The sequence below is a fragment of the Drosophila rhopaloa genome, unplaced genomic scaffold (genome assembly GCF_018152115.1).
Source record: "Drosophila rhopaloa isolate 14029-0021.01 unplaced genomic scaffold, ASM1815211v1 contig_163, whole genome shotgun sequence".
NCBI lineage: Eukaryota > Metazoa > Arthropoda > Insecta > Diptera > Drosophilidae > Drosophila > Drosophila rhopaloa.
Window position 1 is genome coordinate 6,085,560 of NW_025335043.1, and position 72,089 is coordinate 6,157,648.

A 72,089-nucleotide genomic window follows, 5' to 3' on the forward strand; every position below is an offset into this window, starting at 1 on the left:
CTGCCTTTCTCTATTAACTTTTCGTTTTAGCTACTTTTTCTTTGTCCCTTCCGTCCGTTGGTCCTTCAGTCCGTCTATCTGTGACCTGCAGAGACTGATGACCAAAGGATCTGGGGGTTCCAGGGGATTGCGGGGGGTTGGAGGTGGTTCGGGTTGGTTAGGTTTTCCATTTGGCATGGGTTTGTCGCTAGAGTGTCGCCAGCCGGGGGGCGAAAAATGATTTGTGGATGGTTAACAAGAGGTTGAAACTATTTAGGGGATGAAACTCCAGCTGAAGAGCCACTGATGAATAATTGGACGGAGCTAATGTCGGATTCGAGGGGATGTTCATTTCCATTTATGTGTATTAATTATAATAAGTATTATTATACTTGGCTGACTATTCTCACATTTTTTAATTATACGATATGTTTTGTTGGTTTTTAATAAACACACCTTGATAGCCCATTCGATTGATATAATCATGCTAATAAGCCTTTTTTTGTAAAATGGTTTATATAGATCCTTTTAGTTTAATACACAACTATACTTAAAGGTCATTATTTTTTATACTTATTGACAAATATTTTTAATAATATAGCATTTAAATACACACATGAACTCAGTTTAAATTCCAGCTTAAAACCATATATATTCTTTTTAAGTAAAGTAGTACGGAATTAATGTCCAAACCTTCTTGAAATCTAAGCCTGTTGTCTAGGAGTCTTTTTTTAGTATCATTATAAAATTAAAAAAAAAATTAAAAACCAATTTATATTGTTCTTCTAATAATAATATATACTAAAAACCACAAATGTCTTCTTCAAAGAAATTTATGTGTCAAAAAATATTCATCGTTCATAAAACTGCCCTTAGGATTTCCTAAAAAAAAGCTTGTCCCAAAAGAGAACTATACTCCAACTCCCAACGAGCTATCTTTTTTATTTTTATTCAAATTGCTTTTCCATCCTTAGGCAATCTTAATCTATCATGTATTCCCCAAAACAGCGTATTATCATCACCATCTTATGAGGCATATCCCCCGTTCAATTCCTATCGTCCTCATTTCATCCCCCACTACGACTCGATTATATTCCAGTTGGCAGATGACAAAACATCGCACCAAAGTCGACAGTCGCCGTCACAGTACTGGCTGCCTCTTTTCCCTCCCCCACAATCCCTTCCCTAACCATCCGAAAGTCCGAGCCAAATAAATACAGCCATCTGCCCCTGTCCCTTTCCATTTCCATTTCCCTGCCCCCTTTTCCACCACCTGACGCCCGCTCCTTGGGAAAAACCATAGCAATGCCATAGTCCACGCTCCGCACGGTCCGATGTCCTTAGTCCAAAAAGGACATGCTATAATTTCCAGCAACAACAGGGGAGGCGGGGGTATGAAAGCGACCGAGAAAGAGTGAGAGGGATAGAGAAATAAAGAAAACCGACTAAAGTAACCAAAGCAGAGAAAAAAAGCAACAATCCCAACAGCAGCAACAACAGCAACAAACAACTTAGGCCAAGCCATGTCCCTGTGCGACCAAAAAGCTCGCCCATAGTTGTCCTTTGCCAGGCTGCTCCCTTCCACCACCTCTTTTGGATACAGAGAAAAAAAATATTACGAAATCGGGGCTTTATTAACTAATTTAACAACAATTACTTTAATGACAACAATATCTTTAGGTTCAAAGGAATAGCTAAAGATTCTAGTTTTTAAGAGCATAGGAAAAGACTTTTTAAATCGAAAGCGATTTAAAATTATTGTTTAATTCCAAATTTTTTAAAGATGACTATTTCATTGGTTTACAGGTTTTTCTGAAGATTTAAAATCTCTAATTTTAAAACTATAAAACTATATCGGAAAGTGGCTTTAAATTATTAAATGATTTCAAAGCATTATTAAATGAATAACCAATTTAATAGTTACTCTTATTTCAGTGCACTTATCCCTGTATTGGTATGCATGCCTTGGTATGCCATCACGCAAAATGTTTCACTGTCCGCCCCTTTTCGCAGGCGACACCCCCAATCCGCACCCACCTCTTAATGGGTGGCTTGACAGGGTTTAAGCTCTTTTACGGGGCAGATTGTGTGTCCACAACAACAACCCAAGCAACAGCTAGAGTATCAGGACGAAGGACAAGGGTTCGGGGAGGAGAAGGAGCAGCAAAGTAAACTCGAAAAAGGTTGCATTTGATGGGGAAGAAGTGGGGGCAAGGAGATATAAAGCCAAGTGAGCTAGCGATGGCCGGACCACAATTATGATTTAGGGATAACCCGGTGTTTAATCCTTTTAGGGCTTTCCCCTAAGCACATACTTTGACACTCTTATTATCTTAAAAAAAGCTGATTATTGAAAAGCGTAAGATAAAAAATTTGACATAAATTACTTTATATAAAAACATTGACCACAATTTGTACTTTATAATATTTATAGAAAATTTTAGTAAATAATAACAATATAATTACAGCTTCCCAGCCTCGAAAATAAGATTACATTGGTGGCTGTTTAGAATTATAATTGGTTCAATCGCTATATCTCCTCTTTAGATCCTTTAACTGTTGACCTTTAACCTTTTTCTAGTGCGTGTCACGACCTTTTGCCATCGCTAAATTCGCCAATGGAAAAGACGTTGGCGGAAAATAAGCTGGCAAAAAACTTGATTCTACTTTGGTGCAAAACTTTCTTAGCTTCGACTTTTGTTAGTTGTTGCCCCGACTTTCCTGCCCACTCGTCACCCCCTTTTGGTCCTTATCCTGCCTGGATTCTCCTCTTTCTTCGCCAGCTTTCTCCTTACTATTTTGCTGCTGTGTTGCTTTTGTAAATTGGTAAAAGTTTGAGTTTAATTCAATTCGGAACGGTAGCTGTGAGTGGTAGCTTCCTAAAGGATAACGAAATTGTTGGGTGGTTTGAGGGGGTGTTACGTCTGTATGTGTGCATAGGGTGTGGGTGTAAAGGATATCACGCGCAAATTGCGGTGCCTGACTGCAAAAAGGGAGAAAAGGAGTCAAAGCAATAGATGGCCCCACGTTGGGCGCCACGAAAAGTTCTAGTTGTTCTGCTCATTGTTCTTGCACCATGTAGGGTCGTGGAAAATGGGAGGGGAAATGGGGAAAAGGGGTATAGCCGGGGCCAACGTTTGGCTTGTTGCTCGGCACATGCAACTCTTGGCACGTAGTCGCCCCTAAATGTGACATGTTTATAGGGGCAGGGGCAGGGACTCAAGGGAAGTGGAAGGGATAACAGTACGAAAAACAAATGGTCGCAGCAAGAGCAATACAAAACACTTTTGGGACAAAAGTTGCCGTCCCACCAAGGCGGCTACCTCCCCCTATTTTGTTGTACCATTTTATAGATTTTAGTTGCACTACCTCTAGGTTTTCTAAGCCCCCCCTCACCACCCACAAGATTTTATTAGCAATTCCACACCCCCCCGAAAGGAAAATCCTCCCACCTCGCACTCAACAGTTGTTGGTTTTGTTGTCGCTGTGCATTAAGTGTTGCCAACTTTATTTAATGGCATAACAGTTGACTGCCAGTCATTGGCCTCGCACTCCACTCTAGTGCACTGTAAAATTATCGAATTAACTAGAGAGTCCTTTAAATGGTATTTATTTAATAGATTAGCCGGTGGAATAAACGACTGCTAATCAAAAATTAATGAACGATAAAATTTATAATGTCTAAATTTGCTTGATTTGCAAAATAGTTCTGATTTATATGAAAATATAATATTTAAAAAGGTAAAAAATATTTTGAAAAGGCAAACAAGATTATTTAATTTGAACTTAATTAGGCAAGTAGAAAACTAATTATTATATGATTAGATTGCGACATGGTTAAGTGTAGAATTTTTTTTAAAACAGATTTTTAACATAACTGAGCAATATTTTGTTTTATAATTTGGGGAGTCAAACTGTGTTTAATAGGATCCCCAAGCTTTGAAAAATGTAAAGTGCTTATAATGGAAGAATGGAAAGTGGAAACAGGGAAACGCTGAAAAAATTATTTTGTGTATCTGCCTCACAAGTTCACTAATTTGAAAATGTTTCGTGGCTTGGTGACTTTTTTGCCGTCGTAATTCTTGGCCTGTGTGGTTGGGAACAGGGCGTAAATTGTCTATTAGTCAGTGGAGAAAACGAGAGAGAAATTGCTGCACATTTTTATTATGTTTTCTTTTGCTTTTCGTTTTTGTTTTTCGGCTAGGGGATGAAATTTAATTAAGATACTTTGACGTCTCGCAGATACACAAACAGAAGGCAGCCACCCACAACAGCCCACATCCGAGGACAGAAACATTTGGTCCTTGGGATAATTCAATTTGTATGTGTATTGCTATGTGTGGGTGTGGAAAATCATCAATATACAAAGACAGCAGCCAAGACGTTGACAATGCCATGGCTCCACCACCCGGGGGCGTGGTTCGGGGGCGGCGGTTCACTCACTTTCGTTTTGTCATTTCGATAATTTTCGCCTTGTTGGATGTCTTTGGGTTTTGCTTTATTCTGTGGGGATGACTGAAGGGCAGCAGGCTACGGTTAATGTATATACCATTTTATTGGGGGAGATTTGTGTGCGGCATAGGCCACTTGTGTATTTACTTCGATAATGAAATTACTTATCCATGTCATCTATGCTGATTTGGGTGCACAAACATTTTAAAGTTAATAGAGAGCCTTCGAAGAATGTCTTTGGAAACGATAAACTCAATATTGAAAAAAAGTCGACACATGAAGGGTATGGATCTTAAAATAATACAGTGGAACTTCTATGATTTGAACCTCAAACTGAAAGGGTAAAAATTCGAGAGGTTTTTGGAGGACTTTTGGAAGAAAAGCAAACATTTGGTTCGAGTTATGAATATATTCCAGTAATAGAGAAATTCTAGTTATGGAAATTCGGTTAAAAGAGACAAGATTTTAAAAATCAAAATCAATTTGATTTGAGGTGTAGATAATTTGAGTTAGAAGATATATATTTAAAGGAAAAAATATATAAACATTTCTTGGAAATATTTTTATTTTATTTTTCAAATAAAACAAATAATTACATTTTTCTATTAGCCCCTGACAGCTTCCGAAACGATTTTCTGAAGAGGAGTTCTTTGATCTGTCCTGGTCAATTTGCCCCCAGGTCAAAAAGTCCCATGTAGAACCATTCGGTTCCGCCCAGGCCCCCAATCCCCCTGGCCGTCCCATTAAAGTTGATAGCTTTGCAAACTGCGGAGGATATGGGGTAATGGAGAAAGGAAAGTCACTCGCATGACGCAATCTGGCAATTATCTGGTTGCCATCCTCAAAGTTTCTTCCGTCTTGTTCATCGCCAAACCCACACCCAAAGCCCAAAAACTCCATCGAATCTGTTCGAGGGGCGTCGTTTGTTCTATTGGAAATTTAATTAGGTTTACATCATTTTCGTGCAGATTCTGCCAGATGGGCTGCGCCCAAAAAAGAACAAGCCCAAGATGGTCAGAAACAACAACGCCAGTTGGTCAAAAACAACTTTCACTTTGAGCATTAACTTCTTGAGGGCGGACTCAATTAGAGGCGCATCTACAAGTCAAATATTTTGACTGGGCACTGGAACAATACGAGCATCGGTCGTCGATTAATTAAACTTACCCTCGGCGGTGGGGGAAAAGATGACTTGGCTTGGCACAACAATGCATTAACGTTCCGCTGGCTGACAGACACCAACCACCACCCAATAAAATATTAATGGTTACAATTATGTGCTACGTGGCAAGGATAACAAAGTTCGCATCCTAACGCAATTACAAGACAATCAAAAAAGGCAGCAGCTGAGGCAGTTCAACCAGCATCACATACAATAATTTATGCACCATAAAAAAAATATTAATACAAGTATTTCAATTGTACGGGCTATACACATTTTCAGAACACTTAACTTTTTATTGTAAAAAATAAAAAATGGATTATCTGAATGTTAAAACAATAAAATCATTAATTAACGATACAATAAAAGGGTTTTAAATAATGAGTACTGATAAGAAATATAAGAAAATATTTCTTTAAATAAGTTAAAAAATTAGATTTGTTTATGCACATTGACCCATATTTAAACATAAAAACATTTTATGAGTCAACGTACTATATAAAGGTTTTTGTTTAGGTAGACATTTTGTAAGCTTGAATTCTAAGACTTATGTTTTTATTAGCATATTATTGGTTCCTACACATTTTAGTTTATATTTTAATAAGTATTATTTTATGTGATAAAATAGGTGTAAAACTAAATCTAATAGTTAAAGAATTAGCGATTACATATGGAAAAGAAGTTGAAATTATCGAATTATATGTATTTCCCTTCTGCCTAAAATTTTGTTTCAGTGCTTATAAATGCTCGGCATGCTTGAAATAATTCAATGAACACACACAGAGCGAACCACGACCGAACATTCGCCTGCAGCCCAAACAAGTGGGGTTGGATCGGCAGAGTGGTGATCCAATCCGGGGGAGGGGGTCTTCGGGTGGGTGGTCGAACCACCCGCTGTGCGCTGAATAATTCGTAATGTATCTAACCTCGAAAACCTAATCAAGTCCAGTTAAGCAAATGTGTGCACAACAAGGCTGGGGTCCTGCAATTACCAGCACACAGGACAGACAGGACTCACTTAGAGTGTCGGGTGATATGCCGGGTCCCGGACTCCGAGCCCTCGTTTCCAGACAAATCCCCCCTCCCCCTCCCCCGCCAGCACTTCATCGGTCCGAGGTCCGCACAGAACGTCACACACGAACGCAACACGCTGCCGATGGACCAGGCGCTCAGAATTATCAAATCGACGATTGGGAGTCCGGGCAAAAGTGCAAGACAAGACCCACAACCCCCCGCCCCCGGCGTTCCCACATGCGCAATGGCACGTGAAACTCTGGATATATGTATATATATATTCAGTAGCATTGTGTCCGTGCGAACCAAGTCGAACAATCGAACCGAGGTAAAAGCCGAGGCGAAGCGAACTGAGACGAACCCGGACGAACGACACCCAACTGCGGGGGCTCCAGGTTCGATGGCGTTTGGTTAAGGCTGGAAATCGGGGAACCCAGAGGTATGATCGAAAGCCATGTTATTTGAGTGCAATAAGATCACCCTTAACGCATTATAAAACTAAATAATATTAAGTAAATAAATAGTGTTAAGTACATTGCAAATACTAACTGATCTAATCTAGAATAACTCTTAGTTTATTAGTATTAAAATATTGGTTATGAAAATGAACTTAGGTAATTAAATTAAATAATCGGCTTATAACCATTCTCAATTTATCCTTTTGTACAAGACCAATTCATATAGGAAATACATATGGTTGTTGTATGTAAGAAGATAAATTACATTTCAATCAATACTGAAAACCAATTTAATATTTCTACAAGTATATTTAATCTTTTAATTAATATTCCAGTTTCGTTTTACTTTATTTGTTTTCCATAAATCTAAGCTGTCCAAATTGTTTAAGGAATTTAATTAAATATAATAATAATCACATATTGTATTATTTTCCAAAGAAAATGTATTGCACTTCTAAATATGTATATTGAAAATACAGGTGTCAGGAACTACAAAATCTAATTTAGTAAAAAATATTTAAGTTTTTTAAAAGTTGATACTTGCCAAATAAAAAACATAATGATTAATAGAAGGTTAAAATGCAGGGTGTATCTAATTCGAAAAAACCCTTCTTTTTGCAATGCTCGCCTTGCGTGTTCTCCCGAAAAACTCTTCTCCCGGCTGCAGTTGGCTCTGGAAATTATTCAGCTGGCAATTTTCCGGCTCACCCCGCGGCCCGCTCACCCCTGGCCCAACGAACGGCAGCCAAGCAAGCGCTGAGCGGAAAATTCACTTTTCGCCATCGCTGCGCACTTGTGCCGAAAGTCAGTCGGGCACGTCCGCCCTCCGTCAGGTCCACGGGTCAGTTGTCAGCGGTAGTTGTGTGGGTGGGTGGGTGACCTCGGGGGGGTGGGGCGGAGGTCGGGAGGCGGCAGGGAAAGCCACTCTCTCATTTGCTCGCTCAGTCGATTTAATCGTTTAGTGCGCCCTTTTGCGCCTTATCAACGTTTCATTTAATTTATCCCGAAACCTTTTTCGGCTTCGATTTGTGGGTGGGTGTGGACGGATTCGGTTACGGATTTCGATTGGAATTCCGGATTCCGTCCGGACTACGAATTCGTAATCGCTGGATGGCCCGCCGAGTTGCGGTTGATTAGGTGTTATCGTTATGATTAGTGGTCGCTCGAGTGGCAACTCCGTCCGGGAAGCTGTGGTCTCCAAAGGGTCGTGGGTTGTGGCTGAAAGAGGGGGTGTGGCCGGATGGGAGTTGCGGTATGTGGGCGGCGTGTGAAAGGGCGGACAAGCGGATAATTAGTTGAGAGCAATTGGGGGATAAACATCTCAATAAATTGATTGTAAACTACAGAGACTTAGGAGTAACCACAATTTATCAAAAATCAGGGTAATAAATATTTCCGAAATTTAATGGACCATCAAGAAATAGTTTATATAAATAAGAGCCAGCAACTGGTATAGTAACAGACGGACAGAGGGTATAAACGCTCGTAAAAAATGATTTTATTACCAAAATCCTAAATAAATGAACTTGAGCTTATTTCGTTATAAGAATTCCAATTGATTGGTAATCTCAGCTATAAATTTTTTTTTAAAATCTATTTTTGCAAATTAAAAATATGAAAAACACGAAAATCGGTCAACAAATGAACAACAGTATCTGTTTTTGGATCAAAGCCCTTAAAAATAATGGTCAAATGTTCGGATGCCAGTCTCGTTTTAAAATGTTCATTCGATTGGCATTCACAGCTCAAAAATTTAATTTATGGCCAGTTTTGTAAAAAATCTTAATGTAACCCCAAAAATTTGATTTCGGTGAAAATATAATTTTTTTCAATTCAACTTGTAATCAATTGTTTGGATCCTCAGCTGCACAAAACAGAAAACAAAAGAATGAGAATAAAAACAAGAAAGGAAAGCTAACTTCGGGCGGAGCCGAAGTTGAAATACCCTTGCAGAATATTCTGCAAATTATATTCTCCAAAATCATTCATAATGCATTCTTAATACTCATAAAAAATCCCAATTTCCTAACTTAAAAAACACTAAAGTTATGGCATTTCCAATCGTTCAGTTATATGGCAGTTATAGAATATAGTCGGCCGATCCTTATGAAATTTGATATGTCGGATTGATTAGGCAAAAATAAAACCCATAGAAAATCCCAACTTCCTAACTTAACAAACACCAAAGTTATGGCATTTCCGATCAATCAGTTATATGGCAGCTATAAGATATAGTCGGCCGATCCTTATGAAATTTGGTACGTCTGATTGATTGGCCAAATATAAAACCCATAGAAAATCCCAACTTCCTAACTTTACAAACACCAAAGTTATGGCATTTCCGATCAATCAGTTATATGGCAGCTATAAGATATAGTCGGCCGATCCTTATGAAATTTGGTACGTCGGATTGATTGGCCAAATATAAAACCCATAGAAAATCCCAACTTCCTAACTTTACAAACACCAAAGTTATGGCATTTCCGATCAATCAGTTATATGGCAGCTATAAGATATAGTCGGCCGATCCTTATGAAATTTGGTACGTCGGATTGATTGGCCAAATATAAAACCCATAGAAAATCCCAACTTCCTAACTTTACAAACACCAAAGTTATGGCATTTCCGATCAATCAGTTATATGGCAGCTATAAGATATAGTCGGCCGATCCTTATGAAATTTGGTACGTCGGATTGATTGGCCAAATATAAAACCCATAGAAAGTCCCAACTTCCTAACCTAACAAACAGCAGAGTTATGGCATTTCCGATCAATCAGTTATATGGCAGCTATAGGATATAGTCGGCCGATCCCGGCCTTTCCGACTTATATACTGCGTGCAAAGGAAAGAAGGGTGTGTGCAAAGTTTCAATTCGATATCTTTAAAACTGAGAGACTAGTTCGCGTAGAAACAGACAGACGGACAGACAGACGGACAGACGGACAGACGGACAGACGGACATGGCTATATCAACTCAGGAGGTGATCCTGATCAAGAATATATATACTTTATAGGGTCGGAGATGTCTCCTTCACTGCGTTGCACACTTTTGACCAAAATTATAATACCCTCTGCAAGGGTATAATTATATGTTTTAAAAAATAAAAGTTTCCGCTGTGCTGTTTTTTTAACTCGGTGCAGGCAGTACTGATTCTCACCATATATTGCTCATACGCCGCATGGTGAAAAGGTGAAGTTCGGGAAGGGAGGGGGAATGAGAATGTTTTCGTGTTCCTCAGTAGCGGGGATTTATTAATATTTTTGCCAGCGTTGCTGCACCTTCCCAACCCCATATTTCCCACTCTTTCATCCGTCTTTTCAACCGTCTTTTTTATTTTTTTTGTTGCATACATTTTGTAATTTCTTTGTGGAACTCTGTTCCCCTGCCTCCCATTTTCCCCCATTGAGTCCCTTTTGCCTGTATGGTATCCTCGCTATCCTTGGCGCTTTTATTCATTCATTTATTTGTGCTTTTCTACATTTCTTTTTTCGCCTTTTCCCCTCGCCATCCTCTCTCTCCAGCTCAATTTCTTTGGGAACTTTCCTTCACGACTTTTCTTACGTTTTTTGTAATAATACCCACGCTTGGTATGGGAATTTCGATCGGAAACTTAAACAGTGACGTTTTATGGTGTTTTGAATACTCTTAACTATAATTATTTTAAATGTTATTAAACTGATTTCCTTAAATATACTACACAGTATATTTTAGTTACAAACTGGTTGTAATTATTTATTGAAGTTCTTAAAGCTATTATTTTTGTTTTGTTGTGGCAGAAATAATATTATTTGTAAGGTTTCTCTTACTTTTATTTTATTTTATATATCTGAAGCTTACCTATAATAATCATTATGAAACTGAGAGGTTTTTAAATTTTACGAATAAACCATTTTCAAATATGACAGTGGATTGATATTATTAAAAAGTACAATTATGTACAAGTAATATAATAAAATAAAAAATTAATAGCAATCAAAAGACAAAGTTTGCTGGAAAATTACCAATGCTTTAGTTAAAATTCAAATATATGTTTAATAGGTTACGTAATCTTATTTCCTAGTAAAGTGTAATAGTTTCCTTATGTCTTATCCGTTTAAGTTAAATATTTGACCATTTAAAATCATTTTTTTTAAATAAAATAAAAAATCAGAATCTAAAAGTGTAAATCTAACTTCGTTATTTCCATTTTCTCACACTTCCCTCCGTTCCATTTTCCGTTTTCTTCTACGTTTTTTCTGTGTTCATTTTGCTTTCTTTTGCATTTTTTCTTGGAACAAAGTTGCCGCTTTATTGTTTCGATTTAAGTTACTTTGTATGCTGTCAACGTTGGGTAAGATGGTTATATAGCGAGTGTTGGCGCGGGCAGGGGGAGTTGAAATGGGGCGCAGGAGGTGCTGCGGGTGGGGACTCAAGGAAGGTTCTCTGGGGGTTTGGGTTTTGGGTCTGTGGGTGGCCAATTCCTTGGTCCGACCGACGAATGCCCGCATCGAAATCGCTTGGGAGCCGCTTTGGGTTTCATTGTTGCCTGGTTTTATTTCGTGCCAAGGAAATAGGGGAAAGGGGAAAACGGATGGACCTGAGGCTCTGAGGCTCGTACTTTGATTTGTCGGCCCCACAATTTCGTTTCGGCCCGGCATCGAGTTTTATGCTCGTTTAATGGCTGCGAATTTACTCGCTTTATGCGTCTTCGATAAGCATTTATTAGCGCCATGAAAATAGGGGGAAGGACATCCCACTGGGTTGGGGTAGTGTGATTTGGCAGCGTGGGTAATGGTTACGGTATTGGCTCACTTTTTACTGGGTGGCCGATGGGGCGTATGATTTATTTTTATGTTATTCATTTATTTTTTATGCCCTGTCTCTCGCCCTTTCTCTGTTTTCGTTTGGGGCTTTGTGGACTCATCTTTGGGGTATTCCGTAAATCCTACCAAACATATGCTGACAGTTTTTCCTCTGGGAACTGTTTTTGGAAATATTATAGCGAATTAGGCAAGGCATTTCGTTGCAAAAGTATTTGACAGGAAGTGGACAAAGTTATTGCTTACTTATTGTTTCTTGTACTTTCTTTCTGACAAAAAGTTTTTGTATTTTGTAATAGATTTAGATGATTAAAGCATTATCTATGTTCAATTGCATTTTTTGTTTAAGCTCAGATAAAAATGTTAACCATTACCTTTTAAGGGCAAAATTAGAAAATACTTTATATATGCAGAATTTATTTGTATAGGAAGAGAAATACAAATAATAGGGTTTTATACTCGAACAACATTTTTGCAAAAATTTTCGTAAGATATAAAAATGCAGGTCAATAGTGAGCACCTTTCTTTCCGTTACTTAACTATTTCCCAAATGCATTTTCATATCTCTTGTAGAGCAGTTTCCTCTTTAAATTGGTTTCCCATCCATTTTTCCTTTTTCAGTTCTTCATCTCTGCTCCTTTCTCATTCCATCTCTGATGTTTTATCCTTGTCACTGCCGCATCCTCTTTTCCACAGACATCAAGAGTACAGCCCCCTCTTTCTCCTTGGCTATATTGCAATTTTTGCTGCTGTTGCCCATAAAACTTTTCCACAATTTTTCCTCCTTTGGTTTTCCCTGCCCCCCCTGAAGGCGGGGGATGTGGGTGGTGTAGGGACAACAACAAGGACAACATTTACTTGTCTGCTTAACTGCAAAGACAAACCTTACCCAGTCCCCCCGAGTTTTGCCCTATCCAACAAGCTGCTTTGCCTGTCATCTAAAATTCATTTTTATACTTGTATTTTCTCTCTTGCTTTTTATTTTTTTCCTATTTTTTTCGCTGCTGCTTTTTTATTTCAGTTCGTTTTTGCCATTTTCTTTTCTTGAGCCATTTTTATTATTTTTGTCATAAGCTCGCTTTCGCTGTGTGTGTGTGTGCGGGTGTGTGTGCGGGCGGATGTGCTTGTGTGAGTGGCGGCTTCTTTATATATTTTTCATTGTGCCACCCTGCCACCCACATCCCCCTTCCCTCGCCCACATTGCTTCATCCAAAACTCACAGAAGTCAAATACGTTTTAATATCTTTTCTCTCTTGACATTTTCACTACAGTTATGTTGCCATTTTTACTCTCCGCCTGTGTGTGAGTGTGAGCAAGTGTGTGTGTGTGGGCTTGTGTGGGGGATATATGTCCTTATGCACGTATGTGTGTGTGAGTTTTTCTTCGCTTTTGGAGCTCACAGCTTCACGTAGTCGAAAGTCGCGCCAAGTTTTCCATCTTCTTCTTCTGTGCGAAAGTATGTCGTCCTGTTTGCGAGTGTGTGTGTGTGATTGTGTGGGTATTCCATGGAAAACGCATCCTTCGCCTTCTGACTATAATGTCCCTCGTTGCTTGTCTGTGTGTGAGTGTGTGTGTGTGTGGGCGCAGCTTAATGCCTTTGCCATCATTTCGCCCACTTCTCCCACCCTCCTCTGCCCACCCAACGTCCTTCGCCGGCTGTTGCAGGCTGCTGTCATTGTAGGAGCCAACATGTTCGCTTTCCCTCGGCTCCTCTTTCCCCCTTTGCCTCCTTTCGCAAAAAACCCAATCCTCAGTTTTCCTGTGCACCACCCCCCAAAACCCCCCTCTCCACATTTTCCCTCAGTTTCAATGCAAGCGTAACATTTTGCGCCACAATTTTCCTTTTTTGCTAGGTTGTCTTTTGCGTTAGTAAGGGGAGCCGTTTACTCGCTATAAAAGGAATCTTGCCAAACTCAAACATTTTGTAAAAGTAGGTTTTGTCTGAATGATCTGAAACTATGTCAATATTTAAATTTATTTCCAACTCGTTTTCATAATATACAAAATTAGAATTAAGTCTAGGAATTTTTTTTAACAATTTAAAATACAAGTTTTAAGTATATTTTTAACTCTTATAAAAAAATGTCGATCAATAAAAGTAAACAAGTTATAGTTTTAAACGGATAGAGTGTCAAAAATTCTTGAGTTATTCACCTATATTTCTAGTGTCCTTTCAGTGAACCCTCCCCTTCCACTGCTCCACATCCCCCTGCCCCTGCCCCTGCCATCTCACTTTGTCCCTGGGCGGCATGCAATTTTTTCCTTCGTCTGTATTTGCCTGCTCTGACTTGAGCTTTTAAAAATATTTTTGCTGAATTCTCCACCCGCCAAACACACGGAAAGTTAACCAAAATGTGGGATTTACTTATGTACCAGTGGGTGTACATAAAAGGTATGTATATTCAGGGGCTACTCTATGAAATGGTCAACAGAGAGTACCACCCACCCATTTGCAGAACGCAGAACGTGTAAACATTATGCAAACATTGCCGCCCACTCTCGGAGAAACAGAGAACATTCCGAATTACAATCCCCAATTACCATCACCTGACTGCATAATTAAATACAAAACGATTTTCCTTTTAATCTGCGGATGCAGAACAGAGTGGAGGACACAAAAACGATGACACGCCCCCCAAAAGGACCCCCAGCCCTAAACCGAACAACCGCACATAAATAATTAAAAAGGAAAATTCCACAATTGCAAAAAGGTCAGCGCATAAAAATTACGAAAATCGAATATTAAATTACCAACAGCAGGGAAAGCAGAAAATGTCGTTCTGCCGCAGTCGACGTTTGCTCGACTTAACCCAACTTAACTGCTTGACAGCAAATTTTGTAAAATGTAATTAACCAGCGCCGGTCCTACGGTCGAGGAAAATGGGGAAAAAGCCGAGCAAGCGAACAACAAAAATAAGGGAAATATGGGTAAGGACGAGAGGGTGGGCAGAAATAAAAGCCAAACGAAATGGGGGAAAATCAACAGAACTCGTTGACATAATTTTCAAGCATTACAAAGTGTGAGAGGGAGATAGCCGGTCGGAAAGGGGGGTGAAAATGGAAAAGCAATGTGTGTGTGTATGTTGGCGCTTTATGGGTTCCACTTGCTGCTCAATGCTGGGATCCCAGTCGAAAGAGCTGGACTAGGAGATACCCGATACCCGTTAAAGTCCACAAACCACCATGAAATTACAGAAGCCCGGGGGAAAATTATGTTAACAGAGCCGTAACAGATGGGAAAATGTTTCAATTGAATGGAGATTGGAAATTAAATGTAGCACGGAGTGACGTTTAATATTAATCACATAAACTTTAATATATGTTTATAAAATATGATCTTGAATTTTAACTTGAGTACTTGTAAGTAAATCATATTTAGTTATTTAAACAAATAGTTATTAAAAATAATTAATATTTCATTTTGCAATTACATTAACAACAAATAGAGAAACTCCTTCTAAATATACCACATAACACTAACCACTTCGCTACCCCTCTGCTGCTATATTATTACTATATAGTGTGAGGGGTGGCCTGTTATTTTTTGGGGGTTTCGGTTTTGGTTGGCAACCATTTGTTGAACCTCTTCCTTTTTATTCCTGTTCTGTTTGCTCGGCCACAAAATTTGCGCCTCATTTTCACAGTACCCCAAACAGTGGCGAGCGAGACAGAGAAGGACCTTTCTCGTTAGCTGTCCCACTCGCTGGATGTACCCGTCTCTGTCTGTATATCTCTCTCTATTTTCCTTTAGCCGCACGTGGCCTGTCAGGAAACATGCTAAGCAGCGGCTTCCACATGCTGAAAGTCATTTTGATGGCCCAACAAATTCATTCCCGCCACCTCTCGCCAGTTACAAACCACCCGAAGGGACCCCAGAGGCCTTCAACCCTATGCGCTACCCTCTACCCTCCAGGCCACACTTGGCCCACCTCAATTCAATTTAACTTTCAACTTTAGCTCTCGCTTTCTCTCCGCTGTCTCCACCCCCCCCGAGTTGATTCTCTAATGCTCTCTCTCTCTCGAGCGGGTTTTCCTTTATAGAATTTTTCCGATTGGTACACTTCCTGTGAGTTCTGAGCGCCCAGTCAACTCCCGCGTTAGTCGAACGCAACCAACGAGCGGGCGAACCGAACGGCGAACGGAACAACGAACGAACAGCTGGCGAGCGAGTGCGACGGAACAACAGCGAGTGGGTCGGAGCGCCAGACGCTCCTGGATTTCAGATTGCGGGTTTGAGCTGCCGGTTCAGTTAGTGGGGTAATACACTCGCAAAATTATGGACTACAGTTACTCGTCACTGAGTAATAAATTAATTTGCATGATTAATGTTTTATAATAAATCACTGGCAAAGAATCATTAAATAACGCAGTTTTTGAACAATACTAAGACGGTTTGTATAAACGGATAGTATAGAAAGATTATAATATATAATATTAAATATTTTAGATCAAACTATTAAAACCACTTATTATATAAACTTATACTTATAAACTTAAATATATTATAAGTCACCCTGTTTTAGAGTACTGCTTAATGTGTTTTCTAGTTATGCGATATTTTTTATCAAAAGTTGTAAGTGTAAGTCTATTTTACAAATGTGGCCTGAGTGGGTGGTATCCTCTCGCTACTGATTGTTACTGTTGTTGGCAAACGACTGCGCTTTTATCGTTTATTTGTGTCTGAGCTAGGGAGTTGGAGGGGGAATCGGTAAAAAGGGTTTCGAACTGGTTGAGTGGGTGGTGTTTGCCAGATGGTGGATGTGGGATGTGCTTGAGAGCAAGTGCCCAAGCCGAGCACCTCGGCACAAAGAGGATCCCAAGAAAATCGTTTAGCGGATAAAGTCTTAGGGGTAGAGCTGCCCCCAGGGCAAGAAACTCAAGTTACGAGAACAAGAAGGCAAAAGATGAGCTTTTCCCCCTGCAAAGTACCAGGCAATCAGATTCAGTTACTTGTTTTAAAGCCCAGAGGTTGTAAAAGATTTCAATGCATTAACATAGAGCTTACAAAAGCATGAATTCATTACCTAAACGCTTTAACTTATTAACCAATTAATTTTATGGTATTTTATTTATATACATAACCAGAAAAAATTAAGTGTAATACTTATATAGATCATGCTGATGGCAATTAAATTAAAATTAAATCTAGAACCAATACATGAAAATGCTTTAAATAAATAATAACAGTCGCAATTCATTATTCTAGCCTTGGCGATGCAAAAATGTTCTGTGATGTTTATTACAATGACAAAACAGATCAAAGTGAATGTAGAAAAAACGTTTGAAAATTGGCTTACTCTTTTTTCTGTGCCTAACCCCCAGATGAGCCCTTTCAGATTCCATTACAAAGTCCATTAATCTGCCGGCAATCACAAATCGAACTTGCTCAGTGGTTCATTTAGCTGTCAGGCCCAGTCTGGACTAAAAAAGGACCTCCCTTAAGCGGCAAACAAATATTGTCTGGGGTTTTATTTAACGGACAGTTGCCAGAATGGCAGTACCAAATTCAATTGCCACATCCGCCAGCGACTTGTCACGGGTGGTTGAAGAAAGTCGCTTCGCTTTCTGTTTTATTTCTGGGTGCCCGGGATCCTTGAGGGTTGCTCTCTCGCTGTTGTCATGGTCACTCGATTGCTGCAATTAATATTAAAAATGATTTCATTCCCGGTGGCTGGGCCTCCATCCCTCAAAGACCCGGCAAAAGTCGGTGTGATCTGTTTGTGGCATGGGCATCTGGTTGGAGAGTGTGGGTGATGGGATGCTGATTCCACATCTGATTGCGATGGTGATGGTGGTGTGTTAATGCATATTTCAGACACGTGCTGGCTACGCTTCTTTGATTTAATGCACAAGGAGCTGGGCGTCGAGTGGCAAAGTGGTTTGGGGGGAAAATGGTTTAAAAATAAAGGTTGCCATCGAGAGGAGCGACAGAAGGCAATGATGAGCGGCTTAAAATATTTGTAAAGACCATTTTATTAAAAACAAAAATCGGTTTTAAAGATTATTTGTTTGACTGGCGGCAAGAAAGACCCACTCCCTTGCCAAAAAAACCCACCTCACCGAGACCCTTTGTTTGCCTGGGCGTGATATTTTAATTACGACCTGACGATGTCTGATGTAGATATGTAAATTCGAGTGTACGTGTGATTATTGAGTGCTTTGAATGCTGACTTATGTTCTTTATAGGGGCGGTGGGCAAAAGGGGGCAGACGATTTGGGGTTGTCTTAAGGCGGTCGCATACAAAGGGGTGAAATATTCGAACTATTAATGGGCCGGTGGAAATGGTAATTCACTGCCCAAAAAGTTTCACCAAAAAACTTACCCGAAACCCTGGTGGTTTGGGCTTTCTTGTCCTTATAAAGTGGAAAACAATGAAAGGAAGCGCAAACTTTATCAGACAATTTGAAAGAAAATGACTTAATTAATAATGAGAAATGTTGGGAGTTTCATTTGGTGGAATGGTAATGAAATATTGAGGATAACCACCCTCTGAATTTGTACGTTGTGTGAAAAAAATTTAGAAATAATTAAGGGTTGCTTTTTGCATTTTTACATTGCCTTTTTTATTACCAATTTTTATACAGTATTTTGCTTAATGTCGTATTTTAGTTTATAACCATTTTTCATCGCTAACATAACTTTCTTAATATAAACCTCAGGTAAGAGTTAAAATTCATAGCTATTTCTAGGTTAAAATTCCTCTTTTGGTTGTTTGCGATGATTTTAATGGTATTTTTTATTGCCAAAAGTTGAGAAACATTATACAAATTAATTCACGATAAGGCTATAAATTTTATAAAAAAACCTAAATAGAAGTAACTTAAGTATTTCGGTCAACAGCAGTCCCTGGGGCTTAAAAATTAGATTTAACTTTAATTGCCTAAGCGATTTATGGATCCCAAAGGTGTTTGCCAGTTCTCTAAAGATTCTTAAAACGTCCTTTTATTTCTTTTTTCAGACGTGACTATACCTGGTTAAGTTATTTATTTATTTGAGGGACATATGCTCTTGTCTTCCCCCTCTGTGTGGCTCTTCCCCAGACATATGCTCTCTAGCCTCGACCATAGATGGTGTTTCCTGACCCTGCGTTTATTCCTACGCCCCACTGCCTCCCCTTTTTCACCCCACCACCATTGTGTTGGCACTTGCGAGTGCGTTTTTTATGCCATGTTAAGGCCACTTTATGCGCTTTTTATGAGTCCGCAGCATCATAAAAAAAATTCTTTTCCCACTCATACACACAAATAGTTATGCTTTTGTATGAGCTGGCAAGCGCATACACATCCATTTATGATTTTTTTCCACTCGCTTATATATTTTTATATTTATTGATTTTGTATTAAAAATGTAAGTGGGAGCTTTTAGTTTACTTGTTTTCTCCGCCCAGGATGGTGTAAAGTTTTTTATGATATTGAAATAAAGCGATACACATTCAATAAACATAAATAAATAAAGTTAAACAGAACGAAAGGTTTTCAAAAGTGCATTCTAAAAGGAAAAGGGGGAAATGTTGAATGGGGAATGCAAAGGTTAAATCAAATAATTTTGGTGCAAATAAAAGCAGGGTGAATTTTTTTTGGCTGACCCTTTTGGGATAGGAATGATCCATTATTTGATATTTAACTACTGACTAAACGGAGTTGATAGAGCTATGAAACTTGTTTATAATTATACATTTATTTATTTAAAGTATTCGTTTTATAAATTGTTATTCAAGAAATTTGTAGAAAATTTTTTATAAATTAAAAATTAGTTTGGGAATTTATAGTTGAGTGGTTTAGTTCCTGAAATGTTTTTGTTTTTCATTTTATAATCATAAAATTATGTCTAAAAATGTTAGTTTGTTATTTAATTTGTACATTTATTTTTAAAGAGTGTATCATGGTCGTTATGATCTTCTAAAATATTTTTCCTTGTTTTTCTTCCTGAGTGGAACACCGCCAAAGGGTAAAAGCAAAAATATATGCTCATATATATATTTACAAACAGGCGACGATTGCGACTCGATTATTTACAATTTGATTTTATTTTTACAGCCATTGACAAACAGGAGGGAAAAACTCGGTGATACGCTTGTGTGTTTGAGTGTGTGTGTGTGTGTATGAGTGCCCGAAAGGCATTTTCCGACAGTGAGAAAAATCAATCAAAATCGATTTAAAAGCACAACTTCCGTTGCGGATTTACCAATGTCCGTGTGTGTGCGTGTGTTTGCCATTGGGCTTGTGGGTGTGTGTATTGTGAAAATGTTACCAATTTATTTGTTTTATGCCCTCGTGTGTGTTTTATTGCCTCAGCTTTTGTTGCTGTCATTGTCGCTTTGTTGCCTTCATCCGAGTCCATTTCCCATTTTCCTTTTTCCCCACCTCCCTCCCCAAAAAAAAGGGGAAACACTTTGCATGCCATCCGTCTTCTGCTTTCACACACATATTTGGTCAATTTTCAATAACGGAATTGAGGCACAAACACACCGTCACACACGCACACACACACACACACATAAGCAGGCACTGAACGCATTTACAATTGGATTTTTGTTTTTTAAGGGTAAAGGATTTGCTTGGGGACCCGAAGGCCGAACAATAAAAGAGTGGAAATGGCATAAATACGTAATTCAGGACATTTGAATATTTCATAAGGACATGACCCACATACAAAATAAAACACACAAAAATTATTACAATTCTCTGGTGCTCACACATAAAATGCGTGTGCGTGTGTGTGATGAAAATCCTGAAGGAAATTTGCTTTTATTGCTGAGGGGGATTCGCATAGGGAAATGCTGGAAAGGAGATGCATAATCTTCTTGGGTCTTGTGAATTACTACGATATGAATGTGAGAATTTGCAGTAGTCAAATTACTTGTTGGTCAGATGAAAGTGTGACTTGAGGAAATAACTAGAGGTTTCTAACTTTTGAATGTAAAATGTTAATTAAGCTTGGCAGGGAAAAATGGATCAAAAGATAACTTTCGAAGGATTAAAAATCCCTCTCTTTTTGGGAGAATCTATAAGAAAAGATTGGAAATAAATATGATTTGTTAAGGAATATTAGGATTATTTACAAGAGATTATTATTTCCGAGATATAAAGTATAGGTTTTTAATATAAGTAAATGTTTTTTAATACAAGCCTAAGCTACTTTTTAAAAGTATCGCATTTATAAATCATGATTTGATTGCCATTTTCATTTGTGACAATCAAATCTGACACTTTAAAATACAACTCAATCTTTGAACCCTATTGACTTGAAAAATTAATAGAATGTATGTGTCGGATTGCAAAAACTTCAAAAGAAAATCTCCAAACGATAAACATCGATGATTACACACTGAAGTAAATGACAGCTTTCACTTTTCCAATATATCAAATTGCACAAACATAACCAATAAATCACAGGATGTCCATAAGTCACACCTTCCCACATACAATTCCCCTTGACTTCGATTAAATTGACACCGAACCCGATATCCCCCGACCTTCAGGTCGAGATATGTAATAGATAGGAATCGCAGTTGGCCAATTACGGCCCATCCCCACCCCTCTCACGCAATCCTGCACCACCGGCAACCACCAGCACTGCCGCACCACCCGAATTTCTGGCCGACATTTGGCATCACTTGAGTGCGCGACCACCTGACAAATACCTCGGATATCATTCACGCCGGGAATCGGAATCATTCACTCATATCGCCAGCCACTGATTGGCATTGACAGACGTCGACGCGGACGCGTCGCCGGGCAACTGCAATTTTGTATCTTGATAAATTACTTATGACTGGCCCAGACATTGATGGGTACTCGGTACTCAGTACTCGGTGGGGGAGGAGGAGGGGGAGGACTCGGGCACGCAGCACAAATCACTAAGTGCGCACCTGAAAACATTTAACCATAACCGAACATCGTGCGAAATGGGAATAGAGAGTTTGGCCCAAAGGATACCCTTTAAAAATGTTAATTTTATGAGAAATTATTTGGGCAAAAATAATAATAAGTACTGGTTAATGATTCTTAAATCCTTATGAATTACAGCAAATTAAATCAATGTATACAATAGAAGAGCCTTGAGTAAATAAATAAATGAAATATGTTTAGATAATTTAAAAAAAATCCAATGAAAGAATTAAAAATTAAAATACTTAGTTTTACGAAAAAGTAAAATATGTTAGATCACTTTGATCACAAGAAATGTATTTTTTTCTGAACAGAATCCTTTTAGATTGCACTAAATTAAGGAATTTAAGCTATATAGAATTTAGAAGTCACGCGTAGGTATGGCAAATAAAAAAAATATATTTATATAAATAAATTTAAGCACATAAAGGTGAAAACACTATGCTATCAAATAATTGTGTTATTTAATAATTTAATTTCAATAAATTTATTTTTATTAATTTCTAAACTTTCTTATTTTATAAAAAATTATAAAAAATGCTGGTATCCCTGTTGTTTTCTAATAGATATTTTATTGTTATACACTTAATAACAAATAATAACACCTGGTATTTATATAAAAGGTATAGAGGGGCCCTAAATTCGCAGATATAAATAGCTTTAGAAACAAGCAACTAATTTATAAAAGTGAAAAATAAAAAAAAAGGTTTAGAAAACAGGGTTCAAAATAGTTGAACTGTGGGCGTTGACAAAAAAAGGGTGCAACGAGGAGTGGAACCAAAATGAATTAGTAATAATATTTGTTTGTTTGCCTTTGCTTATTCTTCTGCTTGCACATTTCGCGTTCTTTATTTTTTCGCAAAACTTTTTCTCTTTTTTCGCCATACTTATAACGATTTCGTAGCTGTTTCTGTGTTTTGGCAGCCAACAAAGGCGACATCGAAATGGGTTGCCGAGCACAGCGAAGGGGGGCAGAAAAGTGGGGAAATCGATGAGACGACAACTTGTGATGTGGCGGTGATGGCGACTCGGAGGTACGGGATGTTTGGATACACGGAGGTGTGGACGTGGTGGAGGCGTCGCCGACGGCGTCGGTGGGACAGTTAATGGCGACAACGGCGGCGCACGTCTGGAAGCCCCGACTTTGGCGACGGCGATGCGATCCGTTGATGGCAATGGGTAATGGGTAATGGGTAATGGTGCCGCTGACGGTGTCGTCGACCAGACGAAATCCCGCCAGCAGGCAGGCAGTATCGCAGGAAAATAGTGGCTGGCACACAACACACACACACACAACCAGACAGACTCCTTCGGAATGACAAAAGACCGAAAAAATAAACCAGGAGGAGAGGTCCTTGGCAGAGGACGACATGCCCCACCTCCAGTTCACTTGAGTAAATCAAACCAATTTCAAAACTCAACTAAGCAAGAAGACAACAACAAATCACGTCCATCGGAAAGAGGATGTGATGGATGAACCATTTGTTAAATGTTATTAGGGCGCTACAAGAGGGGGATTTACCAATACTTTTTAGCACTTGCATATAAATTATATTTAAAAGCTAATGTTAACTGAGGAAATAAAGAAAATAAATTTATTTATGATTTAAATTTATAAATTTATTAAAGATATTGTATGTTTCAGTTCTATAAATCCAGCAAGGTAACATTGAATTTTATATTTAAATAAATATAGCAAAGTCAAATTTTTCTTAATTCTTAAAAATGTTTAAATATTTTTGGGATATCGAAAAGGATTTTTAATTATTTGTATGGAGTTTAATTCACAGTGTGGTTTATAGTTTTAGTTTGTTTCGTTTTTTGAAAGCCTTTTGAGCAAACATAAAACATACACGAGTCAAACCCTGTCAACAACCTTTGAAGTTCAACATTAATTTAAAAACTTCAGACAAAACACCACTACTCATGCCTTCTAATCAAAATACAATTACAAATAAAACCGAACAATTTTTTTACCAGTCTGTCAACCTCCTTCAAAAAGAAATTTTTCATAAATTCAATCAATGAAAATGTAACTGGCTCGTCATCCCTTCATTGCAAACATATATCAGCCAGACAAATCGAAATTACTTTTGGTTAGAGGTTTGGGCTTTTTCATCCACAATCCAGTCAAATGGAGCGGGCGAGATTCTTAATAACGACTTCCGAGGGGCGCTTAAACTGTTTGCTTTTGCCTCGCTGATTGTGTTTTCTGCATTTGTTTGTTGATGTTTCTGATTCAGAATCCGCTGCCGTCGATGCACACGCGCCCACAGTAAACACACTTGAAAAGCGATTCAGTCAACAGTTCAAGTCGGCAGACAGTTGACTCGCCGAAGATGGCCCCCCAAAAAGACAGCCAGCCAGCCAGCCACCCACTGTTGTCCTTGGGCAAACACGCAATTTTCCACTTTTTGGTCCGCTGCACGTGCTGAAAAAATGACAGGAACAATGGCAACAATCAGTCAATAAGTAAAATTAAAATAATAACAAATTTCGGATAGAAGCACCAGTCAAATATAATCAACGCAATGGGGAAAAAATAAATCTAGAACGTCAGGGGCGGGAATTCAATGGAAAACATATTTCCATTTAACTCATAAAAATTATTTCGTACACAAAATTGTTTAGAGATTCAATTCAATTTTCGGATATTAAGTAAAAGTAATGTATGTATGTTTGTTTTTGGGCAGGAATGTTCCGATTGTTTGTTTACAATGCCGGCAACAAGTTGATGGCTATTGAGTGGGAGAGAATAAATATGTTTAATGATTGTTTTTATAATTCTTCGCCAGCCGAAAAATTGCGCAATTGAGTCTATGGAAAATGCCGAAAAGAAAACAACTGGGAGTGAAAATATGCACTTCCTTTCAATAAATCAATACAGAAAATCAAACCTATCATATCGGCTTATGCCCTCCAAGCAACAAATTGCTCACTTCTCTGGGTGTGTATATAAAGTTCTATCTTTGTATTCATTGTGTAAATGTTCAAGGAAACCGAAAAAATACCCAGGCCGTCTTTTATCCTTTTCTTCGGCACTCCCTTTTTCCCCTGCTCTACATCGAAAAGGAAAAAAAAGGAAAAGAAAAGAAAAGCTGAAAATGTTTTGCCCACTCTTTGGTGGCCCTAATCAAGTAACCCGAACACGTTCTTTGTTAGATTTATATGGAAAATATATTTTTATACATGCAACCCAATGAATCCCGACCCAACCTTGCGACCCACCCACTTGCCACCACCGCCCGCTGTGAGAAAACTGGCTCCTTGGGGGTGGCTAGACTTTCCCGGCTAGTCAAAAGTGATATTTTACATATTTTCCGACAGTTTTCCCTTTATTTTCCCACTTCCCTATCCCATCTTGACTGCTCCTTTTTGTTTTTTTTGTTTTTTGCCCAGCTTTGCTTGCATTTTATTACTTAACGCTTAAGTGTGCTTCTTAGAGAGGAAAAAGGAGCTAGGAATGGTGGGTTTTTTTCCATCGCAGAGTTTTCTGTTTTAAATTGAAAAGTTGTAAAAGGATTTCTTGGGTTGCTCCTTTTTTTTTCCTTCTCCGCTAGAGGTTGGCAAATTAAACACTCCTTTTTTTTTGGGAAATGATCAAACAGAAAACTTTTATTTAACAAATATGTTGGAATGGGGGGCAATATAACAGAGAATGGGAATGAGATGAAGACAATGGGTGGCGTAATGAAAACAATGAAATCACGGGTTATCACAATTACCAGCTGCCACCGCCCTGGGGAGCCCAGCCTCCGCTGGAGGAACCACCCGAAGACCAGCCGCCACTGGAGGCGCCACCGGAAGACCAGCCACCGCTGGAAGCACCTCCATAGCCTCCGCTGGAAGCTCCACCGTATCCACCACCATAACCACCGGAATCTCCCGCTCCAGAGTCCGATTCCGAGATGATTTTAATGATCTTCACGGCAGCAGGGGCCTCTGCACCGCCTCCTCCAGAGGACCAACCACCGCTGGAAGCTCCTCCCGATGACCAGCCACCACTGGATGCTCCTCCCGAGGACCAACCTCCGCTGGGTGCTCCTCCCGACGACCAACCGCCGCTGGATGCGCCTCCATATCCGCCGGAAGATCCGCCATAGCCGCCACCGCCTCCATGACCTCCAGACGAACCCTGCTGCGAGATGATCTTAATGATCTTGATCTCCTGGGCACCACCGCCGCCATGTCCACCGCCACCACCAGCAGACCAGCCGCCGCCGCCACCACCGCCTCCTCCGGATTGCCAGCCTCCAGCACCTCCAGATGGAGCGGATTCGTGGATCACTTTGATGACTTTGACGGGCGGAGAGCCACCACCGCCATGATGATCGGAGCCGTGATCAGAGCCACCACCGCCGCCATAGCTGTAGCCACCATCTCCGCCACCATGGGAGGATCCACCACCACTGTAGCCTCCATGGGATGAGCCACCACCACTGTAGCCTCCGTGGGATGAGCCACCACCACCGCCGATTCCTCCGATGAATCCAGCTTGAGCCACAGCGGCCACAGCCAGCAAACAGACAAAGATTTTCATGTTGACCTGATGGAGATGAGCCAAAGCGTCGAACTGATGACTTTGCCAGGTCGCGGTTTCACTTTTATACAGCTGGAGCTAGTGCCAACCGCCGAGATTCGAGGCGGCCTTGTCCGGAAGCCAACGCAAGTGGTGCAGTGCACTACGGACACCCCCGAGCCAGTTAACAGTATTAACACAGGCTCAGGCTCGAGTGGCCACGGCGAAAGCCTCGGTGGGTTGATGTCGAAAGACTCTCCCCAAACCGCAATTGAAGGCTACATTTGCTGATCGAATCAGTTGGGAAATGGCTTTAATAAGTGACTGATATACGCTTTCTTTGGGCCAAGCATGTAATCAAATGATATCTCACATATCACGAAATTGGAGCTACTGGATTCAAAGTACAATGAAATTGTTTTGGTAAGGAGATAAGTTTGTTTGTTATAAGTTACCTACAAACGTTTAGATTTTTACATATTTTTTAATACAATTTTAATATTATGAAACTATAAAAAACTAACTAAATTGAAACAAAGGTTATTTGTAATATTTATTTTGTGTTAAAAGTCTGTAAAAACCAAAATAAATAGTTGATATGATTCTGTTAAATCAAGATCTACCAACAGAACGATAAAGTTAAAAACCACAATTTAACTAAATAAGTTAAGGCAATAAATAAAAAATATAATAAAAACTAAGGCAGCTACAAACAAATTATCATTTGAATTATTTCAAAAACTCTAGGATTTAAACCACAAAATGGAACAATTCAGCATTTTAATGTTAGTTTCTCATTTGCATGCTTACCCTATTTATTAGAGTATCTCATCAGCGACTTCAATCTAAATTTGTTATACTTTCTCGTGATTTGTTTGGATTATGTAATCAAACACAAAACCAACAAACAAATAAGCGAGCAAGCAGCGAACATTATTTTTGGCGCTTCAAGCGCACTTGAATGAAGTTTTTCCCCTGATCACACAACATCTGCCTTTGGCACTCTCTGCCCCTTCCGTCGATCGAAGCCGTGATTAATGAATCTGGAGTTCAAAACGCAGGTGATCGAGCCCAGGTGAGAGGACAAGTCGACGGGCAGGCGAGGTTCGTGCGCTTTCAACTGTCCCTGACATCGATTTCTGGGCTACCGCTTCGAGTTGTTACGCATGCGCCTCCACTGGGTCACTTACTAATTACACGCGGAAAAAACCATTTAAATTTGAATTAAATATGCATAAGGTTATAAGAAAGTTTTAAGTTTAAGAAAGCAAAACCCACAAAAATATATATTTTAAAAATATTTCTGGATGTCTTATAAATCGCTTGTAATATTACACATATAAAACTATCATTCTTAGGAGATTTTGCCTATGAATAAGCTTTCAATTTAATCATTAAATATAATAATGTTATAAACTTAACTACATTTTAAGAAAAATTGACTAAGTGCAAATATTTTAGTTAAGAATTGTTTATTTACTGCGATATCTTATCATAAGGGATAAATTCGGCAATTATTAGCATTTAAAAAATTTTCTTTTAAAATAGAGACGAACCATCCTTTTTTTTAATGGTCTGTATTAACAGAAATGTACCTGATTTTTTGCTTTTGTTTTTCATAGTGCACTGTCTCCTGTTTTTTTTTGGCCACCAACCCAATAACTTCCCGTTCATTCATCCGTTCCAGCACCTTTGCATCCATTCATCGATCATCTGGCTGGGGGCAACAGTTCTCAATGAGACGTCAAGTTCTCATTAAGACGAGAGCCGCATGCAAATGCCAGATCAATTAATCAATTTGTTTTGCCAATAAATACGACTAAATATGGCCAACGATCTCTGCCAATAATGATAAATGGTTTCACCAGCTTGGCTTTTCTGCTTTTGCAGTCCATTTGGCTTTATGTTATTTTATCTCTTTACATTTTCACTCGGCCAAATGAATTCAATTAAGCAAAAAAAAAAAAAAAATGCCAAAAAATTAACGTGGGAATATTTTTTGGTCTGCGCTTGGCCACGCATGACAAATATGTCAAGCAACTCCAAGTCCCGCAAATTGTTCCCCTGATCTATGGACTAAATAGACCATGCATGAAACGTATTGCCATTTTTATACTCTTTTTTGAGGCCCAAGGCGGAAAAGACAGGCTTGAATACGAGATAAATTAATAGTCATTTGTTTTCAAACAGTTATAACTCTATTGGGGGCCAGATCTTTTCGAACGACAAGTGTACAAAATGAAGAAGGTAAATCAATAGAGATTCTTTGCTGTATATTTAAAATCATTTAAAGTATTGCTAGAATGTGTAAATAACTTAAAACAAGCATAAATCACTTATAGTTAAATATATTTAAACGTAGATAAATATTTATTAATGAATACCAACTCAACTCTTAATAATAATTGTAACAAATATAGATGATAGTAAAAACTTAAACAAATTACATTTTATTTATTTACAAAATGAATTGTAATATGTTTTTATATTTATAATTAAACATAATGCCATTGATGAATTTTATTTAGTTTTATATCTGATAATTACTCAGGCATTTAGTTATTTTATGAGTAAATAGTTTATTTTTTTTTAATATGGATTTTCTTTGAGAAATTTAAAGTATATTGTATATAACGCCTGAAGCTGAACCCCTGGGAAAGTTGCTTAGGGTTAAAATGGTGAGCTTTTTTCCTCGCCCTTCTCTTATGTCACATTTAGCGAGTCTGACATTTGGTGGAAATATTGTTGGAAATATTTGCTGGTCGAAAAGTGAAATAAAGTTGCAATTCCTGCAAGAGCTGTCAAAATGTTGCTGCTGTCGCTGCCTTTTGCTGCAGTTGCTGCTGTTGCAGTTGCAGTTGCTGCGGTTGATATTGCAGTTGCTGCTGGGCTCGGCAACCTGCTGACTGTTGACTGCTGCCCGTCGTTTTCCCATGTGAATGCTTAACCGATTGCAAGTGCTTACCCTCGCGCCCCCACTAACCCCTTTCCAAGTTGCCTGATATTTTTACCAAAAAAAAAAAAAACAATTTCGACAGTCGCGCATTTTTCACGCTGCCTCATTTGCAGCGATTTTCAATGCGATATTTGTTGCTGCCGCTGCCACCGATTGTTTTTGCTTGCTGCAGTTGTTGCATTGCTTGTTGTTGCTTGTTCACATAACCATAACTCCGCATGGCACCTCAACAGATTGTGCTGAGTTTCCCAATACCCTTGAAGGGGGTATCTTAATTTTGGTTAGATATTTGATATCGTAATAAAGGAAAAGTGTCCGGGTTAAATTTGACTTGATCGGTCTTATGACTCTTGTACTTTTATTTAAAGTTCAAATATAATATCATACAAAGCCATTTACTTTTTAACAAACGTTTGACAGTTAAAACAACTTGTTGTTCATAAATTGTATCTTTGTATTAGGCAATTTGATGTGGATCATTTTTGTTTTTGTTTTTTTAATGAATCATTTTATTAACGTATTGAGCATTAATTATTTACTTGCAAATAAGGTAATTTTAAAAAATTCTCTTTATAATTCTAATTATCAAAAACACCAGTTATTGATTATAAATCCTACAAAATAGGGATTTCAGAAAAACCCCGTTTATACATAAAAAAAAATATATATTAAATATATATGTAGTTTTTATTCTAGTCCAAATACAATTCAAACCAACGATTGTATAAACTTGGAAATTAAAAGCTTTTAGAAAGCACTACTTTCTAAAAACTTTTGTATTTGTACAAAAAATGTTTAAGCCAGGATGAATGTCTATAAATATTATGATCATATATAAATATAAATTATCAACAACTTGATATAATTCAATTAAGGTGGTAAATTTTAAAGAGTATTTTACCAGCTGCAAACATTTTCTTTTTTGAGGTTCCCTCACATATGCTGAGCCCCAGTCGACTTTTATTTCGTTTGATTTCCTCGCCTTCAGGATCGTGACAGACCGCATGGATGTTGCAACTTGCAACTGTTGACTGGCGACCAGAAATACTTGCGATTAGCTTGGCCTGGCCCTAAATGAAATCAGCGGCCATTGGAGTCATAAATGGCTGGCAAAACCTTTGCTAATATGTCATGGGCCCATCGAAAAGCGAATAGCGAATGGCGACGAGCGGGTCAGCGGGAAACATTGGGCAATTGGCATTTGTCGGATTGTGTGAGTTGTGCGGGCATTCGAGTGCCATGGAGTACTATACTGGGGTGTTATGCGCTATGTCATCGAAACCAGTTTACCGTTAGCACACACATGTGTCCCAACCAGTACAGTGGTGACCCATTAAAGCAATCAGCGGCAAACACATGTAAGTCAAGTGGCAAACAGCGGGGCACTGAGTCCCAACTTCGATTCCCGCCTCGTTTTTGGTTACGGTTGCGGCTCATTACGCAGTTCGCTTTGATTTGCATAGCGATTGAATGGCTTTTGGCCGGAATGAAGTTGGCCGAAATGGAGTTGGCCCCTTGGGAGTTGGCCAGCCAGTTGGTCCGCAAAATCCCTCGATTTTCCCCCTTTGGCCAGGCCTTTGATTTGTGTGACATGTGCACAGAGAATTATTTGCTTATTGTTAAACATTTGCGTTTGAATAACTTGTAAACTGTCAGCGCAACACTGGTACCATTAACCCATTGGTGATAGTTGTTGGCCTGTGATATTAATGGGATTAGCGAAGAAGTATGAAGTTCTCTGGAGATTTTACGGTATATTGAATTAAATGGGATTACAAATTGAACCTTAATGGAATGTACCGTAAGTAAATTAAGATTTATTGAGTATAATTCATTTAAGATTTGGACTGTCCTAAGTGAAAATTATATTTCAAAGGCAATCTTGGCAGTTACGACATAATGTGTATTAATTTTTCCATTTTAAGACATTATAGTAATTATACATCTGGAAAAATTAAAAAAAAAATAAACATGAGTAAGAGAATGTAAATATAATATTAAATTACAAGCTTGGTAACTAAAATTAAAATAGTAACTAATACCATTTTTAATCACATTTTTAATCCCCTAATATACTTTTTTAATGATTTACTTGGATTTTTTATAACGACGTTGTTTATAAGCCATAAATATTTGATAGATACAAAATAGGTGTCTTCATCCTGAGTGTTAATCCTTTTATCTTTATTTTATAGGGGCTTAGTGGGTTAATCACTCAAGTTGGACATGTAGTTAGCGTTATTGGCGATTGTCATATTCGGGCGGCATTCCTGCACTGTCAATAGTCGATAGTCGATTGTTGAGGCCATGCAACCGGCTTATTACCGACTATATCAGATGGCCGGAGACTCTGAGACACACGCGGCGTATGCGCAATGTCGATCCCATTGCATTCTCGGCCGCTTTTCGATTGCTTTATTGCATTTTCCACCGCTGCTGCTGACCATGTCACATTCGCTTTTCGTCTCAATTGCAGTTGAAAGACAAATTGCGCACCTTTGGCAGCTTGGAATTTGACTTTTTGATTGACAACTGCAACGATCTGCGATCGACAACGAAATCCAAGTAAAGCCGAAAAACCAACCATCGGTTTCGCAAAACTCTAAGGTTCAGTTTATTAAACGTTTGTCTGGCTTTTAGTGACCTCGAAAACAAATTCAATTATGCAGAAAAAAAAAAGATTTTTGGCCAAATTCGCGAGGCACCTACGCTGACTCCAAAGCAATTTGCCAAAAAAAAATAGCTGCGATGAAGACAAAACCGAAAACACGGCAGCCGAAAAAAAATAGCGACAAATATCAGAGTGTGACGGAGACCCCCTTAACCCCCCACCGCCCGATTAACCCATCAATGCCAAGCAAAAAAAGTGAGCGACAGGCAAGGAAAACGGGGCAAGTCTTCCATCTCTTCTCTCTTTTCTGAGGTGATCGCCCAAATAAAAAAGAAATCCAAGTGAAAATCAATTGCAGCTGCCAGAGTGAAAAAATGTTGGAGAGCTGGCCATTCTTTCAGTTTAGTTTCTTTCAGTTAACTCGTCAACTTCTCCGCTCTAAGCCAGAAAATCACAAACAGAAACTGTGACTGAGCGGCGGACACTGAGCCAGCTGACGTTACAGGTTTTCAAATCTGGCACATTAATTTTAAAGACAAATGAAACGAAAATAATACAAGATGAAAGCCGTGTATAAGAAGCACCGAATTCAAAATGCTCTAGCAAGTACAACCAACTTTAAACATTAACTATCGTCAATTCAAATAGGATTCCCTTAAATATATATAAATTATTCATCAAGAAAGGCTTACCTTGCCAGCATTATTATAAAACACAAATTTATAGAAACCAGGCTTAGTTCCATAAATTATATGAGACCAGTTAAGTCATTATTATTTTATAACATCAAACCAATTTTTTAATAAATATTACGTAAAATACAAAATACACTAAGACTTGATCTACTTTTGCTGCTAAAAGAGGTCTGCTTTGAGGTCTGATTTTTATGTTGTCTCCTTGAACCATTTACAGCCATATTCCTCTGATTTAGAGCATTTTTCTCCTGATCGATACAGGTATAGATCCCGACCAAAAGCTAGGGTAACGATAACGGCTCACCTCGATGTGGATGGTGGACCACCTTGTGCGACCTTCTTTTCAGATGTCGACGTCGGGCAAAACAAAAATAAAACAATAAAGCACCACAGCCGAAAAGCGGCAACAATTACCAGCAACAACAGCGGCCAACAGGCCAACAGACAGAGCCAAAAGATAATAATGGCCAATAGTTTTACGAGTCGCCCGAACATCAGAGGCCCGGGCTTGGAGTCAGAAACAAATACTCGATACTCGAATTTCAAAGCTCACTGCAAAGATCGCCAATGGCCAAGTCAACTCGCCGTTTGGCTTTGCCAGAGTTTTAGTTTTGAGTTTGAGTCTTAGCCATTTGAAAGTCTTGTGCGAAATGAGCGTCAAAAAGTCAGTTGGCAGATGGGTGAGGGGATCAGAGAAGGGGCATTAAATCGGCGGAGGCCTTTCCTTTTTGTTATTTCTGTACATTTTGTGTGTCACTTGCTGCGAAAGTCGCAAAAATGTAAGTTGAAAGTTGAACGGAGCGAGATGTTCACACCAGAAAAGAGCAAAAGGGGGGTACCTATCATTAGCCCCGGTGTTGTTATCCCCCAGGAGGTCTATTTTGCTATTTTTAGGGCATGCATGGGAATGGGATTCCCAATTTGAAGACTGGCAATTGACCGTAGTTAAACATGATGAAGTGAATGGATTATGAATGGTATAGTAAAAAGACAGGAGGATAAAGACATTTTTAATGGAATGAAAACAAGCACTACAAATATCAATCTTAAGTTTGTTCAAGTCGCCAAAAATTAAAACAAAAACCACAAATACAATTTTATATGATAAACTACTTTGTTTATTTCATGATTAAAAAAGTTCTATTATTATATATAATATTATTCTGACAGTACTTAACTTTAAAAGTCTAATATTTACAATAGTTTACTGATTTACATAAAACAGAAAAAAACATCACGTTCACTAAAGCAATTAAAGTAAGCAGCAATAAATTATTGAAGCTTGGTCGCATTCTGATTTTTTGAGTCCGTTTCTTGGCTTCTAGGTCCGTGGCGATTAGTTTGAAACCTACTTCTATCACAAGATTTTATAGCAAAAAACTATGAATGTTAGAGTAATCAATAAGATACGGATAAAGAATTTGCGGAACAAATTATGTGTAAATAGTTTTTAAAATATTGGATGAAAAAAAAGAGAGACTATTCTCAGCTTAAATACAATTAAAATCTTTTTAGAATTACAATTGTTAAGAACAAAAGCCAGCTTTTTTTATTTTTTTATAAATGACGCCATGAAACGTTTTGGAAACTAAACTAATTTGTTACAGATTTAAATAAACGTGTATCAAGCTACGTAGTAAGTTGAAAGTAGAATGAAGAGAGATGTTTACATTTAGAAAATAGAAGATTTGCCTGATTTGATTATCCCCCAGGAGGCATGGAAATGGGAATCCCATTTTGGCGATTATGAATTGACAGCAATTAAACAGAGAGAAGTGAATGGATTATTAATGTAAAGACACTTCAATAAAAATAAAACAAATACGTTTCTTAAGTTTCTTGAAATCACAGAAAACTAAGAATGTTTCCCCAATAATGCACAACACAATACATTTTTTTGAATTCACTTCAAATATGATTTTGATTCAAAAATAATGGTATTTGTAACTTAAAATCATTCACATTTTTATACTTAACTTAATGGTTCTTTTGATGACAAAGTTTTATTCTTCTACACATACTAAACAAAATATGTGTTATGTTCACTAAGGCAAAAGACGTAAACAGCAGCACGTTATTGAAGAATGTTCGCATTCTGATTTTATAGATTGTTTCTCGGCTTCTAGGTCTTTAGGGAATAGTTTGAGATCTATTGTTATTACCAGACTGTATACCAAAAAATTATAAATTATATATTATAAATCAATAAGGTACGGATACAAATTTAGCGAAAAAAATTATTTATGAATATTTTTAACATTTTTTTTTACAAATGTAAAGTAAATAAAGTAAATAGCCATTGTTAAAAACAAAAGCTTTGCACGTTTTTGTAGATTTTAAAAGTAGACTTAGAATTATTATATATAAAATTGGTGACACAGTTAATCAAAATGTAATGTGGGAAAGGTAATGAGTTATGGTTGAAGAACTCAAAAGATTTTTACTTTTTAACTGATTTTAACTAAAAACCAAATCATAAAAACACAATTTACATAATTACAATTTATTTTTATTCATATTGCATTATTCGGGATGAGTATATTTAAAACTCAACCAATTGTTTACAAATTTAAATATATATGTATCAAGCTCAGTAAAGCTGCAGGCATGAACAGCAATAGGTTTAAGTAGATTGGCAGCATCGTCTCTTTATAGGGATGTTTTCAGGTTTCTATTTCTCTGGATAGTGGCCCAAATCAAATATCTTCACCAGTTTAAATAGAATACTACAGCAGTTTGTTTACTTAAGGGTTGACTAAATAGATTACATCGCAAAACTGGTTGACTAATCAACACGATATGGTTAATAAAGAATAGTAGGTGAATTTTTAAGGTTTTTACTTTAATAAAATTATTTTTTTTTTAAATAAGATTTCCAAACTCATTTCAAAGAGCATCATAAAACTATCTTTCTAAAGACTTATTTATAATATATAATTATAACAACATTACAGGTTCAGTAAATAAGTGAAGGTATTTAAGAAATATGTATTAAAAACCTTGTATGAGAAACAGATAAATTTGTGGAAATATTTCTTACCATTTGGATATGCCAAGGAACCCAGTCAAGAACTAAGCAGGATTATAAAATATTTTTATAGATTCAGAGAGGTTAAAAGAGAGCCATAGATTGATGGTCAATTATAAAGATACATAAATAAGAGGATGCATTAGAGAGATAGACAGCTGGCAAGAATAAAACTGCATTATCCATTTTCTGGAAACTCAATCATCGTCATCGTGGCCACATCCACATTCTGGCTCTGCTCCCGCGGATCGCCCAACTTTTTTAACTCTTGTTCGACTGTGGCACAGATAATTTGCCATCAGCAGCGCCAAATGTAATCCGCCATATAACCGTCTAACGGTAACTCAAAGCCAACATAAATATGCGCAAAGCCAGCAACAACAAACACAATCAGCCGTACAAACAGTTGGCCATGTGTTGTTGTTGTTGCTGGATTTCGTTAACAGCTTCTACAATTTTTCATCCAAGTGCAGCAGCAACAATAACGGTGCACTAAGAAAAATTTTTAATTATCCTTGAAATTAATGCTTATTATTTGAAATTATATACAAAACCGAAACTTAGCATTAAATTTGAACATATTTAATGCTGTTTATGGTATGAAATAAACATAAATAAAAAGTGTATTCTAAAAAATTACTTGAATATAATTTTATAATAACAGATTTGATATTATTTATTTAGCTAAGGTTAAAAAGCTACAACATTTAAAATTAAATACTTATTACCATACCAAAAACATTTGGCATTGTAAATTGTATCTTTAATACAATCAATGTGAAATAAAATAAGCAATTAACAATAAAAATTGTAAGCTTTCAATATTTTTTTTCAGCTTAAATCAACTTTTCTTAATTAAATTTATTCAGATGTTTTGATTGTATTTATATCACTCAAAGTGATTAATGATGTCTTAAATTATTTGTTTTAAATATGCAACCATAGGATTTTTCCGCAGTATAAGGGGGTACGAAATAGCGGTGGGGTAAGGGTGTTTTTTGAGGAGCCAAGCGATGCCAGGCAAACAAACAACTTCATGGGCGACGTGCAAAAATTCAATTGCTACAACGTCGTCGTTGTTGTGTGGTTGTTGCCGTGCTCGTTGCTGTTGTTGTCAGCAGCAAATCACTGGCAAAATGCTTCCAGCTTCAACTTCAACTTGAGCCCCACTGCATCTCAGTTCCCACTCTCTCGGAGATCTTCATGATCTTCCCCCATCCCGATCCCGATCCCGATCCACCGCATATAGTATAGTATGTATATATCTCGGCGAGCCTCGAGTTTTATGCATTTGCAGGCCACACTTCGGCCTGCGTCGTCATCAAAAAAATATAAGAAAAAGCGCAAAAAATGTCAGTCAGTCAACGGCATTTGCCCACTCCCCACTCACTTCCCGGGACCCCGGGAATCTCCTCTCCAAGCGCTTTCTTCCGTCACATTTGTCTGTTTTTCCATGCCCAAGACTTGGCCAGTGCCTGCTTTCTGACAAGAGCTGAAATGTATCTTTCACCAAGTCACAGGCAGCTAGAGATGACAGCGTGACTGAAGATCTATCTTAATTGATTGAGATCTCAAGTTGTTGGATATGAGTTGCCAAATAAATGAACTTGGTTTTACCATATTATTGTTATTTTTAATTATTACTAAGAATATCTTAATGAGTTTTTGTAATATAAGAAAAGAAGCAGTATTTACATTTGTGTTATCCATTTTCACATTGTTTTTCAGCTTTTTTTATAATATTGACTGATAAAATTGTTAGATGGGAAAGCCATATTCACTACATTTTGTTTTGGTTATTTTGTATTTACCAAATACCAAACACAGAAAGATAGAAATTAACATAATAATATTACATCGCTAAGCTATGTTTATTAGCTAACAAATATTAGTGAAAAGTATATAAGGATGCTATGCAAAGTTGAACTTAAGAATATCCAAACCTTTTCTTTAGAGCTTAAAAAATACATTATTTTAGTAAAGAGTTTGCCATTTTCTTTCTTTAACTAGGAAAATGGCTTTTGAATTTATTTATTATCTCCTCTCTGCAGCAATACATCGATTACGGACCATCGCCTTCACTTATTCCCTCGCCCTGTTAGTTGGCTAATATGATAATAGTCCATACATGTGTCTGAGCCAAGGTTCAGACATCTCCTGAGAAAGCTGGGCCCCGTTCTCGATGCACTGGCCAGGCCGAACTGCATAACCCCCAGATCTCCTCTATTTCAGCACCCCAACCCATCCTTGTTCTCACTGTGATGGAAAACCATTTTCTCTACAACTCCAATCGACGCTCCACTTTTTTGTGTTTTTTTTCCTACGCCGTTGTTTTTTGGTTTTCTGCTTCTTTTTTTTCGTTGTTGTGTGTAGCTAACATTTTTTATGCTCCAACTCCAACTAAACAATCAACTTTTCAAACTGTTTTTTCTTTCTTTGCCCCCCTCCTCTCGGTGCCCCTCTATTTTTCTCTGGCTATTGCTTTTCCTATTTGCTGTTGGCTGCACTTTTTGACGGCTTTTATTGTTTGCCAATTTCTGGCCCCCGAGACCAGCGAAGCATTCCATCCTCGTACACCATACTATATACCATACCACTCCGCGACGCACTCTTTGCCTCTAATCCGGCGCTCACCACTTGCTTCCCTCTTGCTCTCAATTGGTTGGGATACACTGGAAAAAAATCAATTGAAATTCAGTGCACTTCCGTAATGGTTTTTATTTATTTACTCTTATAATAAGAAGTTTAAATAATCACGTTTAAATAGGTATTTATATGAGATTATTCATAGGGTTAAATTAATATACAATAATATAGGATATAATAAGAACATTATCTTTATTAAAATTAATTTTTCTAAATTATGCCAAAAGAGATCTTAAATAATGATCCATTGAATATTAATTAACATTTAAGAACACTCTTTTTAGCAAAGAACTATAAACTTTATTTATATTAATGTCAACAATTAAAGCAAAAATTGTTTGAACCGATGATCTACTAAATTTTTTTTGGCAAAAACGAAACAATTGTAATCGGAATATTTTATTTTATGTTGAATTTCTAAAACCAAATCATATTAAGCTGAGCTGGTTTAGTTTGCCATAGAGAGTATAAAAACAGGCTAAATCAGTTTGGGTTTCTTTCAGTGCAGTACCTCCCTCTGGATCACTCCTTTCGCCTCCTCCTGGCTGCGCATCCATTGTAAATCCGCTAGGCAGTTGAGGAAGCGTTTTGTTCGGCTTGTTTGCCGATCGAAGAGGGTTTTGCTGACAGACGGAGAAAGAGCGAAATAGAGGGGATTACCAGGGGGCATGGGTATTCTTTCCAGATGGAAATGGAGGGGAGGGGAGAAAAAGGGGGTTTTCTTGGGATTCTCCTCGTTGGCTCGTTTGCCTGCACTTTCCTCCGATCCCCTTCTATTTATTACTGCCCAAGCATTTGACTTATTCTCACTGATCTCGAGCTCTGGAGCTTTGGAGCTGGGAGAAAGCACCAGAGGGGCTGGGAGAAAGAGTCTCGCTCTGCTTGCAAATCGAATTGGTTTGACTTGGTTCGGCTGGCTCGATTTAGATGGCATGTCTGGGCATTTGTTGACGTAAATTGGCATTAACCTTCCCGCTGACCTCCTTCCGAACTGCACATTTAAAAGTTTAACGGCGAGGGAAAGGCAACATTTGGTTACTGCAATTTATTGATTTTTTATGGGTTAGTTCTTCCTTTAATGAATAAATACTAAAAATATGTTATATTAGGTTAATGGAAGATTTTGCCCGTTAGTTTTTTAAGCTTTTAGGTTTTTAGTGGTTTTGAATTTACCTCTTTTTCCTTTATAAAATATTTTTTTTTTATAAGTATTAATATCTATTTCTTTTCATTTCTGGCCAATCCTAAAATTGCCGCTAGAGGTAGAAAGGCAAATAAATAGTTAACTAACATACCAAAAACTCTAGTATAATAAAGACCATGTATAAAAAAAGTATCTATATTTAAAATTACTTGTAAAATCTTTTAAAAAATCTGGCTAAACTTTAAACTCGTAAAATGTTTGCCCTAACAATCATGCGTGCAATGATTTTAAAGACTGGTTTTTGAAGTGGCAAACAAATCCCATTACGTAATAGATTTAAAAGTCTTCACAAAATCGGTTTCGGATGATCTAATTGCCTTGTCGGAAGCTTTTTGACCTTTAACATTCCGCCTGAGTGCAGAATTCGTTTGCCTTTTGCGTTCGTTTATTTTGCCCGCTAGTCGTTTATTAATTAGCGAGTGTCGAAAATATGCAAATCAAACATTTCTTGTACATTTCGAGGCGTGGAGACAATGAGACAAAGTCTCGTGAGAAATCGAGAAATAGAAAATTATAGCGCGTCTTAAACGCAAAAGAAGAGAAACAAAGAAGGAACAGCGAAAAAAAGATGAAAACAAAAAGTATTTACAGTTAGTTGATTGTGCCCATTTCATTTTGTTAGCTTTTAGATGGTTACCAGTCCAAACCAACCATCCTCCCCCTTTTTTTTGGTTTTTTTTTTGTACCACCGAAAAACAGACAAAAGAAGCCAACGAACGCAATGTCTCCAAAGGGGTGAAGAGAGGGGGGGACACAGGAGCTGAAGCTGGAAAAAAGTAGCCAAGAAGATGTAAGAAAATAACGCGGGTGGGGACCACCGAGCAAACAAACGAATTATGAACCAATTTACAAATTACCAAAGCCCCAAGAAAAAAACAAAGGCAACGGCGCGAAGGGGTAAGAAGTACAGTGAACTACAAAGAGACAGACTTTCCGTCTGGCAGACTATTTCAGTCTTTCGGATGATGATGCTGCCTGCCCCCAAGGAGAGATTAAGACCACGCCCCCTTCTTCTAGGCAAAAGCCATTGACCAAGTAACGAGTTTCGAGACCCGATTCAGAATAAGCCAATCCACTTGCCATGAATTACTGAACTTATTTCCGTTCTACTTAGAGAGCTAAGTTAATGTAGTAGTTATTCAAAATAAATTATTAATTATATCATTAAGCCATTACCATTGGACCTTATTAGTTAAATTTTTAGCGCATGAAAAAAATGGAGAAATAACTTTAAAATACATAAAAACTTCGAAATTTAAAAAAAAAAAATCATCAAAATAAAAGTACAAAAAATATAAAAAATATATACAAATTTAACATTACTACTTACGTTTTTATCATTCCTGTTTCTTTAGTATTTCTAAAAATAGGACTAATAATATTATACTTTATAGTGAATTAAAAATTTTTTTTTTTAAAAAGAAAAAAATTAATGGTACATTTCTTTTTTTCTTTTTTTTTTTCTTGTTTTCTTGTTTTTTTTTTATTTTTTTATTTTTTTATTTTTTTTAAATATATACAATGAGCCGCTAAAGAAAAGGCAAATATTGTTTATTGAGAAGGACTTTTATTTGTTCGTAATATAAACTCAACTCATTAAAGTTAACCATTAATCTTGTAACCCTTTCTCTAACTGAAAACAGAACTGTTCTTTTCGGTCGTTAACGAGACATTCCTCACCGCCTTCAGGAAACCCCTTTCGCCAGGGTATCCATTCCTTATTATTATTTTACCGATTTGCTCATTTTGCTTCCCTGCTTTTTTTTCTGCTCAAACTCACTTTATTTGCTTGTGCCTGTCGTCTCGTTTATGGTCGCCGTACACTTGGCGGATACAAAGATACATACCCATGGAATATGTCTTCCGAGCGGCGGATTCTTGGAAATTGCGGCCCGCCAGCTGCTCCCCAACCCTTTCACATCTCTCCACTCTTTCGCCGTCTGTTCACCTCGCGAATTCAATTAAAGTGCCGCTCTCCAAGTTCGCTCGAATCTTTGGTCGCGGCTTAGTGTGTTGAACCCGGGCGATGCTCCAAAAAACCAAAGTGTTATTAATTTGTGAAAGTTCTGCCTGCCACGCCCCCTACAACGCAAAAAGCTGGAAGCAAACACCTGCCGAAATATCTTGCAGACACTTTTATCCGATTCCAGTGCCACAAATCGAACAGCATGCCACATTTGAATTACAAAACGATTTGTGGCGCAAATCAAATTCGATCTTGTCGCATTAATTACATTAATTTGCTCACGCTCACGCTTCTCGTTATCCGGCAATTAGCATTTTATTGGCCATCGAATCGGTTTGGTTATCGGCCAAGGATATCTTGGAACGATTCTGGTTCGAGACACACTACACTACCATAGCCACTGACTCAGCTGAAATTACCTCATCTTATCGAGCATTTCCCGCTGATAAGATTGACCAAATGAATCAACACTTTTCGAAAGCCTCGAGCATTGCATAAATCGAAACTTGTTTCCCTTTCGCAGTTTTTCAATTTGAGATTTAATAATCTTCCTAGCGAGAGAGAGGCTGAAATCAATTTGCCAAAAAAAAAAAAAAAAAACAGAAAAAAATAGAAAAACAAATAGCCCGGCTCCAGCCAACAAAAGATACAAATAGTTGCAGCCGGAGGTACACAGATACACAATCCAAATGCGTATGTGTGGTTGTTGCTGTTGCTCATTGCGCAGTTAATTTGTTCAAGCGCTCAATGCGTCAATACCATTTGACTTTCACTTATTTGCCCCACTCGCCACTGCAGACACCCGAATCTGAACAATGGCGGAGGAGGAGGCACAGATACAGATACGGATGCAGATACAACCAGCGATAGAGGGCCAAAGCGTTGCCAGGAAGTTGATTATGTAATTTGGAGATGTCTTGGGAAATGTCAAATGGTATTCCATAAAAATGGGGGTAAGCTGGAAACTTTAAAGAATATTGCGTACGTATGAAGTTTTAATATTTTGTTTTTCAATTTAAATCTATCATAATTGTGAAATAGATCCTACTCATATTATCAAAATTAATTGAAAATATCTACAGTTAACCTTTAAATGATTTTCGTACCTTAAGTGCGTTAGCATTCAAAACTTCTTAAATTATTGTAAATTCAATTAATTTGAAATGAGTACAATGATATTTATTCTTTTATAAATATATTCCTCTTTTCTAGATCCCATTCCAACATATTTAAGATTTGATTTATAAATAAAATACTTGCTTTACATTCTTAAATAAATATTTCTTTATGATTAATTCACTTCAATTATATCCAGACCTCAACAGATCTCAAACAGAAGCAACCCAAGAAAAATGTATTTCCCAAGAGCTTCTTGGCTTTTCATGGAAAAAGAAAGTGAGTAGTGTTCTTGGCCTGGGATAATGACCTCAGATTGATACTGTCACTTTCAGATGTAGGTTTTCCACCCTCCAATTTCAGTCATAGGGAAATACATATGCTTCCAGATATTTTCTTGACTCATATGTGATTCATTCTATGCGCCCCCGACAAGGCGATACAGATACAAAAACTATCTGTGAGATACGATTTCCATTGGGTCGCAGTCGATGTTGTTGTTGTTGTTGTCTGGCGCGAGCAATTGATGTTGTAACATGGCTACCACGAGTGCAACATCCCCCTGGCCCCCTTACCCACCCTCGGCACTCCCCCAATCTGAAAATGTGTGACATAATCTGTGCAGACTTCGATGTTGTTGCTGCATTTTGGGGCTGTTGCTGCTGCTGCTGCTGCAGTCTCACTCATTCAATAAGTCAGTCAGAGTCCAAGACGCCGGCGAGTTCAACGAACCAACTACCACCACCGCTGGCTTTTGTGTAAAAACAAAAACCAAGCACCGCTGAATAACAAAAAGAAAAAAAAACTTCAATATTTTGTCTGCCTTTTTGGTCGAATATGTTACAAATTTTGTGTTTCTCTCTTTCAACTCAAAGATTGTTAGTTTTGCCCGGTCCGCTTGTCGGCAGGCGACTCTGTGAAATCACTTACTGGTTTTTATGCGACCAACAACCACAGTGACAACGACAACAACGACAACAACGACAACAACCAAAACAGGCGACAACAACACGAGCAACCGCCTTATGAACAACTGTAAATTTGTTGGCCGCACGTTACTCATTTGGCAGCTTCGCACCTTTTTTCGAATATACCTCCACTTAAGGTAACAACATCGACTTGATCAAATATTGATTACAAAAGCAGAAAATATTTTAATTTAATAAAGGTGTACATTTCAGAAGTTGTTAAGTAAATGCACTTATTTATTTAACTAGTTTTTGATCATAAATGGAGTGGAAAACAAATTTGAAGGGTTTAAACTTTTAAAATGCAATTCTTTTCTTAAGAATATTAGACAATTAGACTAATCGTTTAGGTATAAAAATAATTACGTTTTAAAATATGGTGTGTTGTATTATCGAAGGAAAATTAAAATCATTTTATTTAAATAAGAAATAAACTCGTATAATAAATGTAGAGATTTATTATGCTACTGCTGTCGAAAGTGTATTTAATTTAAATATGTTAGGAAACTGCCAAAAACTTTAAGCATGTGCAACCAAAAAGCAAAAAAAAACAAATAAGTAATAGCGTTTAATAAAGTTCGTTTGACCAGGTTAAAGTCATAGGTCAAATATTATATTAAAACCAACAAGAAAGGAAAGCTAACTTCGGGCGGAGCCGAAGTTGATATACCCTTGCAGAATACTCTGTAAATTATATTCTCCAAAATTATTCATATGATGCATTCTTAATACTCATAAAAAATCCCAACTTCCTAACTTTAAAAACACCAAAGTTATGGCATTTCCAATCGTTCAGTTATATGGCAGCTATAAGATATAGTCGGCCGATCCTTATGAAATTTGGTATGTCGGATTGATTGGCCAAAAATAAAACCCATAGAAAATCCCAACTTCTTAACTTTACAAACACCAAAGTTATGGCACTTCCGATCAATCAGTTATATGGCAGCTATAAGATATAGTCAGCCGATCCTTATGAAATTCGGTATGTCGGATTGATTGGCCAAAAATAAAACCCATAGAAAGTCCCAACTTCTTATCTTTAAAAACAACAAAGTTATGGCTTTTCCGATCGTTCAGTTATATGGCAGCTATATGATATAGTCGCCCGATCCGGCTCGTTCCGACTTATATACTACCTGCAATAGAAAGACAACTTTTGGGAAAGTTTCGAGCAGATAGCTTTAAAACTGAGGGACTAGTTTGCGTAGAAACGGACGGACAGAAGGACAGACTGACAGACGGACAGACGGACAGACGGACAGACGGACAGACGGACGGACGGACAGACGGACATGGCTAGATCGACTCTCCTGGTGATGCTGATCAAGAATATATATACTTTATAGGGTCGGAAATGTCTCCTTCACTGCGTTGCAAACTTTTGACTGAAATTATAATACCCTCTGCAAGGGTATAAAAACAGTTCTTATAAAGCAAAAAAAAGTATAGTGTTTCCGTAAATAACAAAATAACACTTCATAAAGTAAGATGCATTACCTTACTTATTTCACAGTAATTTTCCATGCAAGATTCTCGCACTACCAAAACTCAACGTACTTAAACACCTTATAGACCTTGCCTTTGTTTGCCTTATTGTTAAGTATTTTTATACCCTTGCAGAGGGTATTATAATTTTGGTCAAAAGTGTGCAACGCAGTGAAGGAGACATCTCCGACCCTATAAAGTATATATATTCTTGATCAGGATCACCTCCTGAGTTGATATAGCCATGTCCGTCTGTCCGTCTGTCCGTCTGTCCGTCTGTCCGTCTGTCCGTCTGTCTGTCCGTCTGTCTGTCCGTCTGTCTGTTTCTACGCGAACTAGTCTCTCAGTTTTAAAGATATCGAATTGAAACTTTGCACACACCCTTCTTTCCTTTGCACGCAGTATATAAGTCGGAACGGCCGGGATCGGCCGACTATATCCTATAGCTGCCATATAACTGAACGATCGGAAATGCCATAACTTTGGTGTTTGTAAAGTTAGGAAGATGGGATTTTCTATGGGTTTTGTATTTGGCTAATCAATCCGACATGCCGAATTTCATAAGGATCGGCCGACTATATCCTATAGCTTCCATATAACTGATTGATCGGAAATGCCATAACTTTGGTGTTTGTTAAGTTAGAATGTTGGGATTTTCTATGGGTTTTATATTTGGCTAATCAATCCGACATGCCGAATTTCATAAGGATCGGCCGACTATATCCTATAGCTGCCATATAACTGATTGATCGGAAATGCCATAACTTTGGTGTTTGTAAAGTTAGAATGTTGGGATTTTCTATGGGTTTTATATTTGGCTAATCAATCCGACATGCCGAATTTCATAAGGATCGGCCGATTATATCCTATAGCTGACATATAACTGAACGATTGGAAATGTCATAACTTTGGTGTTTTTAAAGTTAGGAAGTTGGGATTTTTTATGAGTATTAAGAATGCATCATATGAATAATTTTGGAGAATATAATTTACAGAGTATTCTGCAAGGGTATATCAACTTCGGCTCCGCCCGAAGTTAGCTTTCCTTTCTTGTTTCATATTTCTTTGCTATTTACCGACTCGCTGCGATTTCTGCCCAATGAAACAGCATTGAGACGTCATCCGATCACTCTCGAGTCTTTGGAGACCTTATTGACTATATAAACTATGCGCACATAGAGATATTTCTATAATTACTAAACAAATGCCAATGTCAGGCCAATGCAACACAACTGCAGCCACTGGTGGTGGCAACAATCACTTGGGGTATTACAACAGCAAACGATCATAATTATATGGCAGTCTTGGGCCGATCTCAGTTCAGCTGAATTGAGCTGAGTGGAGCCGACTTGGGTGGATTTGAGTCGGTTTAAAGCGGTTCCCGCTGCCGTTTCGCCGTTTCGCCGCTTCACACTTTTGCTTATGGAAAACCTAATGCAAGACGATCTACGGCCGCAGTCGGGAAAGATTGAAAAACATTTCGTAAAATAATTGTTGAGAAATTTGTATGGCCAAGAGAGCAATTACGAGGCGAACCAGACCAGACCAGCCCGAAAGCCCACGACTTCCCCAGGCTGGCAGCTGCCGCACCGCTTCCATTCCGCTCCCCCTTCCCCTCCCAAAGCCCCGCCCCTGCGCCCTTGTGTCGCCCCCTCTTCGCGACCGAAGCTCACACCATGGGCCGCTTAATGACCCTATTTTAATTTCAAGCATCGCTTGTCCATCGCACTTTGCGGAATTTACATTATACGCATACATATTTCTCAGTCGCTTATTTCGGTTTTCGTTTTTTTTTCCTTTCTTGTTCCTCGCTTTTTTTGTTTGTAGCTTTTGGAAAGCCGCCCTGGAAATGGAGAACAGTGGATGGGAATGCATTTTCTATATATGTTTATATAGGTATTAAATAAGTTTAAATTAAAAACAGGACTATTAAAGCAATGAACGTTTTAAAAAGTTAAAATAGGTAATATTTTATATATATTTACAGATTTTGGAATTATTAAAAATAAAAAATAATACAGTTTCTTATATGTAGTTTTTGTAAAATGTTTGAAAAGGAAAAAAGGTATAATGGTATTATGATATTAAATAGTAAATCTCACAATACTTTTTTCGTGCAATTCATTACATTTTTGACAGATTAAATATATATAAGGGTTTTTTAGATTCCAATATTCTCCCAATTTCGTATGATTATTTTACCACTATGCAATATTGTGTTGGCGCTGAAGAAGCGACGAAGCAAAGTTGACTTTTGGACGCTAATATGACGACGATCTTGGCCTTTGGGCGAGGCAGCCATCAACGGCAGTAGCAACAACAGCATTATCAAAAACGCTAAAAACAATGAGAGCAACAACAATAACAACAGTAACAAGAGCCAAGGAATCCAGAAAAAAAACATATATTTAAGACAATGGAAATTCATTTCATTCGCTGGGACTGAGACAGACTTCTTGGCCAAAGGCAAGGTCTCTCCGTTGGGATGCCCGATTTCCCCCTTTTTTTTCCCCGATTTCCAACCTTGTTTACCTCACCCTCTGAGAAATTAGCTGCTTCAGTTATTATTATCATTGTTGTTGCTTGCCAACTGGGCAGACGTTTCTATATCTATATAAGTGATCGTCGTAGCTGGCACTTCATGTTTGCCTTTCAACTTGTCTGTCTTCTGCCTTCTCCAGCTTTGTTTTTTTCTGTGTGTTTTTGCATCCGCTTCCGCAACAACAATTATTGTATTAGCAACAACAACGAAAATTTTGTTACCCAAGAGTTTTTATTATACCCTTGCAGAGGGTATTATAATTTTGGTCAAAAGTGTGCAACGCAGTGAAGGAGACATCTCCGACCCTATAAAGTATATATATTCGTGATCAGGATCACCTCCTGAGTTGATATAGCCATGTCCGTCTGTCCGTCTGTCCGTCTGTCTGTCCGTCTGTCTGTTTCTACGCGAACTAGTCTGTCAGTTTTAAAGATATCGAATTGAAACTTTGCACACACCCTTCTTTCCTTTGCACGCAGTATATAAGTCGGAACGGCCGGGATCGGCCGACTATATCCTATAGCTGCCATATAACTGATTGATCGGAAATGCCATAACTCTGCTGTTTGTTAAGTTAGGAAGTTGGGACTCTCTATGGGTATTATATTTGGCCAATTAATCCGACCTACCAAACTTCAAAAGGATCGGCCGACTATATCTTATAGCTGCCATATAACTGATTGATCGGAAATGCCATAACTCTGCTGTTTGTTAAGTTAGGAAGTTGGGATTTTCTATGGGTTTTATTTTTGCCCAATCAATCCGACATATCAAATTTCATAAGGATCGGCCGACTATATTCTATAGCTGCCATATACATAACTGAACGATTGGAAATGCCATAAATTTGGTGTTTTTAAATTTAGGAAGTTGGGATTTTTTATGAGTATTAAGAATTCATCATATGAATAATTTTGGAGAATATAATTTGCAGAATATTCTGCAAGGGTATTTCAACTTCGGCTCCGCCCGAAGTTAGCTTTCCTTTCTTGTTATACCCTTGCAGAGGGTATTATAATTTTGGTCAAAAGTGTGCAACGCAGTGAAGGAGACATCTCCGACCCTATAAAGTATATATATTCTTGATCAGGATCACCTCCTGAGTTGATATAGCCATGTCCGTCTGTCCGTCTGTCCGTCTGTCTGTCCGTCTGTCTGTCCGTCTGTCTGTCCGTCTGTCTGTTTCTACGCAAACTAGTCTCTCAGTTTTAAAGCTATCGAGTTGAAACTTTGCACACAGCCTTCTTTCCTTTGCACGCAATATATAAGTCGGAACGGCCGGGATCGGCCGACTATATCCTATAGCTGCCATATAACTGATTGATCGGAAATGCCATAACTTTGGTGTTTGTAAAGTTAGGAAGTTGGAATTTTCTATGGGCTTTATATTTGGCCAATCAATCCGACCTACTAAATTTCATAAGGATCGGCCGACTATATCTTATAGCTGCCATATAACTGATTGATCGGAAATGCCATAACTTTGGTGTTTGTAAAGTTAGGAAGTTGGGATTTTCTATCGGTTTTATATTTGGTCAATCAATCCGACCTACCAAATTTCATAAGGATCGGCCGACTATATCCTATAGCCGCCATATAACTGATTGATCTAAAATGCCATAACTTTGGTGTTTGTTAAGTTAGGAAGTTGGGATTTTCTATGGGTTTTATTTTTGGCCAATCAATCCGACCTACCAAAGTTCATAAGGATCGGCCGACTATATCTTATAGCTGCCATATAACTGAACGATTGGAAATGCTATAACTTTGGTGTTTTTAAAATTAGGATGTTGGGATTTTTTATGAGTATTAAGAATGCATCATATAAATAATTTTGGAGAATATAATTTACAGAGTATTCTGCAAGGGTATATCAACTTCGGCTCCGCCCGAAGTTAGCTTGCCTTTCTTGTTATACCCTTGCAGAGGGTATTATAATTTTGGTCAAAAGTGTGCAACGCAGTGAAGGAGGCATCTCCGACCCTATAAAGTATATATATTCTTGATCAGGATCACCTCCTGAGTTGATATAGCCATGTCCGTCTGTCCGTCTGTCCGTCTGTCCGTCTGTCCGTCTGTCCGTCTGTCTGTCCGTCTGTCTGTTTCTACGCGAACTAGTCTCTCAGTTTTAAAGCTATCGAATTGAAACTTTGCACACACCCTTCTTTCCTTTGCACGCAGTATATAAGTCGGAACGGCCGGGATCGGACGACTATATCCTATAGCTGTCATATAACTGAACGATCGGAAATGCCATAACTTTGGTGTTTGTAAAGTTAGGAAGTTGAGATTTTCTATATGTTTTATTTTTGGCCAATCAATCTGACCTACCGAATTTCATGAGAATCGGCCGACTATATCTTATAGCTGCCATATAACTGAACGATCGGAAATGCCATAACTTTGGTGTTTGTTAAGTTAGGAAGTTGGAATTTTCTATGGGTTTTATTTTTAGCCAATCAATCCGACCTATCAAATTTCATAAGGATCGGATGACTATATCCTATAGCTGCCATATAACTGATTGATCGGAAATGCCATAACTCTGCTGTTTGTTAAGTTAGGAAGTTGGGACTCTCTATGGGTATTATATTTGGCCAATCAATCCGACGTACCAAATTTCATAAGGATCGGCCGACTATATCCTATAGCTGCTATATAACTGAATGATCGGAAATGCCATATCTTTGGTGTTTGTAAAGTTAGGAAGTTGGTATTTTCTATGGGTTTTATATTTGGCCAATTAATCCGACCTACCAAATTTCATAAGAATCGGCCGACTATATCTTATAGCTGCCATATAACTGATTGATCGGAAATGCCATAACTTTAGTGATTGTTAAGTTAGGAAGTTGGGATTTTCTACGGGTTTTATTTTTGCCCAATCAATCCGAAATATCAAATTTCATAAGGATCGGCCGACTATATTCTATAGCTGCCATATACATAACTGAACGATTGGAAATGCCATAACTTTGGTGTTTTTAAAGTTAGGAAGTTGGGATTTTTTATGAGTATTAAGAATGCATAATATGAATAATTTTGGAGAATATAATTTGCAAAATATTCTGCAAGGGTATTTCAACTTCGGCTCCGCCCGAAGTTAGCTTTCCTTTCTTGTTTTTTCTTATTTTTGCTGAACACCACCCCCTTGGCAAAGTTTGACCTCAAAAATGAAAAAAGTTGAAATGAAAAATATTTAATCTAATGTGAAAATCGCTGGAGCGTCATCAGCTTTTCTTCCCGCTGTTCACCTTTTGGAACTGATAATGACGACACGACAACTTTTCGTTGAGAGTGAGAAATTGTATCATTCGCTGATTGTTCTCCACTTTAAAGGCACCTCCCCTCCACTTAGGTAATTATATGAATTCAGAACCTTGTTGGGAAGTTTTATGGTTTGGCAAAACTTTAGTTGTTTCATTTTTGTTCTCATAAATCAGGAAAATCTCATAAATGTAAACAGAATGTGACAGTTTTGTTGTTGATTTTTGATTACTCATACGCATAAATATTTATTTGCAATGATGATTATCGGATTTGAGAGACAGACAAAGACCCAAGCTAAGTCACATGATTTCGCTGCACTGAACAAAAATGTTTGAAAATGTCAGTTTGGTTCGGTTTCTATAAAATATACTTTTTCAGAAAAATAATCTTGAGTGTTTTTGAATTGAGATTAAAATCTTATCTAAATAAATATTAAAATAATTCTGAAGTTTTAAATAAGTATTTATAAGTATTAATTTGGTCTCTATACTTTGTTTTTAAATAATACGATTATTTGCGCTAAGTACTTGCCTTAATTGTAATGAAATAAAATAAATGTCATTTTTTAAAGTGTATTCGTTCATCATCTCCCTCTCTTTCAAACAGTGATCACAACACCCGCACATGCAATGAACTGAATTGTTCGCTTGTTCGTGATTATTATCATGCCATTTAAAGCTTAGCTCGATCATCATCATCCAGTGCACATTTGAGTGATTTACAAAACTGGGTGGGAAAAAAGGGGAGGCGAATTGTAATTCTGGGAGGTTGAGGTGGGGCCTTGCATCTTGCGCAATTTTAATAAATATTTACATTTGTTTCAAACCAATTTGCGCAATTTGTGCAGCTGCCTGAGAAGATCTAACTCGTAGAACAAGGGGTAGAATTGAGTTGCATAAATTAATTGGCGAGGTTCGCTTTAAAAGCTATAGCTAGTTAAGCTTAAAATAGGATTTAGACATCTAAAAGATTTTATAAAAATAAAACTTAAATTTAATTTAACCAGGGATTGGTCAAATTTATTAATATTTGAACTCAATTAATTGTTGCCAAAAGCATAACAGTTCAAAATCAGTTTACCATTCCTTATATTTTATTCCGTATTGCTTTACTAATTCAAAGAATTTACGTTTTAAAAAAATTATTTATTAAAATATTTATAGATTTAACAGAATCATTTACAACCTTTATATCGCCACCTACCAGCAAATAGCTTTTTGTCACCGCTTTTGAATTGGCGTGCGCTGCTCATTAGCCAAACAATTTATGACTAACAATTGCAATGAGTATACCAAAGAGGTGGGGACTTAATGGACTGCATGGGAGCTACAACATCTATTAAAAGTTGTTTGGCTGCTATCAGTCTGAGCTGACTGAGGCCAAACTTGGCTCAGAGACAATGCACACGTGTGTCATGAATGACTTCATGTCATCCACCACCCCAACCTTATTCATGTGACAAACAGATGTGCGATTAGCAGATAAGTTTTCATTTTCGCCTCATTTTCCCCTCGAAATAACCCCCCAAAATGGCCTTCTGATGGATATCCCCATTGATATCTCTGGTAAGAGACAGAAAGGGAGCAGTTGCAAAGGGGGCAAGTAGGGGATGATCTCCTCTATTTTTATCAATGGCTTGCCATCATTGGCCATAACCAAAATTGGAACAATCAAGGCATAGACCCAGCAACAGATGCCGGGAAGCAACGGCATCGAAAATAGTCTGGAATGCGACTAAATTTAGGCAGACACAAAGATACGTTCTGGAAAATAGGGATGGCGACACTGAAAGAAATTATTGGTAACATAAAGCCAAGCTACTTAAAAACAATGTTTTTAATAATTTTGATTTTTTTGGATATCAGAAGTTCAAAAGAATCTTAAATGAAGGTGCCAATAATCAAAAAATACTTTTAGAAAATATTTTTTTCAAGTTTAAAAATATTTTAGACATTTTAAAGAAACAAATAAAAAAAATGTAATATTAATAGATTATAGATTAATTATGTTAAACAAGCACAGAACCACTTATTCATTATGACTTTAAAAAAAGATACGAATCTATATTGTAGGACCAACATTATTTTCGGTGTAGTCTGTAAAGAGTGGGATGAGAGACATGCACTTACACATGTTGCAGACGAACTCAGAGGGCGAGTTCTCGACTTCGACTTCGCCTTGTTCCGAGTGTGCGTATTAATAAAAGAAAGTGCAATGAATTCCCAAATATGTTAAATTGTCTACCAAACAAAGAAGGCAAACGATGGCTTCGGTGGTTGGAGGGGTGATGGTGATATAGGGGGAAAATGGGTGGCAGGGCCCCAATAACATGTGTGCAACAGATACTGAATGCGATTCAGTGAGTCTCGCTCTCACTTTTCCCCACCTCCAGTGCATCTCCGATTTTCCTAGTCCCTTCCCGAAGAAGTCTGCTCTGGCGTTGGATCGTAATTAAAATTGAAGTGGAGGCACTAAATTTAACAGCCCTCAATGATGAGGAGCATCAAGAGTGGGAGGGGAATCGGAAAATCGAATAGAGGCAAGAATAGCTCACTTCTCATCATTTATACAAATTTTATAGTAAAACGTTTTTTAGTAAATAAGAACTCTATTTGCCTTTAGGAAAAGTTAATTCTTATTTGATTTTGTTAATTACAAATATCAACTAATTTTAATTTAATTTAATTTTTATAGGATAAATATATAACTCAATAAATAGAAAACATTTTTATTTGATTGGTAAAACAAACTAGATATGTACATACTGAAAGTTAGAAAATTAGAATATATAAATTAAATATTTAGATGTTGATGAAAAAGAGGTACTTGTTTTAACTATGCCTTAATAGTAATACAATTAAAAAGGCATAGCTGAATAAGTCTTGGAAAACTTCCGGATCCATATTTAATAATTGTTGAATGAGGAATAAAAGGCTTTACACCATATTAACATATCAGGGAACTAAGTAAATAATTTTAAAATATATTTTAAAGTCCTGTGGCTTAAGGCCGTCTAGTTTTGTCGCATCCCCTTATTAAATTAAACTTCCTTTCCTTTAATGCACTTCAATTTCGTCTTGTATCCATTACATATTCCTTTGTTCCCTTATTTTAATCCGTGTTTCGGACTCATTTGCCGAAAACAAACTTTTCCATTCATGTCTATCAACTGTATACACACATTATGCGATATGCCACGCCCAGCTACAGCCCATTACATGGGCCATCATGCAATTAGTGCGACCAAACCCCCTAGACAACCCGCCCCTCTTAGAAAAGCGCTTCTGATGAACTTCCTTGCGGCTGCCACATCGCATATGAGTAAATATAAGTGAATTCGAGTGCGAGTTTGTGGAAGCGGAGCACAAAACAAACTTCAAGCCAAGGATGGACATGGGATAGGAAATGGCCGAGGGAAATGGGGAATACCCTCGCCGCACCAAAAGAAAAGTAAAAACTCAAATGAAAAATCATACAAAAGGCGCATAAATTAGCAATGGTCTGTAATTCCAAAAAGGGTCGACAGTCGACCGTCTCGCGAAAGTGGCAGGGAAAATTTTCATAAATATATTTTTTCTCTACAGCGAGCATTGGTCTATGAAGCGGGGCGAGTGGTGTAAGCCAGTTGCAGTCGGCGTGCCTGCGACGCATTCATTAGTTTAATATTAAAATAGTCATCATAAACTGGTAGCTGAAAGTCCGAAACAATGAGCAGCAAAAAAAAAAAAAGGCGGAGGATCAGCGAAGAAGCCAGAAAAAGAATGTATCAGCAAGTACTAAGGGCCAAGATTTATGAACTGCAGTCAACGAGTCATAGTTGTGTACAGCAGTGGTCAAAATGGTAATTAAATGTGGTGCCAAGAAAATGTCAGATAAAAACCAAAATAAATTATGTTCCTTTTAAACCCAAAATTTGACAATTAAATAAATATTTTCAATTAAACCTTTTATGGAATATAATTATTTTCATATAAGATATTCCATTATAGCGATATTTAAACTATTGGTTCTGCCAATAAAATACTTAAGATAGAATATACAAGTTTTAAATATAAATAAAAACATTACATTTCTGCCGTAAAACAAATGTCAATAAACTGATATATAAAATACGAGAAAAATACCTATTATTTAATTTAATAATATGTGAATATAAAAGTAAATATTTAACTAACAATGTCATTATTTTGACCGCAATCGTAATTATCTGTATGAAGTATCTGCAGCTGTGTGTGTGCGTCTTGGTGTCGTCCCAAAGTAGCCTGGCATCCCCCTTTTCCTACGATTGTCTCGCCCTAAGGGGGGCAATGAACTATTTACGATTGTAGTCAGGCACTCGTCTCTGCACTCAGATTCAGATTGAGATTCAAACTCGCACTCACTATATATAAAGTGGTTATGTGTAGGTTCTAGGGCGGGTTCTGTTGAGACCGAGATAAGTATTGTAATATTGTAATATGCCGCCATATCGGACATGCATATTTATGGACTCAGCGCAGCAACGGTCGCAAATGACCTTGAGGCACTCGAGGGCTAAAGCTAAAGGCGAAAAAGTTCCCAGGCAATGATGGGATAAAAAGCAGGTAGAACTGCTAATTTAATGTAAGGCAGTTTACAAGAAAATAAATTTTAACAGATTACGTCTTTGATTAACAATTTTTAATTTTCTTTTCCTTTTTTTAAGGAGCAACTGTAATGTTGTTATCATGTTTTATATAAATATTTTAGGTTTCTTAAAAAGTAATTCAGTTTGTAAGGCTTTACTTCAGATCACAAGATAATGAAAATAAGATAATAATCAGCCACCACAAAATTATATTTAAATGTATCCTTTTTGCTTTTGTATTTCTTATCTATTGTTTTCTATTTTCGTTCAACCCACAACCCAACCAATAAAATCCCTGATTTCTTCCGCTGAATTCCCCTGGTTTTCTATTGTTAATGCCCACTCATCCTATTCCATTATCCATAGAGAAGGTCGCTACTTTAAGTCAACACAAATCAGTTGTCAGTCATCAAAACCAGTGGATTCCCCCTTCTCATAATTATTCAAAATTTGCATTTTAAGAAACAATTAAACCGAGAAAAGAAGGAAGTAAAAGAACCCCTTTGCGAGCCAAAACAAAACGAGACAAGCTCCACTCAACGCAGCAATTTCAATGTGATAGATCAATTGTCTGGGTCCCCGGGGAGGAAAGTGAAGAGGAAACTTTGCCCGAAGTTAAATCTATCCACTCTGTCTCCTCGTAACTCATTCTCTATAGGAATTACCCAGACAACGCGTCAAATCTTCGGCTTGACTCTTGGCTTTCCTGCCTTAGCCCGCAGAGAAGTCAACACTTTTCCACCGAACATTCCCTATGGGTTCCATTTTTTTTGTTTTCCCGCCCGGTTTCTTTTTCTTGCTCCAGTGAATCTTTGCCGTCTCGATTTGGTCTTGGTCTTGTACTTGGTTTTCTTTTACCTTGCTTTTCACCTGTCCGTCGTGTGGAAATCATGTGAAAACATGTGGCCGCCAGTCAAGCAGTCAGCCAGTCCAGTCCAGTCACTCACTCATCCACTCGCTCACTCATTCAGTTAGCCAAGTTTTGCCAGAGCCGCACCAACAATGGGGATCAGCAAATTAAAGTAATTTCCTACCGCAACGATTCCACCAGTTTACACTTTCCGAAAGGTTAAGTTCCAATTTTTAAACATTTTGATATGGCTTACCGAATCGCTTTTGTTTTTCTCAAAAGAGGGTATTGCAATATGTGTTATAGATTTTTATACCCTTGCAGAGGGTATTATAATTTCAGTCAAAAGTTTGCAACGCAGTGAAGGAGACATTTCCGACCCTATAAAGTATATATATTCTTGATCAGGATCACCTCCTGAGTTGATATAGCCATGTCCGTCTGTCCGTCTGTCCGTCTGTCTGTTTCTACGCAAACTAGTCTCTCAGTTTTAAAGCTATCGAGTTGAAACTTTGCACACACCCTTCTTTCCTTTGCACGCAGTATATATGTCGGAACGGCCGGGATCGGCCGACTATATCCTATAGCTGCCATATAACTGATTGATCGGAAATGCCATAACTTTGGTGTTTGTAAAGTTAGGAAGTTGAAATTTTCTATGGGTTTTATATTTGGCCAATCAATCCGACCTACCAAATTTCATAAGGATCGGACGACTATATCCTATAGCCGCCATATAACTGATTGATCGGAAATGCCATAACTTGGGTGTTTGTAAAGTTAGGAAGTTGGGATTTTCTATGGGTTTTATTTTTGGCCAATCAATCCGACCTACCAAATTTCATAAGGATCGGCCGACTATATCCTATAGCTGCCATATTACTGAACGATTGGAAATGCCATAACTTCGGAGTTTTTAAAGTTAGGAAGTTGGGACTTTTTATGAGTATTAAGAATACATCATATTAATAATTTTGAAGAATATAATTTACAGAATATTCTGCAAGGGTATATCAACTTCGGCTCCGTCCGAAGTTAGCTTTCCTTTCTTGTTTTCTTTAAAATTTCTTCAGTCGAAGTCGGTTGATTTTCCTCGGATTTTTCAATGCGTTAATTGAAGCTTTTCATATGCCAAGTGCATGGCCATCGGCTGAGCTATGCAACTACGAAATTACAAGACAAAGACAATTCATTTGAGACGTCGCTTGTTTCGATGACTCGCTTAAAATTTCACAGTTGAAATTACACAAAAAATCGTTATGGGCTTAGAGTGCAGTTTTTAAACACTTTTCCGCGAAGAACATTTCTTTTAAGTCATAATTATTTATAAGTCAAAAAGTTATGGGCTTGGTGCTCGTTTTTGGTCACTTTTCGGAAAAGCAATTTTTTGAAAATTTGGAAAGGAAAATGACGGAAAATCGACCCCAAAATACAAAACAAACTGTAAACACAGTTTTTTAGAGAATTTACCCACATTCATTTTGAGGTATGCCACTTTGAAATCGGATGTCGGTAAGAAAAGTTATGGGCTTAGAAGTGCAGGGTTTAGGCAAGTTTTCTGTAGAGCCTATTTTTCGAAAATTTGGAAAGGGGTAACACCATTAAAATGACGGAAAATCGACCCCAAAATTCAAAACAAACTGTAAACACAGTTTTTTAGAGAATTTACCCACAATCATTTTGAGGTATGCCACTTTGAAATCGGATGTCGGTAAAAAAAGTTATGGGCTAAGAAGTGCAGGTTTTAGGCCACTTTTCTGCAAAGCCTATTTTTCGAAAATTTGGAAAAGGGTTAGCTCATAAAAATGACTTAAAATCGACCCAAAAATACAAACCAAGATGAGTATACAGATTTTTAGAGAATTAAACCACAATCATTTAGAGGTATGCCACTTTGAAATCGGATGTCGGTAAGAAAAGTTATGGGCTTAGAAGTGCAGGTTTTAGGCCACTTTTCTGTAGAGCCTATTTTTCGAAAATTTGGAAAGGGGTAACACCATTAAAATGCCGGAAAATCGACCCCAAAATACAAAACAAACTGTAAACACAGTTTTTTATAGAATTTACCCACAATCAATTTGAGGTATGCCACTTTGAAATTGGATGTCGGTAAGAAAAGTTATGGGCTAAGAAGTGCAGGTTTTAGGCCACTTTTCTGCAAAGTCATTTTTCGAAAATTTGGAAAGCGGTAAAAATAACGAAAAATCGACCCAAAAATTTAAACCAAAATAAAAATACCATTTTTTAGAGAACTAAACCACAATCATTTAGTATGCCACTTTGAAATCGGATGTCTGTAAAAAAAGTTAAGCTTAGAAGTGCTGCTTTTTGGTCACTTTTCGGCAAAGCCATTTTTTGAACATTTGGAAAGGGTAAACATCATAAAAATGACGAAAAATCGATCCAAAAATTTAAACCAAAGTGAAGATACAGTTTTTTTAAATAATTGAACCACAATCATTTAGAGGTATGCCATTTTGAAATCGGATGTCTATAAGACAAGTTATGAGCTTAGAAGTGCTGGCTTTCGGTTAATTTTCTGCAAAGCTATTTTTTTTTTAATTTGGAAAGACCTCTACAACACACACCAATATTAAAATGCTTCCAAACAAAAAGGAATTTAACATAGTCTGGATGAAAATATTTGTATTCAAGCATAAATAAACAGGTCATAACTAAAATTGGTTTGGTTGGTAGCAATTTATAGTGTTTCCATAATGTTAATCTTCCTTCATGGCAATTTCCTTGCTAGAAATAATAGCTTACCAATATGCCGAACTTTAAATGGTAAAACAAGAGATATATTCCAAGCATTACGTGATTAAATTTGCATAGTTCTTTTTAGCACCCCGCCAGGCTATCCATACACTATTCTCGAGGCCCCGCGGTGTCGTCATCATCTCTGCCTCGTAAATGGTGTCAATCTCACGAGCCGTTGGAAATTAATAAAGCGACTCAACGGCGGTGGCAGCGTCATCTGTACCCAATAGATACATTGGCTCATAAGCATAAATAATGCGATCGCAGTGGAAAATCTAGCTGTGACTCTGTGCCGCAGCTTTTCCAGTTATGCGTCAGCCAATATTGGGGGCGGCTGGGGCTGGGGGGCGTGGCCAGAGCTTTGACTGACATTTATCGCCAGCTTCAATTGTTGCTGCTGCTGTTTGGCAGAGAGTTGCAACAGAGTTTGTTTTTCTTTTCTGTTTTATAGTGTTTTTCTTTTTTTTTGTTTTCATTAGTTTTTTGTCGGTTTTGGTTTTCGTCTTTTCGGTTTTGTGTTTTGTATTTCGTACTTTTGGTGGCTGGGTGCTGACGACGGCGACGAGGCTCAACGTTTTGGAAAATTTAGCACAAGGTTGCCACAAAGCAGCCAACAAAATGAGCAATTGTGGCAACACAGTCGAAGTTTGAAATTGAAATTGAAGCTGCAAAACGCCAATACACCAAAGTTGTTGCATTCAAATCGTTGTAGTGGTTGTTGCCCAAAATCGTAAATAAATAAATACTTAATTATGTTGTTTTGGCCGTACCGCTTTTGGCCCGCCAAAGAACTGGAAGTTGAGGCAAAGAAACAACATTGCGCATACGCCATGTTCAACAGCACGATCGGCACTTGCGGCGGTGAGGTGAGAATCGAGACCTTTTCTCAGCCAGTCACTCAGGACAGGAGCCAAACACTTGTTGCCAATTAATCAGGCACTTGAATAGTTAAGTTGAGACCTGTCGCTAACATTGCGTATACGACTTGGAGGACAGAAGGAAATTGGCATGGCGGTAATGTAGGTGTAGAGGAATTTAGGTAAAGCATATACGATTAATGAAATCCCAATAAATTACTTTATACAATCACAAACACTGAAAACTATTCTGTACAGGGGAAAAAGACAATTAGAGTTTAAGTATTAAAATTAACTAAACTTTTATTACTATCCTTTATACAGACAATTTACTTTTACGATAACAAAATTGGCAATCTTTTTTGATGGGCTATATAATTTTAATCAGAGTTGCCAGATGTCCCTTATATGCAAACTATAAAAACAACAAACAAACGTACTGTTTGGAAATGTAATTAAAAATAATAATGTGATTTGATAGCTTCCCCTGCTCAAAACTGTAGGACCTTTAAATCTGTGTGTCCCGTTTTAGACCAGTAACATTTAAAAAATAATTAACAAAAATAATGTTCAATTCATTGGCCAAAAACATTGCAAGACATTAACTTATACAACATAACGATGACAAATCAAAAACAATTATTGACCATTTTATGAATAATTTACTTTACCTCTAATATACACTTACTTTTTACTTATTATTGTACATTTTTAATTTTGCTATTTTTATTTAAATACAAAAATCGATTCAGAAATTTCAGATATATTTTTACGGTCTGAAATTAAGTGACTTCTTATATAATAATGTTGACAAAACAGCTTGATAAATATATTTAAGATATCTATGATTCTAAGTACTCAATGCTATGCTGATCTCTTATGTACTTGTGCTTACAAAACGCCACTTAATCTGCCATCTAGAATGCGATGGGCAACACTTTCGGTTGCGAAACGCCATTGAGGCGACGCAGCGGAGTGTGGTGAGCATCCTCAGACATCCACAGCCACTGACAGCTGCTTACGGCTTACTGATGCCGATGCTGTTGCTGCTGCAACTCCACCTACAGCCGAGATACAGATTTGTGGCAAGCAGGGGAGAGATGCAGCCGCAGCATCCGCTGTTGCTTCAGAACAAAACGCAAAAACAAATGCGATGCGAGAACGAAGCCAACGACCGCAAACGTGCAGCGACAACAACAAAGCGACTAACAGAGCGCTCCAAAAAATGCAGCAGCCAAACAAACCACTCGACTGGGATCGGAATTCGCTTCCTCCCCCCAGCAGCCCTCCCCCTTCTGCCCCCTCGACTGTCTCGAACCGGAAGTAAAAACGTGCCAACAGAAGATGCGAATTGCTGCTGTTGCTGTTGAGATGTTGCCGCTGCGATGTTGCTACTTTGCTACTGCTGATGTTGCTGCATCTGCATCTGCGGCGCTCGCGAAAGCAGGAAAGCAGCAGCAAGTGCCAGTCGCACAGCTCTCTGCATTCTCTAAGTGAATAAGAGATGGGGTACACCGAAAAAAAACACAATAAAAAAATTACGTATATTTTTGGCCTCCTTTATAATCCTATTAATATTCCTTGCTGGCAAATCTATTATTACACAAAATATTGATATAAAAACCTATCGTGAGCACATACATTTCATACTTGTTATTCAAATGGTTTACTTTTATAGCAAGATTTGTTTAGATAAGCTATCAGTTAAATAAAATGTAAGCATACAAATATAAAGATAATAAAAACAAATAAAATAGAATAGGTGTCTTGACCGATTATAATGTTTGTGCATTTGCATTTTGGTGTTATCTCAAATGACTTGAACACAAATGACCATTGGACCTTAAGACGTCAAACAATTATATACATATGCTAAAGATAAAATAGATTTATTTTTAATAAAATAAGCTTGGAATTATAGTATATTGACCAAAAATCGATATAAAGATATTTATATAAAATAATGTATAACTGAATTTAATCTTATTTTCTAGCGATGAAGTGTATTGTAAATATATTAACACTTACTGTGATATATAAAAATCTTCGAAAATCTTAGATACATTTTTCCCAGTGCAACTGCTCTCTTCGCAGAATAGACTTTGGCACACAAAAAACTTTCAAGTCGCCGTTGCACTTCCCCCCAAACTAAAACTAAAACCTAAACCGGGAAGAGAGCGAGGCCATTTCCAAGCGTCATCATTTGGCACTTGTCTCTTCGCTCCTCCCTGTTCTTTACAAAGTTCTCACTTTTTTCCCTGCTGTTCGCCTGTTACAATTTTAAGCTATTTTTATTGAAAATGAGCGATATTCTCAGCCGGCGAAGGAACGACAGAGATGCTGGGAAGCAGAGTTGATGAAACTGTGTTAAGTGCATACTTTGGGCTTTCACGATAAAGTAGCAGCCCCCGAAAACCCCTCCAAAACTTCGTTTTTAGCGAGTTTGGGGATGGCTTTATTGTCACTGACTTGCAGCGAAAACTTTGCTCTCAAAGAAAACTCAACAAATTTGAATGATTCCATCAGATATACAGACACAAGCATATAGTCATATATGTATTCCACGAGTGCAATCTTCAAGACCCCACATTTTCCCGGTCTCCCCGCCTCTGTTTGTCGTGATTCTTATTTTCAAACAAAAACTGCGCTTATTACGCCAGCCCCAATGCATTAGAAGCTCCGCTTCTCGAGAATCGAGGGGTGAAAACCGGGGAAAGGGGCCATTTGGGGAGGGGCTGGAGTGGCAGCCGCTGCTTTTTAAGCTGCTCACACTCAACCCAGCCAAACTCAGTTGCCGCACACAGCTGCCAAGTGGCCGAGACTAAAAACCGAGCACCGAAACAGCAACAGAGAAACAGATATGGGGACGGAGACGACACTGCGACCGAGGCCCGAGGTTCCGTCTGTGGATTTATATACAGTGGACACTCATCAGGGTGCATCGTTCCAAAGGAAGAACTCTAAAAAAATGAATAATATGGATTAACAAGGAGCTAAAATTAGCTTTTTATTTAAATACACTATTACTATAATGGAAAGTCATTCTTTTTTGTAAGACCATATTCACAACTTTGAAATAGGGGTACAAATTAGTTGACAAAATAAATAAATTGGAAGAGTTGCTTTAGGAAAATAAATCAGGTATCAAACAACTACAATAAAATTAATTTTCTTAAAATTTCATAACCAAAAAGTTTTATCCATTAAAGTTTTCTGAAATATATTAAACAATATTGCAAGAATTTTTTTTTTTAATTTATAAGAGGATTAAGGTAACGTTATAGGAAGACAGTTACATAATGAAATGGATATATCGTTTTTAATGTTGTTTAAAGAATGGGATAATAATTATAAATGCAAAGGCCTTTTAATTATTAATTTAAAACAAATATTTTAAAGGTCGGATAAAACCAAAGTTTAAAGCTAAACTGTGCCTGGTTATTATAAACAGTCATATATGTAAGACGATTTCCACGAAATTGATTCCCATTGAGTCTCCCTTATTTTCCACGATTTGTCCAAGGAGTCCTCCCTGTATGAGCTTCTGCCTTAGCTGCTGTTTCTGCGACTGCATCTCGCCTCATTTCAATTCATTTGCGCTTGTCTCTGAGCACATTGCCCCCCTCCTTCCGGCTTCCCCTGAATCACAGCCTCATTCCTGGACTTCCTTTTGGCTAAAGAGTGTATGTGTGTGTGTCTGAGTGTGTGTGTGAGTTTGGGTTTCCCTGTGGCTTTTGTATTCCACAGCTTAGCTTAGCTCCTCCATTTCCAGTTTTCGCACATTTCGTCCCGTGCTCCTCAGTATATTTGGCAATACTGGCAAGTGGAGAGAAAGAGCCTACACCCATTTACCCATGAGAATCCAGAACTGAAAATCCAGAACTGAGAACCCTGAAGTGAGAACCCAGAAGTGAGAACCCAGTACCGAGTAACGAGAGAACCCGAGAGCCGTTGCGTTTCCAGCTAATATATATACATATATAGACGAACCGCCTCCAATCCAATTCGTACCCCCCGATTTCTGTGAGTGGAGTGAGCTGCTGGCGATTTCTGAACGCCTGTTCTCAAACGACTCAAACTGAGAGAGAGATAAAAGCATGCTGTGCAAGATGATGCTTCTGTGTTGATAAGACCCATCGAGTGTCGCAGTGTGTGTGGTTGTGGAAATTGAGCACAATTCCTATACGCACGAAGTATCTCGTGGATAGCATAGCCCGCCACCTACTTATGTACTTGGGGATTCATCCGTAGGCTGAGATTGAGATTGAAGCTGGGGTACTAGGCTGGAAAAAAAAACACAAAAATAAAAGAAAATACTTCTCTGAGTGAATTATGAAGTTGTCTTCGACGGTTACGTGGGTGGTTCCCCCCCCGATTCCTCAGCTCTTCAAGTCTCGATTTATTGTTGTACTTAAAACAGAGTCACTTCTCTGCTAGGCCTCTCTAAAAAAAAAAAAAGAAATACAGAAAACAGAAACAGACGAAGAAAGAGTTTTCATCATCGGGAAATGCCCCAAAAACCGTTAGCTGGGATCATAAAATAGAGATGAAAAACTCTGAAATGCTTTTTTGTCGTAGCTGTAAATGCAACTGACACACAAAGGCAAAAGACGCACCGCGATCACGAGCTGAAAATGGATGTGGATGTGACTGTGAAAATGGAAATGGAAATGGAGCTGTTGATGCCCGGCCACATGCAAATGCATTCTTCTGGGTCACTCTAATGATCAGCACAATGACAATGATCATAATGATGCGACTTTTGATGACGGACCCAGTCGATGACTTGCTATCCGGGGGAAAGGTCTGGAAGAGTCCAATAAAATCTGAGCTTTACATTGTTTATCACTCACTTCTCTCGCTCTACGGGTCATATAAAATCACTTTTTTATTGCCGAGGAAAATTACATTGGGACATTGAAGTATTGTTACCTTTTTTCACTTAACGAATAATAAACACATTTTATTAGTAAAGAAAATTAGCAAAGTACAATCAAAATATTTATGTCTACCAACACTAACTTTCTAGAATTAAAAATTGATAAATAAGATTTGTAATATATCAGGAAAGTATAATATTAATTTTTTATGGTTGAGGAAAACTACATTGGAGCATATTTTAATCTTATTTCACCAAACAAATAAAAAACATATAACCAGCAATAAGGGTGTAGAAAATTAAACAGGTAAACTCCTAATATCTTTGTCCACAAATAATAACTTAAATTCTATAAATGATAAACCAGATTTGTAGTACTTTATAAATATTTTATTATTATTTAAATTCAATAAAACTTCACATAGCTTATCTGTGTCATAGAAAATAATAGTTAAATTTATTTTATTTATTAAATTTATTATATATCTCTACAAAAAATAGATAACACTTGATAAAAGCAAAAATACTTATTATTGAATTATGTAATTAATTATTATTTATAAAGCTTTTAATTTATTGAGTCAAATTATTTAATAAGTGGAATTTTTATTAATTTATTTTTTAACCATATTTTTTTTGATTGTGCCTTAAAAATGCAGTTTATATCCAAAAACAAATATGTGAACATGTCGTCTTAAATGTCGCCCCACCAATTTGGTTTGGTCAACTTGCAAATACAAATCAGGAAATATTTTCCTATCCAGTTATGACCCCACTAAATGTCTCATCTGCATGTCCAGCAATTCGCTATTGCTCCTTTGACATCCAACTATGGCAGATGAGTTCGCAATGGAGATGAAGCCGGCCGATAGATGATCCCAACTGGGGTTCAGCCTGGACTTTCACTTCGCTGGCTCACAAATTATAGCTAATTATGCAGCATCTTAGCCGAGATTGGGCAACTACTCCTGGCCCGCCAGTCTGCAATTTGGCCATGTGGTTGGGGGCTAATGCTGAGGCTAAAAAACAGATGCTGGGGCAAATCTGGGGCCGATCTGGTCATGTGGGTTTTTCGCCATGAGCCAGAAAGGCAAACAAAGCTTAGGCCATAGCCGGTAATAACTTTGTTTGAGCCGCACTGCAGTTTGAGGCCATTATAACAAAAATTTTGTGTTTTGCAAAATATTCCGACTTTCATTTTCCGTCTGAGCTGCGTTGAAAGTTGATTCGCAGATAGACTGTATCTTTTGGACTGATCGCGTTTTGCTGCCGTTACTCGGCTCAAGGTCAGGCTGCCTGGAATTGTTGCTAAGTTAAAGAATGCGTTGACAATATTTTTTGTTCAACTTAATTAAAAGGCAAACAGCACACAGCTCGCACAAAGGTGTGAGGCACAAGAAAACCGAAACTGATAAAAGTTTTTTATCAGCCAGCCATTGCGGAGACATTAACCACGATAATTATACAAAACATGTGAGCCGCTGGCGGACCAGCAGACAATTGGGAACAGGCCATATAGCAAAAGCAAAGTCGACCGCAGATACAGATACAAATTGTATCTAGTGCAGCAGTGATAAGCGGAGGGGACACGTGTGGAATGTGGGGCGCTGACTATCTGTAGACAGATATGTATCTTCTAGCGGTTCGAGGAAATGTTCTGCTCAGATACGTAGATACTACGCCCCACCCATCGAAGCAAAGACCAATTTGCAAATACTCCTCGCGCTAACATGAAACTTTATCTCGCACCGGCGATAAAAATCCAATTTTGATAAGCTCCTAAATTATGTATAAAACGAACGATCCAATCCCTTAGGTTTATCTTTCGGTCTTACCCGCCACGGCTTATCAGGCCATCTTTATCTCAGTCATTTCACAACGTAATATAAATACATTTTTCGCAATAATTCGCCTAATTATAAGACGTTTTATGACTCTTCGAAATATTCATTTTCGTTTTATGGTTTGTGTATTAAAAACAGGGTTGTCTTGGGACGACAAAGCTTTAGATACCCTTTCCAAAAATGGATATTTTTTTTTTAAATATAATTATTAATAATTTAAACTTAGTAATTAACTGATATTTTCCTTCTATATTTTAAAAGCAAATTCTAATTTTTTCTTATCATATATCAATCTTTTTAATTAGTGTTTGAATGTACAATACCTTCACATATGTCTAAAAATGAAAAACTACAGAGGATTCCTTTTCTGATTAATAAAAAATGTAAAACCTTCTGCAGGGGTATAAAAAATTATGAGTTAGGGGGAAAGGGAATGGGCTTCCGTCCTTTGGTATCACCCCAACAGGTTTCGATCGGTCCTCTGGTCCTGGACATCCTCCTCCTCGAACTTTCGATTCTGCTCCCGTTGCCGCTTCTGTCACCAGACATCGTTCCCGGTGCACTTCGCCCCAACTCCTCCCTGCGGCAAAGAGCGGTCATCATCATCGGCTAAACCATCACCATCACCATCGATATCGATGTGTGTGGTCCCGTGGACAGGGTCTGAAAACTGGGATGGGATTTTCGGATGGGGACTTCAACTGGGGACGCTGGCTCAGTTGTCGGCGCCGCTGGAATGTTGTTAGTTATAAAATGGCCACAAAATCATAACGCGGGCGTGGGCTGCCACTGACCGCTGTCTCACTCCTCTTTCTTCCTGCACTGCGAGAAAAGTGTAATGAAAAAAGATTTGAATTGTAATAATATAATTTATTTTGACCAAATTTCTATCTTTTGATCTATAACCAAGAAAATCTTAATGTTAATAATTAGGAAATACAAATGAGACTAATTAAAGAATTTAATTTCATTTTCAATATTTTATTTAGCTAATTACAGAAAAAGTTTTGTAACTTAAAAATTATAAATATTTTTAAAGTTGTCAATAAAAACCTTTTTGTTGGAAAATTATGACATATATAAATTTAGCTGAAGGCCAAGTTAAACTTATTTAAGTTTAGAAGGTTCCATATCATGGAATCTTATTTTAAAAATACAAAATGATCTCAAAAATGGATCCGAAATTTTCTCTCCCTGTGGAACCCGAAACCCCGAACCTGATATAACCGATGACGAGTTGTTGCCTCCGTCGAGGTCTCTGTCCAGAATATATGTTCTTTCCGACTCTCTCCCACAGCATCCACGCATTTTTGGATGATTCGTCTGGGGGGTTTTTTTAATGGAACCCGGTCGTCCGTTGGACGAGTGTGAATTGAAATGTATTTTTTACATACCCGTACATGTGTTCTATGCCAGTCGATTGGATCTCGAAAATCAAATCAAAACTCGTCGTCGTTTTATGGGTTTTAGAAACTCTAGGAACTCGTTTTGTTCGGTTTGGTTCTGTGTTTTGTTTTCCCTCGGTCTCTGTTTGTTGTTCTCGTTATTATTATTATTTTTCTATTCCCATTTCCATGTGTCGGCGGTGGCGGTGTCGGCGGCGTTGGTGGCTCGCTTTGAATAATGATGATAAGGCCCCAGACTCGCCTCTCTATCCGAAATGATTCCAACCAATCCGTCCACCCATCCATCCATCCATCTGAACATCTACCCATCTACCCATTCGACTGCTCTCTCTCGGCGGCTTGATTATTGATTTATTGTCTGCTTTTTGGGTCTGTGTCGCACAGGTAAACGAGAAATCGTCACGGATACGCAAAATGGTCAGCTCACCGAAATGTATCTCGGGGCTTGCTTTTGTATCTCCGGGCGACTATGCAGATACATTTTTGAAGCGCACGCTTCAGCATTTCTGATGTTGTTGTCATCAATTTACCAACAACGACATCGTCGGACAACAAAAGAGCCCAGAGAACTGAACTGAACCCACCGAAGAAACGAGAAAAAGAAAACATTCTTCGTCTTGATCCCGAACGTTCTCATAATTTGTTTGTAGTCCCCCCTCCCCCCTCCCCACTCCCTGGAATACAAATACCCATACCATTTGGCCATTGTGCGACCGCGGACTGTGAGAAAGATTTTATTTCGTTCAAGTGGTTTTTGATTTAACACCAAACAACAAACCGAAGAGTGGAAAATATTTTAATGATGCGTCGTCGTCTTCGTCGTTGCAACTGAAAAGCAAAAAACAAAAAAAAAAAGAGGAGAAATAAATGGAAAACAAAAAAAATTTCTAACTTGTTTTTTTCGGTGGCCTTTCTTTTTTCCGCTTCTTCAGCGCCGTTGTTCTCAATTTATTTGTGGTTTGATTCGGAAGACATTCGTTCGATTGATTAGCTCGCTGGGAAAGCTGGCGATCACTTTCGAATCGAGGTCGTATTATATGGGTTTTGTCACCCCTTTTGTTTTTATTTGTTTTCGGGGGGTTTGAGTTCTGTGCCCATGTTTCCGCTCCGGAAGGGTTAAACTCAAATGCGGAGTACCGCACTCGACAAGCTGCCAATGAGGTCCTACTACTGCCCAGGATCCTGGTTCCTGTCCGATGCGGTTTAACATCTGTCATGGCTGCTTCCTTCCTGGGATCAGGCAAAAAAGAAAACAAAAAAGAAAACAACGACAATAACAACTGAAACCGCATTAAGGGCTTTGGACTTAACCAGGCAAAATATTCAGCAGCTTTTATGAGGTATTTTAACAATAATTGACATACATTTATGACGATAAGGGAAAGGAGAGGCGGGCTTATTGATTCAGTGATCAAGTTGGCCAATTACAAAAAGAAAACGATAAGCAACTTCTAAAAGCCAATTGGAATGACTAAACAAAACATAAATAATCTTGCGTGTTAATCTAACTTGAGAGTGTGAAGTTATCAAGACATTTAGCCATTTGTTAATTTATACGAATAATGTAAATAAGAAATAAATAATAAGCTAGTAAATAAATTAGGTGACAAATTATATTTAAATATGTTAATGTACGGAACATATTATATAATATTATGTCACAAAGATTAATATTAAATTAACCATTACAATTATTATTAATAAGCCAATACAAACAAATTTAAATTAAATGGTAAGTGGACTTATTAATGTATTTAAAATAATATTTATCAATATTTAAATAAAAATAGTGGCAGGGCACATAAAAAACATTTCAAAATAATAATAATAATGCTTTCCATCACATTACATAAATTAGGGTAATTCCGTTTCGCCTTATTGCATTCATACATTACTGCTTACATTTTTATGCAATAAGAGGTGGAATATATTTCAAAACTGAAGTATGTAAAAACCTCTCAATGGGATCTCCCTCTTCTCGCTTTTGATATAAAGCCGACTGCTTAAATCACCCCTCCCGCTGACCATTACCTTTACCCCCCTCTCACGAGTCGTTCAACTAATGTGACACTAATCATGTGACCTCGAGTGCCGCTGGCCACATTTTTATGACCGCTTTGCACGCTGTTTACACACGACAATCGACGATCGACCAAAGTTTTCCAACATTCTCGGAAAAGAAGAACAGAACAGAGGAAGGAAAGGAAAGAAAAGAAAATGCGATCCATTCATGAAAGAAATGCCATTCTATTGCTTTCTTCGCGCTGTGCCTCTATTGTGGCACCTTTTCATTGGGATCACCGGGGAAAATCAACAAACGAAGAATGGGAAAATGTGTTAAGGGGCAGAAAATGGGACTGAGAAGGTTTCTTTGTTGCGTAGGTCGGCCGAAGGAATGAAAACTAGTTGGGAGATCGATGATTACACGGAGAACAAATTGACCGAGAATGTCTTGCGTGGAATCTTAAAATGATCTTATTAATTTTAGCTTAAAATATTTTTATACAAAAATACAATAGTGCAATATTCGTAAGATTGCAAATGAAAGTTTAAAATTGATCAAATATTTATTACAATTTTTGTAATTAAAAAGTGCAGTCTTATGGTATGATCCTTTGTTTCTGATATGAGAATAAAGTGTAGATTTGGTTGAGTTTTTAATATATTTAAAATAATATATTTAAAATAAATAAAATTATTTTTAACTGCGAACTATTTTTGTCTTCAGCTAGACTTTTCCAGTGTAGTATTTTGATATTCACCTTTCATGTTTTAGTTGCCTACTCAAAAACCTATAACGCGTGTCTGAGCAACCAATTAGTGCCGCGAGTGGGAGAGAGATAAGCAGAGAAGGAGATAGAGAGAGAGAGAGATGGTGCGCATGCGCGACCTTTTGTGTCCTGTTTCAGGGGTTGTATGATAACAGGACAACGAGATCTCCTTAAACTGGTGACGCTGATGAGCCGCAAACTGCGCAGGAAGCTTCACTCTCTCTTCCCGCTCTCCGATCTCCTTTTCCCCTCGCGATTGACAGGCCGCATTTAGGGGATAATGTCGGGGCATATGCAGGATCCCAACCCCTGGAGGATCGAGGATCGGGAATCGAGTGTGGAGTGTAGAGTGTGGAGTGTGTGTAGGCAGGAGACGCAGCAGGACAGCAGCAGCGCTCCACAAAATTTCATTAAACATCTGCCTGGCTCATCATCATCCTTCTTACCTTCTTCTTTTTTTTTTTTCGTCCTGTCGAGGACATGTGCGTTTTTAGTTATTGAAATTTTTACTTGTTTTGTCCTGTCCCAATGGCTCTATGCATTGTGCATTGAGTATTTAATTGCAGATAATATCGACAAAACAAAACAGCAGGCGTACGACGGAGGCCAGAATCAACAGCTGAAGTGCCCGGAAATGCATCTGGGCAGAAAGGGGATTCCCCCTCGGTCTCCTTTCTTCAGTCTGATCTCCAGGATTCCCCTACCAGCCTGTCTCCCTTCTTGACATTCGTTTTGTTCGCCGTGGAGGCTCGAGCACGTGTCAATAATTGTTCAGATGCCGAATGGAGCTCGCAGGTCCTCGAAAAATCAGCTGTCGTTGGGGAGAGTTAAGCCAGTTGAGACCATACAACTTACACAATTTTATTTAAGGGAAGTTATAAGCTAGACAAAGAAACCATTGTTCTGTAATAGGTTAAGCATGTCTAGGAATTTATCTCGACCATATCTGAAATATACCAATAAATACATATTTTGACAACAAATATATAAGAACTTGTAAATAGTTAGAAAATAAACACAGAAATAAAAAACATTTTAACAATTAATTATTAAAAGGAATGCTTCATAAACACAATAAACTGTTAACCATTTGTTTCTAAGCAACTCCAGTAAAAAATAAAGTAATAGTTTTAAGAATTAGAAATAAGTTCCTGTTACTCATTAACTGTAGTTTAAATCACATTTGTTCCCATGGAATGATTATTCACAAAGTACGTATTAATTAATTTTAATGACTGAATTTCCGAACATTTTGTATTTATTAAGTCAATAAAACTCTAGCCCATATAGGAGATAAAAATAAACGCATAAAGGATTTAAAATAAACATTGTCGCTAATCCATTTAGGT

The 72,089-nt window shown here is 37.8% G+C and overlaps 4 protein-coding genes and 1 pseudogene across 5 annotated transcripts in view; 1 reads left to right on the plus strand and 4 right to left on the minus strand.

Annotated features, from left to right (window-relative positions):
* Positions 1-11,388: 11,388 nt before the first annotated feature.
* LOC108051395 lies at positions 11,389-11,779 on the minus strand. Its single transcript, XM_017133502.1, is given in 3 exon segments — positions 11,389-11,513; positions 11,516-11,701; positions 11,704-11,779. Coding segments are annotated over 3 exon segments (387 nt in total).
* Positions 11,780-22,594: 10,815 nt separating this feature from the next.
* Positions 22,595-23,077, plus strand: LOC108051370 (annotated as a pseudogene).
* A 2,281-nt stretch (positions 23,078-25,358) lies between these two features.
* On the minus strand, positions 25,359-26,631 carry LOC108051383 (keratin, type I cytoskeletal 9). The gene has a single exon (XM_017133474.2). The coding sequence runs from the start codon at positions 26,296-26,298 to the stop codon at positions 25,480-25,482; it is 819 nt and encodes a 272-aa protein (XP_016988963.1). The 5' UTR covers positions 26,299-26,631; the 3' UTR covers positions 25,359-25,479.
* Positions 26,632-66,947: 40,316 nt separating this feature from the next.
* Positions 66,948-68,785, minus strand: LOC108051381. Of its 2 annotated transcripts, none has more exons than XR_001769620.1 (2): positions 67,958-68,785; positions 66,948-67,385 (listed from the first exon to the last, which is right to left on the minus strand). XR_001769620.1 is itself a non-coding variant. In XM_017133472.2 (2 exons), exons 1-2 carry the CDS (start codon positions 67,869-67,871, stop codon positions 67,306-67,308), a joined length of 171 nt encoding a protein of 56 aa, XP_016988961.1. In that variant the 3' UTR covers positions 66,948-67,305. The 2 variants fall into 2 exon arrangements, 1 of the variants encoding a protein (XP_016988961.1); XM_017133472.2 differs by lacking the exon at positions 67,958-68,785 and adding an exon at positions 67,781-67,871.
* The window catches only part of LOC108051380, a 20,889-nt gene continuing 17,505 nt past the window's right edge, over positions 68,706-72,089 (minus strand). Inside the window, exons 2-3 of the mRNA XM_017133471.1 lie at positions 68,862-69,199; positions 68,706-68,797 (exon numbers count right to left, since the gene is read on the minus strand). Coding sequence (XP_016988960.1) covers positions 68,766-68,797; positions 68,862-69,199 — 370 coding nt within the window. The 3' untranslated portion in view covers positions 68,706-68,765. The remainder of the gene's footprint in view (positions 68,798-68,861; positions 69,200-72,089) is intronic.

Coding starts and splice junctions, on each gene's coding strand:
- LOC108051383 (XM_017133474.2), bottom strand. CDS start 26,298: ATGAAAATCTTTGTCTGTTTGCTGGCTGTGGCCGCTGTGGCTCAAGCT.
- LOC108051381 (XM_017133472.2), bottom strand. CDS start 67,871: ATGCGTGGATGCTGTGGGAGAGAGTCGGAAAGAACATATATTCTGGAC. Junction 67,386..67,780: donor CTCGTCATCGGTTATATCAG/GTTCGGGGTTTC, acceptor CTTTTCTCGCAG/TGCAGGAAGAAAGAGGAGTG.